General features: G+C 40.2%; 1 protein-coding gene and 1 pseudogene across 2 annotated transcripts; both read left to right on the top strand.

Moving 5' to 3' along the window:
- Positions 1-15,511: 15,511 nt before the first annotated feature.
- On the top strand, positions 15,512-59,629 carry KIF5B (kinesin family member 5B). 2 transcript variants are annotated; one of them, XM_029237553.1, is made up of 26 exons: positions 15,512-16,093; positions 22,744-22,831; positions 30,510-30,583; positions 31,582-31,686; positions 32,182-32,230; positions 32,753-32,808; positions 32,893-32,980; positions 33,141-33,265; positions 34,738-34,842; positions 35,161-35,306; positions 36,536-36,684; positions 37,299-37,492; positions 38,348-38,416; positions 40,397-40,603; positions 42,497-42,640; positions 47,786-47,974; positions 48,623-48,740; positions 49,304-49,365; positions 49,460-49,569; positions 50,323-50,424; positions 51,440-51,500; positions 51,609-51,680; positions 51,823-51,927; positions 52,853-53,069; positions 53,650-53,766; positions 57,179-59,629. In XM_029237553.1, exons 1-26 carry the CDS (start codon positions 15,968-15,970, stop codon positions 57,193-57,195), a joined length of 2,895 nt encoding a protein of 964 aa, XP_029093386.1. In that variant the 5' UTR covers positions 15,512-15,967; the 3' UTR covers positions 57,196-59,629. The 2 variants fall into 2 exon arrangements, with proteins under 2 accessions (XP_029093386.1, XP_029093385.1); XM_029237552.1 differs by lacking the exon at positions 57,179-59,629 and having other exon boundaries at positions 53,650-54,076.
- A 5,489-nt stretch (positions 59,630-65,118) lies between these two features.
- On the top strand, positions 65,119-65,231 carry LOC114905295 (annotated as a pseudogene).
- The last annotated feature ends 6,858 nt before the right edge of the window (positions 65,232-72,089 follow it).

The raw sequence follows: 72,089 nt of genomic DNA, 5'->3' as shown, positions 1-72,089 counted from the left end.
GCTGGGGCTTCTCTGGTGGCACAGTGCTTGAGAATCCGCCTGCCAACGCGGGGGACACGGGTTCGATCCCTGGTCCAGGAAGATCCCACATGCCGCGGAGCAGCTGAGCCCATGCGCCACAGCTACTGAGCCTGTGCTCTAGAGCCCATGAGCCACAACTACTGAGCCCCCAAGCCACAACTACTGAAGCCCGCGTGCTCTAGGTCCTGCGTGCTGCAACTACTGAGCCTGCGTGCTGCAACTACTGAGCCTGTGTGCTGCAACTACTGGAGGCCATGTGCCTGGAGCCCGTGCTCCACAACAAGAAAAGCCACTGCAGTGAGGGGCCCGCACACAGCAACGAAGAGTAACCCTCGCTCGCCACAACTAGAGAAAGCCGGCACACAGCAACAAAGACCCGACGCAGCCAAAAATAAATAAATAAATAAAAATAAAGGTAATGGGAAGCATTTATATAAAATTCTAAGAAACTATAGTGACAGAAAGTCCACCAATGTTTGCCTAGAGGAGCGGGTAGGGAGAGGCACCCAACTACAGAGGGGCAGTTGGTGCGTTTTAGGGGACTATTGTGATGGCGGTTACACAATTACCAAAATTCGTCAAATACCTTAAAATACATGAATTTGACCGCATGTAAGTAATACCTTCATAAAAGAAGATGTTGAAAGTCTCTTAAGTTGCTGTGTAAGAGTCTGTGGAACACTATTTCAGCAGCAGGATGGGGAATGGCTTGGTGTGAGATCAGCAAGGAGGCTATCACAGGAACCCAGGGAAGCACAGGCCAGAATCGGAACAAAGAGCTGGGGGTTGAAATGGGTGACTTCAAACTGCACCAGAGAAGGGGGATGGTGATTGAAATAGCTCTCATTCACTCAGTGTGAACACCCATTGTCTCTTTTAACCCCCACTCAGTCCCTGAGAAGAAGAGGATATTATCCCTGCTTCACAGAGAAGAATTGACTCCGAGAAGTTAGGAAAGTCCTAGGAGCCTGGAGAGATGTCCCAGACGAGACTGCTGTCAGATATCAGGACCCTGCTTTTCCTGTTAGAATTCATTCCACTGATTTTCAGGTATTAGGATCTTTCTTGGTCATAATGCTTGTTTATATTATAGAACGAGTTAGTTACATAAAATATGACAGGATTAGCTATCAGGCAGTCTTCCATGTTAAAGTTTACAGACCATAAGTCTCAGAGATGAAAAGCAAATTGTTCATCAATCTCCCGACCTAGACTATACACCTCACATCCACAGGAAGGGAAAAGAAACCCAAAACATGCCCCAGTCAGACATTCATAATGGCTTATTTTTAAAAGCGCCTGAGACATGAAAGCCATGGATTTCATGCTTTCCTCTGTCTCCCATGGTGTCCAGCCCTGGGCATTATTCTTACCTGAAGTACAATTATTTCTTGGTTGGTTGAACTTGACTAGAGTATTTGTTTGATTTGGAAAACCATGAAGGCATTTCTCAAATTGGAGCAGACTTACAGTCACCACAGAAGTTATTTTTTTATAGATGCCTCTGTAAGAATGAAACATCTCATGGGAAATGGGACTCATTCCCGTTCACATGTGTCTGCACACACATGATGGAGGGGATGGCTTCTTATATGAATGTGGAATGGCTCCAACATTTACTAGATGCCTATTTATGCAAGTGTTTGTTTTAAAGCTTGCCCTGCTCACTAGAGGGGAGAGTGTCTCTTATTTAACGTGGTTCCTGGCACGTTTAGAAATCAATAACCAGCGGTTGACAGAATGTGCTTGGTGCTACATAATGAGGTCGGCATTTTGTGTGTGATTTCATTGAACCCTCTCAATAGCCCAAAGGGTATGAATCATTCTCATTAGACAGGTGAGTAAACTAGAGGGTTGCAGTGACTTATTTAAGGTCCTGCAGCAAGTAATTAGCTTCATCCAATAGGAGTTTGAAAGCAGGGCTACACAGCCCTGTAAGCCTGAACTCCCTCCATTGATTAAGAGCAGGGAACCTCCCAGGAACCACATAAGGGCCTGGAGACACTACTAAACCCTCTATTCTTCCTACCCTTCCCTCTCTACCCCCTCTAAAAGAAGACCCACATACATACTGTTTTCAACCACCCACTGGATGATAATTGTAATTTCACACTTAGATTTTCTTTGTTGTTGTTTTTTAAATTAATTTTTATGGGAGTATAATTGATTTACAATGTTGTGTTAGTTTCTGCTGTACAGCAAAGTGAATCAGGTATACATCTACATGTATCCACTCCTTTTTAGATTCTTTTCCCATACAGGTCATTACAGAGCATTGAGTAGAGTTCCCTGTGCTAGGTTCTTATTAGTTGCCTATTTTATTTAGAGTAGTGTATATATGTCAATCCCAGTGTCCCAATTTATCTCTCCCCTACTCCACATTTAGATTTTCTTTAACCCACGAGTTATAAACCAGCAGGCGACAAACTGAATCTGGTCCAGCAACACGTCTTGTTTAGCATGGTGATTTTTAAAAACTTGAGCTTGAATTTTTACACAGCTTCCACCAGACCCTGTGGTCTTGGACTAGGCTGTTTTGCTCACTTGTTTTACATGTTACAGGCAGCCCCGTAGAGTCTAAGTTAAAACTGAACCCCAGTTAAAGTGAAAACACCCCTTGGGGAGGCTAATACTTCAAACTGTTATTAGTTTGTACCTTATTGTGGCTAAGCTTAAAATCCTCTACTGGGGACTTCCCTGGTGGTCCAGTGGTTAAGGCTCCGTGCTCCCAATGCAGGGGGCCCAGGTTCGATCCCTGGTTGGGGAACTAGATCCCGCATGCTGCAACTAAGACCCAGTGCAGCCAAATATATATATGTATATATATATATATATATATATATATATATATATATATATGTTAAATAAATAAATAAATAAAATCTTCTACTGAGGAGAGGTTTTGAAGGGGAAGGAGAGGAGAGGGTGGGAGCTTGGGAAATCTGTGTCCTTCCATACTTTTCCCATAATTTTTTCTGTCTCCCTCCGTGTCTGAAAGCTCTCCTTTGTTTATCTGCCTAACTCTCAAGAACAAATCCCTAGCCAATAGTTTCCCAATAGGTAGCATTCATTTCTCTGAAAAATTAACCATGATAACTAGACAATAAGGCAATAATATTCTGTAATAGTTTGTGACTCAGATATGCCCAATGCCTCAACCTGGTAAGAGTTCACTTCCTTTATGCCGAAATGGGAATAGTCTGAGCTTCCATCCTGTATCATCAGTGGAAGTCCAGGATTCTTATTATTAATAATAATTAACTTTTATTGAGAACTTATTATGTGCCGGGTACTTTGATCTTAGTTTAAACAAGAACACACAGACACACATATACATCTGCATGAATACTCAGTAATTTTCAAGGACAGAAAAGAGCAAAAGCACATTTAAGAAAGAAACTGAAAATGGATAACGGCGACCTCCTTTTAAAGCCCTGAAAAAGCCGGGAAAGCCCTGAAGGGGGCGCACTCACTCATCGCAGCTCATGGACCCCACCTTCAGTGCAGCTGCCCACCACCTGCAGCAAATGAAAAACCACCCCAGGCCTCCCCAATTTCCATTTCTGCCTGTATGACCAAGCACCTCTCCTGTGTTCTCCTGCCGTGTCTATGGTTCACCATTACTTTTCTTGTCCCAAATTACAATTCTCTGCTATTCCTGAGTAAACTCATTTTGGTGGTTATTTTACCAGCATGGTTCTTTTGGTCAACATTAAATTACCCTAAAGAGGGACTTCCCTGGTGGCACAGTGGTTAAGAATCCACCTGCCAATGCAGGGGACACGGGTTCGAGCCCTGGTCCGGGAAGATCCCACATGCCGTGGAGCAACTAAGCCCATGTGCCGCAACTACTGAGCCCACACGCCTAGCGCCCGTGCTCCGATACAACAGAAGCCACCGCAATGAGAAGCCCGCACACTGCAACGAAGAGTAGCCCCCGCTCGCTGCAACTAGAGAAAGCCCACGCACAGCAACAAAGACCCAACGCAGCCAAAAATAAATAAATAAATAAATAAATAAATAAATGTTATTCTAAAGAAATCATATTTCTTTATAGAAAAGAATGGAAGGACTCAGATTTGCAGGGATGTAATGCCCACATTGAAGACAAATGTTGGAAATATCAATATTACTCAGAACAGTATAGCTCCTCATTTTCTTGGATCTTTTTATTACAAAATAGGATCTTTCTTTACTAAAAAGTCCATTAACATGTTTGTCCAAGAACAGGGGAACAAGGGAACAGTCTGCCCTCAGAGTTAAGTTCAAGCCTCCTCCTCTGGCGATGTGAAACTGAATGTTTGAAATTACAAGTATCTCGCAGTTTTAAAGATCCCAGGGACCCAGATAATCAGGGTAAAGTTATCTGAGCTCACCTCCTTCCAGTTGGTCTAGAATCAAGAGAGCTTGAGAGGAGCATAAGCTCCATTTACCCTGACCCAGCAAGTCGTCAAGGTCCCAACTATTTCATTTTTCATAGTCTTAACAGGAAATTACTTTAAATATCAAAAATTCTGAGACGTAATTGAAAATTTCAGTTGTGGTAGCAGTGAAACTATAACCTTACTATAAAATTATAATTTTTAAAGTGTGGTATTGTATTTAGGGAAAAGTGTACTGATATCTGCAATTTATTTGGAAGCACACCAAAAAGAAGATAGATCAATGGATGGATGGATGGAGTAATGGACAGCTGGACGGATACATAATAAAGTACAGCAAAGTGTTTGTAAATGTAGCATCTTGATCGTAGCTCTGCAGGCGTTCACTATACAATTCTGTTGACTTTGCTGTAAGTTTAAATTTTTATTTTTATATTTTAAAACTTGCTGTAGGGCTTCTCTGGTGGTGCAGTGGTTAAGAATCTGCCTGCCAATGCAGGGGACATGGGTTTGAGCCCTGGTCCGGGAAGATCCCACATGCCGCGGAGCAACTAAGCCCGTGCGCCACAACTACTGAGCCTGTGCTCTAGAGCCCACAAGCCACAACTACTGAGCCCATGTGCCACAACTACTGAAGCCTGTGCACCTAGAGCCTGGGATCCACAACAAGATAAGCCACCACAATGAGAAGCCTGTGCACCGCAACGAAGAGTAGCCCCCGCTCGCCGCAACTAGAGAAAGCCTGCGCACAGAAACGAATACCCAATGCGTCCCAAAATAAATAATAAAATAAAATAAATAAATTTATAAAAAAAAACTTGCTGTAAATTTAAAAATTAAAGGCAAAGGAATACACAAATAGATCAATAGAATCCTTAATCATAGAGAGCCCAGAAACGTACCCAGGAGTATATGGGAACTCAGCGTATGACTAGCAATATAAAGTAGTGGGGAATGATTAACTATTTAATAAATGGTGCTGTGAAAAGCAGTTGTCCATGAAAAAATGGATCCCTACCTCAATTATCCCCATGGTCTAGTCTTTTGCACTGAACTGCTCCAGGCCTATTTTTTTTTTCTCTGTGGTAACTCCAGGGCCTGGTGTCTACTAGGTGGTGAGTAAATATTTGTTGAATGAAGACCTCAGTCCTGGGAGATACGCTGTGGATCGGAGGATTTCTGTGATTCGTGCTGTTGCCAAGGTTTGGAGCCAGGGAGCTGAGTCCCGAGTCCACCCTCTTTTCTGTTCCTCAGCAGCTGAGCTAATGCAACTGTCACACTGACTTCTGACGGCAGATAAACAAACTCAATGATGAGTGATGAGTGATGCGAGATTATCCTGACTTCATTCAGTGGCTGACAGAGCTCCCTTGAAGATTTGCAGGAACAGAATTTGTGGCTGTTTGTTCTTCCTAAGGTTATTACAAGTGGGACAGGGAAGTAGGATTTGAGGGGGTCAAGGAGGAAATAATAATGTAGAAATAAATGATGGACCCCAAATTACAGATTATATGCACATAAAGTATGCATCACAGATACGTGTGTAATAGAGAAAGCCCGCGTGCAGCAACGAAGACCCAATGCAGCCATAAATAAATAAATAAATAAACTTATTAAAAAAATAACTCTTCCCTTTATTTTAATACATAAATCTATATAACCTTTAGAATAAATCAAAGATGAAGAGTTGCCAGTAAAAAAAAAAAGCTTAATGCCAGAGATTCCTCCTATCTAAAATCTTTGTTTTTACTGTTGATTTGAATGAAACGACACATTTTCTTTCTAGTGGTTTCCTCATTCATCCGTAGTAAAGTAGCTCTTTATCCTCATGAGCATGAGAACTACCAACTGCAAATGGGCTGAGTACAAATCACCTTTAGAAACTTCAAACAATCACATCCATTTAAATGTTGTTGAATAAAAGGTTTGAAACCTAATAGGTTCATCCAGCCAACAAGCTATTATAATACTATTTTACTGCGACTTTATGTAATTACCACCCATACAGGATATATTTACCATCCCGGATCCTGAAAAAGACCATAACCCTTATAAAGATTGTATTTATACAGCTTTGTACTTTAACTTGATTACTCTGCGTATTTGTACAGGTTAAACCCAAAGGTAGGACAATCCTGCAAAAGGTTTAACCAGAATAGACATGCTACAGCGTGATTAGGATGAGGGTAAGAGATACGTCATCTTCTTGACTTAAAGATTCTCCTCGTTTAGTCCTGTCTGTAACTAAGATGCCTATGTCAGGCTCTATTCTTGATCATTATCATACTTCAGGGCCTCCAAAATTAGAGAGAAGTTTTCATTACCTTTCCAAATAGGCTTTGTCCTGACTTCTAGTCTTGTGGAGTGACAGTAATGAACAGAATTGAAAGGCAGGTGGGCAGTGGTGACACATCAAGGTTCATGGTTCCAAAGGTTCTTCAACATTAAGAAACATACTTGGAAGGAGTTGATTCTGCTGACCAGTTAGAAAACCTGGAAGTATCTGAACTCCGCGAAGGTATTCACTGAGAATGGATTTCGAGTTGTCTGCCTTGTAATTCAGCTTATTCAGACATTTGTTTTTGTTGTGTTTTTGATAAAGAAAAGAGCAGTTGATGGAAGGGCACAGACTGACTGTCCTTACTATGTTAAAAAGCAAGTCTTTAACAGAAACGGACAATATAGAGACTTCCTAAGTGACCCGAAACATTGGTGTAGTGGATGCTGTGATGTGCCATCCAAACTCCCGAATTTCCCATTCTTGCCTGAGGCTGATGGTGGCTCAGCACATCTGTGGGAACTGTCCTCCACAGAGGGAGCTGCCTCACCTAAGATTAGGCCCCCTCCCCAGGGGCAGCCAACATCCAATGATCAGCCCTTTGTCTCAATTAGAATAACTCCCTGCTCCAAAGCTTTGCCATAAAATCAACTGAGGCCTCTGCTGCAACGGCACCCCAGGTCAACTCCCCTTTAAACCTGCTTCCCGCATTCCCTTGCAGGCAGTGCTGTCGAGAGCACTGCCCAATTTACCTCCTGTGAATAAATTTCTGCCTCAGAGACTTTCCCCCATCAAACCCAGCTAAGACATAAGGCAAAATTCTTCGGTAGGATTAAAGATAACCCTTTTTATGTCATTGCAGATTACTCTATTAAGCTGAATGGACTGGCTGCAATTAAATTCCTGATGGCTCTCTTGTGGATCTGTTCTGCCTAATCCTAGGGGTACAGACTTGGTTGTATATATGTTCATTTGAAAAGGAGTCTGCAAAAATAAAAAATTGTAGAATATATACAAGTCTGGTTTTTAGAAAATAGAATTAACAAGCTTGTCAAATACAGTAAATATATGAATGAATAGGAGACACTTTAGTTTCTACTTTCTCAATTATGTGTATTTTCCTTATAATACAATTAATTGTTAATATGGAGTGACTCTCTGAAAAAGAATGAGACCTTGGGCATTGAAGACATGACCAAGATGTACCTGGTCAAATCATGGTACATCCAGTCCAATGTTCTGGCAGATTTTGTGAAAGATCTTGACAGTCATCCCTGATATCAACTTCAAAATGTCAGAAAGGGGCTTCCCTGGTGGCGCAGTGGTTGAGAGTCCGCCTGCCGATGCAGGGGACACGGGTTCGTGCCCCGGTCCGGGAAGATCCCACATGCCGCAGAGTGGCTGTGCCCGTGAGCCATGGCCGCTGAGCCTGCGCGTCCGGAGCCTGCGCTCCACAATGGGAGAGGCCACAACAGTGAGAGGCCCGTGTACCACAAAAAAAAAAAAAAAAAAAAAAAGTCAGGAAGTTTACCCCAAATACCCATTCTTTGTGCTGTCGTGGCACTGCTTTTACAGAACCTATCCCTGTGATGTATACTTATTCTAATTCCCCCACTAGACTAGGCCTTCCTCAGTGGGAAATTATGCACATCTGTATCCCTCTACCTCTTGAGCATAGTAATTAATAGGCCCTTACTGAATTCCAGTTTCAATCAGTAGAGGATTTATTAGCACTTATGAGATCTTGGGCACCAAGCTAAACATTGTTTGAGAAAATGAGTCACAGTTACTACCCTCCAGGAACATGTTATATTCCTGGGGTTATAACCCACTTAAACAGCTAGAGACCATTTAAGGGTGGCCAATTAAATATGATAACCTAAATATTCACATTTATCTTTGATTTCCCCTGACGCTCCACTAAAGTAACAGTACAGAATTACAAAACTCCTAAAGCCATAAATGTAGAGAAAACTTGAGAAAAGATCATCAGCAAACAGGATTTCAGCAAAACGTTGGAAGTGTGTAACTGCCTAAAAAGCCCCGAGGTTGCTAAAACCTAAGCTTGCAGGGCGGAAAGCCAGAAGTCAGTCAGTTCTCCACACAGAAACCCAGAAAGCTTGCAGACATCAGGAGGCAGGCGTGCAGGGTAGAACTGAGAATAGGAAGAGTTAGTTGGAAGTTTATATAGGGAGCTGTTAAAATGCAATTCCCCCAACCAAAGCACCAGAAGATTGCAGCTTCCCCAGCACAACACGGGGAAGGAAGCTCACTGTGGAGAAGTCGAACCAGAAAATCTGTGGGGTCTGGGACACCAGACTCTGCTGAAGAGAGGGGTGAGTTGCCTGACTGAAAATAGGGAGACACAATAAAAGTATACAAACTGAATGTTGACATCACCCAAACCTACTCACCTCAAAGAAAACTGGCCATGAGACTCATGTTCACCTCCCAAGAAACTGGAGAATTCCTCTCTCAGGAAACTAACCAGTCCAAAAGAAATGTCTACGTAAAATGACAACTTAGAGTTTCCCTGATGAAATTGCTAGGCCCTGCCCAATCACACAATGGTGAAAACCATCAATCTTCAAACCCCACTCACATGTACAGAGCTTCTAAGTGTTTCAGTTTCTCACTCAGTGTATTAGGACACCAAGGGCCACCACACATTTGAGAAAATCCTCTAACGTGAGTGAGAGAGACCAAAACAAACCACAGAAAAAATTTAGAAAATTAAAAAACAAAATAGAGCCTCAGAATAAGAGAAGATATTGTTATATGAAGCAAGAGCCAATTTCACTAAAAACATTCATTTAGAGAATAAAAATTCAGAAAATTATATCTATATCTATCTATCTATATATATATATACACACACACACACACAACAGAAGAGTTGAAAGTAAAGTTGAGAGAATCTCTCAAAAAGGAGAACAAAAACCAAGGAAATGGAAAATAGGAAAGAAAAGAGAAGTATAGATAAAATGATACTAGAAGCTGCCTGGAAGAAAAATGCAGATCACGCACAAATGATCAGGACTCAGGGGAAATCAGACTTCACGACTGCAATAGGAGCTAGAAGACAGTGGACAAATGCCTTCAGACTATCAAGAGTAGCTTTATTCTTCTAATGAAGATTTGGAATGTGTCAGCAGCAAACAACTGGAGGAAAGTGAGGCAATTATTAACTCCAGGAAAAACAAAAAATTGTACAAGATAGAAAATGTAATCATAGTACATTACATGGCTAAGCTGTGAATAACGATTATTTAGAATGTAAACACTGTACACTAATTTTAAAATGGTGATAGAAATACATTGGGAAGGGACTTCTCTGGTGGTGCAGTGGTTAAGAATCCGCCTGCCAATGCAGGGAACACGGGTTCGATCCCTGCTCTGGGAAGATCCCACGTGCTGCAGAGCAGCTGAGCCTGTGCACCACAACTGCTGAGCCTGCGCTATAGAGCCCGTGAGCCACAACTACTGAGCCTGCGTGCCACCACTACTGAAGCCCATGTGCCTAGGGCCCGTGCTCCGCAACAAGAGAAGCCACCGCAATGAGAAGCCCGTGCACCGCAACGAAGAGTAGCCCCCGCTCACCACAACTGGAGAAAGCCTGCATGCAGCAGTGAAGGCCCAACACAGCCAAAAATAAATAAATAAAAAAATTTTAAATACATAAATAAAATAGATAACCAATAACCAACAAGGATTTACTGTATAGCACAAGGTATTATTGAGTGCAAAAATACTCAATATTTAGTAATAACCTATAAGGGAAAAGAATCTGAAAAGGTATACACACACACACACACACACACACACACACACACACACATATAGCCGAGTCACTGTGCTGTAACTTAAAACTAACATGATACTGTAAATCAACTATACTTCAATAAAGAAAAATAAATAAATGAAAGCATTTGGCAAAATCTAAAAAAAAAAGAGAGAAAGAAAGAAAAGAAGACAAATATGAAGGGAAATACCAGAAGAGATTGCTCAGAGTTAAAGTGATTGCTTTAAAAATAGAAATGGGGATTGGACTGGGTGGAGGAAGAACTTCTGTTTTTCACTGTTGTAATTTTACTTTTAAACTAGAACATGTTTTTTGTTTGTTTGTTTGTTTTGCGGTACACGGGCCTCTCACTGTTGTGGCCTCTCCCGTTGCGGAGCACAGGCTCCGGACGCGCAGGCACAGCGGCCATGGCTCACGGGCCCAGCCGCTCGGCGGCATGTGGGATCTTCCCGGACCGGGGCACGAACCCGTGTCCCCTGCATCGGCAGGCAGATTCTCAACCACTGCGCCACCAGGGAAGCCCACATGTGTTATTTTTATTAAAATATTTTAGGGACTTCCCTGGTAGCACAGTGGTTAAGAATCCTCCTGCCAGTGCAGGGGACACGGGTTCAAGGCCTGGTCTGGGAAGATCCCACTTGCTGTGGAGTAACTAAGCCCGCGAGCCACAACTACTGAAGCCCGTGCGCCTAGAGCCCGTGCTCCGCAACAAGAGAAGCCCCCGCAATGAGAAGCCCATGCACCGCAACAAAGAGTAGCCCCCGCTCTCTGCAACTAGAGGAAGCCCGTGTGCAGCAACGAAGACCCAACGCAGCCAAAAATAAATTAATTAATTAATTAAAAAAAATTTTAAATGTCCTAAAGAATTAAACTATGATAGTAAATACAGTACAGGGGTTTTCTGTCTGATCTGTAAAATAATTCTGTGCTGAAAAACCATCTGCAGATGCGGAGACTTGACCAAAGATGGGTAGGATTTGGATGACACAAGGGAGAGGCATTCAGGGTGGGATCAACATGACCTTGAAATTAGCACATTATAAGGGCGGCGGGGGGGGGGGGGAGCGGTCAGTGAAATGGCCAGTTGCCAGGAGTCAAGAAAGTAAGTTGTGGAACAGTGGGAAAATCCTGCTTACATAAGGGGAGGTCAGATGGAAGAAGGACTTGGGATTTAAGTAGAGGAACTTGAACTTGTTTGAGAAAAAAGGGACTTGTAGATTCTTGAGAAATGAAATTATGTAATAAAAGCAGTATTTAGGAAATTTAATCTGAAAATTGTATGCAACTAGTGGATATGGGAGGCAATTGTTTAGTCTTTTTCATCATTACATCCCCAGCACCTATTGGGTGCTCATAGGAGCTCAACCTGTATTTCCTGAATGATCAAATGTGAAAGAGGCTGGGAGGTGTTGGAGGAATATAAGCGTGAAGTAGTAGGGCCATGGACCAGGAATGAGTAGTGGCAATGGAAAGGAACAGGTATTTCCTGAACACATTTGAAAAAGAGAAATACTCTAATTTCCTATTCAAAATGCCCATTTTTTAAAAAGTCACTTTACATTAAATATGAAACAAATTTTCTTATAGTAATGTTATAAACAGTGGTTATGTTCTCAGACCCCCTCCAACTATTTATAATTACTCTAAAATACAGTCCAACCTAAATACACCTATTATACGTAAGTAACATTTTATAGGATTATTTCCAGGAGATAAATTTTAAGTTCCAAGTTGTAGGTGATTATTCCAGTTATCTATTGCTATGTAACAAATTTTCAAAATTGAGTGCCTTAAAACAATAACCATTTTATTACATCTCATGATTCCATGGGTCAGGAATTTGGGCAGGCCTCAGCTGGGTGATTCTTTTGCTCCAAGGGTACCAACTAGGATTACTCACTGGTACTAAAGCGGTGGGTGTGCTGGTCTGGACTGTACAAGGTGGTTTTCCTCACAAGTCTGGTGCTTGGGTGGGGATGGCTGGAAGGCTGGGATCAGCTGGGTTCTATTGACTCCAGCATGGTGTTCTCAGGGTAATTGGTCTTCTCATGTGGCATTTCAGATGCCCCTGAAGGAGTGTTCCAAGAGAATTAAGTGGAAGCTACAGGCTTCTTCTCACCCAGTTTCAGATAGCCCACAGGATCACACTTCTGCCACCTTGTACTGCTTACAAGTGAATAAAAGGGCCAGCCAAGAGTCAAGGAGAGAGGCTACACAACAGTGTGATCCAAGTAGGCATGGTTTACTGGAGGACATGCTTTGGAGGTTAACTTGAACAGTGGAGACTTAATGTTCTAAAACTGTATAGGTGGGGTTTCCCTGGTGGCGCAGTGGTTAAGAATCCAACTGTCAATGCAGGGAACACGGGTTCGAGCCCTGGTCCGGGAAGATCCCACATGCCGCAGAGCAACTAAGCCCGTGGGCCACAACTACTGAGCCTGCGCTCTAGAGACCGTGAGCCACAACTACTGAGCCCATGAGCCACAACTACTGAAGCCCATGCACCACAACTACTGGAGCCTGCGGGCCTAGAGCCTGTGCACTGCAACAAAGAGTAGCCCCTGCTTGCCCCGCTCACTGCAATTAGAGAAAGCCCATGCACAGCAACAACGACCCAACGCAGATAAAAATTAATTAGTTAATTTTTTAAAAATCTGTATAGGTGAAAGTACCACTCACATTTTCATAAGAAAAAAGTTATGTTGATGAGTCTCAAACTATACCCTCAAGGAAACCTACTGTTTCACTGCTAATGTTGAATAATGGTGGTCTTTTCTATATTTGGAACAAAAACTGAGATGAACCATTTAAAAAAAATCATTCTTTTATTTTCTTATGAAAATATTTCTTAAACCCTTTTGCCTGATAGTCCTCACTTGTGTGGTAGGGCAATTTTTAGAAATACTTTGGTTTTGGGAATTCCCTGGTGGTCCAGTGATTAGGATTCGTGCTTTCACTGCCAGGGCCCGGGTTCAATCCCTGGTCAGGGAACTAAGTTCCCGCAAGCCACGCGATACAGCCAAAAAAAAAAAAAGAAAGAAAGAAAAAAGAAAAAGAAAGATTTTGTTTCTCACATAGCCTTCTTCTCCTTCCTGGTTCTCTGCAGTCAGGCACTCTGTGCTCCCTCGCACAGGAGAAGTGTGTATGTCAGACACGAAAGCAGAAGACCCTTGCAGACACTTCCCTTTCTGGATTTTGTTTGCATAAAGCCTGAGCTTCCAGAATCTGTCGTGCAGGAAGAGGGGAAAGGCGAGAGTCGAAAGGCAACAAAAGGACCGTGAACAGCAGAGGTTCCCAGAGCTTCACAGCTTAGCCTTTCCATCCACCTCCATTCCCTCACCAGACCCGTGAAACCTCCTGAGTCACTTCTTTGGATCCTCTACAGAATCTGAAAATCACTGCTCTAGAACAATTATTCCTCAGCTCTTCTGAGTTGGGGAACAGTCGGGACTGGTGGAATGGAAGTTGAGGAACTTCAGATACACAGATTCCCATGTTTCTCTTCTGCACGTATAGGGGATGAGGGAAACATTGGAATGACAGGTGCTTGGGACTTTTTAAGCCTGGGAGTATGGAAGAACGCTGATGCTGGTCATCAAAAATGGAGAGCTGAGTAGTTGCACTCAGTATTTCCAGGGAGCAGAGGATAATTAATTTCATCTCTGGAATGCTAAATTGGAGGTTAAGGTACAGCATTCTAAACAAGGTGGCCTAGAAGCAGCTGGCGAGATGGGAATGTCACACAGGTGAAAAGGTCAGGGCTGTAGATAAGAGATTCCAACAACTGTTGAAGAAGGGAGTTCGGAGAGAACAGAGCAGAGGGCTGAGAACAGAAGCTTTATGAGACTCTGCTACGAAGGATGAAAACTGGTGACCCACCTGCCACGTCAACCTCCTTGAGTGACTGTTGCTTTCTTACTGAAAACATTGTTCTCTAAAATCACAGACTATCAGAAACTGCCCCCTGAAAGTACATCAGTAAGAGGAAAACATCCCACTCTTGCCGCAGAGTCTCAGGCACAGAGAGGCAGCCCTGAATGATTTCTAAGCCAGGTGCAGAGCTGTGGGTAAGGGGTTTCTGGAGACAACGTTCCACATCTATCTTAACCTTGTAGTTCCAAGGAAACGAGACTTTGGGTCCACTTGTAGTCCAGACATGATGCCGCTCACAGCTCTGCGTTGTTGGGACCGATCAAAACACAACTTCATTTAAATTTTACCTAAACTCCACACTTCCCCGAAAGTCCTGTAACAACTCCATCTTTTTCTGTGTTTGGTGAGATGCCCCAGGGCTCCTTAGATGCGAACTCTCCCCCATTACCGTGGATCAATAAACCTGCATCTGTGGACTCTAGATTCATTTCTGGGGGTATTGGGACGATCGGGCGAGGACAGAGAGCATCGGAGGCTTTCACAGTACACTCCTCCACTTCACAGACAAATCCTGGGGACCAGGAGAAGGGTTTCTAGTTGTCTTTGCAGTTCTTCCGTCTTTACACTCCAGGTACCGAGGCTGACGAGTTCCATAACGATTATTACGGGGTCACTGAGACCCCCAGTTCCCCGAGGGCCTTCTGTTCCACATTTCTTCAGCACCTTGTATCACTCGGACGAAATCTCCTTTTTCTTGCTAAGTCCTGTCTTCCCAACCCACTCTCCCGGGAATGAGCGACCGCTTGAATCAGAAGCCAGGTACCGCCCTTCATTCAAATTTTCCTTTTTCCGGCAAAGCGCTCTAAAAAGGTGGGCTAGGAATCAATGTATCTCCAGATCAAATAGAAAGCAAACACTTCCCAAGAGGAATATAGTGTTCTACTTAAACCACAACATCAAGCAGTCTTAACGAGTCCCTTGTACTCTAAAGGAAATAGAGCTAGCGCTTCAGCCAACTCCTGCGAATCCCCCGGCGGGATCCACAGGTCCCTCTGCGCGTGCTCGTCGGGAAACTTGGCCCTGCGACCCCGGCGCAGAGCGGCGGCGCGGGCGCGGATTGGTCGCCGGGGCGCCGGGCCCGCCGCGCGTGCGCAATGCTCCTCCCGCCCCGCGCCGCCCTTCCCACCGCCCGTCGCCCGTCCGCGGAGTCTGGAATGAGTAGGCGGTAGCGGGCGAACCGGCGAGCGGAGAGCAGGGCGGGCCGACGCTGAGCGCGGCCTGCTCTCTCCGAGGAAGAAAGAGGAGGTCGTGTTCCCGGTCTCCGGGATCCCCCAGCCCCGCACCCTGCCCCGCCGGCGAAGGAGAAGCTGAGGAGCCGCCGCCGCCCGGCGCCGCCGCCATGGCTGCCATGATGGGTCGGAAGTGAGCCTGCGGGCGACGGTGCCGGCGCGGGCGCTGCAGCCCCGGTCCCGGCCGCTCCGCCGGGGAAGCGCGACGCCGCGGACCGTGGGCCCTCGGCCTTCGCGACCCCAGCCCCTCGGCTCGGCCCGTTTCCTCCAAGACTGAGCGGCGGGGAGTGGCTCCAGGCCTCCGGCCCCGGCAGCCAGGAAGATGGCGGACCCGGCCGAGTGCAACATCAAAGTGATGTGTCGCTTCAGACCGCTGAACGAGTCCGAGGTGAACCGCGGCGATAAGTACATCGCCAAGTTTCAGGGAGAAGACACGATCATGATCGCGGTGAGTGCCCCCAGCCCCCTCTTTCGGGCCCGGCCGCTCCTGGAGTTCAGGGAAGCGGGGAGCGAGCTTTGGGGGCCGTGATGGCCCCGGGGAGGGGCGCGGCGCCTCCTCGGGTGCTCCTGGGTCGCCCCGCCCTGGTCTGCGGCGCCGGCGACGGGATGCACCCGCCCTAGGTCCGCGGCCCTCCCGCACCTGGGGCGCGCGCGGGAGGGGCGGTGCGGGCGCGGGTTGCGGGCACCGGGGCCGGCTTGCGTGCGCTTGCGGGTTCTGGTGCAGGTGCTGTCGGGGGGTCGCGCCGCCGCCTCCCCACGACTTCCCATTCGGGCGCGTTGAGCTCTGAGACCTGCCCTTCGTACCTTAAATAGTCACGATGCGTGGTCTCGGGGAAAGCCGTAGGCGTTAGACTGCATCGTCTCCCCTACGGGGAAAGGGAAACTGCACCTAGCGCAGTTGGACCCGTGCCCTCGGTGGTCGCCCAGCCCGCCTTCGGGTTTACAGTTACACACGGCGAACGGGGAGGGCTGCGAAAAGAAGTAGGTGTCTTTTGAACTCGGAGCGCTCGACTTCGTTTCGTCTTGCATCGGATCTGGCCGATTCGCTCTGGGTTATAAATGAGTCTCACTCTCATTGGGTTTTACGGGGTAACGGTATGGGAAAGAGTGTGAACTCCGTTGTGTGTATATCAAAGTATTATAACAGAAAAAGGGAAAAGATAAAAAGGTAAAATTGGACCAGTTTTTTGAGAAAAAGGTAAAATTGGGCCAGTAAACTAGGTTTTTTTGAGAAAAAGGTAAAATTGGAGAAAAAGGTAAAATTGGACCAGTAAACTAGGTTTCTTGTTAGTGTCAGCTTCCTACGTCTACGGTGAGGAGCTACCTTGAAGAACTTGATAATATGCCGAGGATGGTGAGATACTGTCCTTCGTAGTATAAACCATGACATGACTAGACTTGGCGGATCATTGTCAACTTCTGATAACCAGAAAGTAAGGTGGGGTTGGTGTCTGTCTTTTTTCGTTTTTGTTTTTTTTTGAGGTCTGATCTCTGGTATTGAAAGGTCTCTGAAAATAACATCCCCAGATCAAGGAGATTAAAATGGGTGGCAAGATACTGCCCACAGAACGGTTAACTGTGACTGGAAATGAAAGTCATCTTTCTTGGTGATGCCGTTTGACAGAACTTGCTTCTACATGGCTGTCATGCTACCCAGTGTTAACGTTGACTTTTTCTCTAGTGGTATTCCACATTTGGCATATGTTTGGATAGTTAATTTGGAAACCAGACAAAGGGATCACGGGAGATGGAACGTAGAAGATGAAAAGCATTGACATGTAAGACAGAACTCAAGTTCTTTAGAGTTTTTATGTGAACGTTTCCAAAGTTCAGCTCTAGAATATGAATGTCATAGCTCCACGTAGCTCAGGAGGGTTTTGGCAAACAAGTCGTTAGGTTCCTAACGAGTGCCAGCTACTACTGTGTGAGGACTGTCAGGCTGGTTCTTTGTTAACAAGTCCACAGAAAAAGTCAGGCTATAAATGACATCGTGGCGAGGCCAAGAAGTTGAGCACGAAAGTAGTCATCCTTTTCCTTTAGGGTGATACACTGTATGTGCGTGGAATCAGAGGAGGCTTGCAAGGCCTGGGTTGTTAGTTGGCAAACACTAGTAGGCTGCTAGTTTCTCACAGAGTTTTTATGGTTATTCAGCCTCTCAACAGTGGTTGAACATCAAAGCTGTCTTCCTTTCAGATTTGTAGTAAGAATGTCTTATTACTTCAGGTATTTTTTTGTGTGCGTATTTACACAAATCTATAAGTATTATCAAGATTTATGTTTTGGAATGATAGAATTTAGGATTCACAAAATGTTTTATGATTAGGTTAGAAGGCAGCCTTCTAACGCAGGCCAAATGTGACATAAGATACGAGGAAAGAGTTAAAAGAATATAAACAATTACCACAGGAAGCATAACGTTTATTTTAGGTTGTTTCCTTTGAATTTCTTTACTTACGTTTCCTTAGCATTTAAATAAATTTAAGTGATAATATTAGAAATCATGGGTGAGTGATTGGAGTTGTGAATCAGTAATGTACAGTTGGCCTTTAGATAAACTGGTGAGCATTTTAGTCGTTTGTTTTTGTTTAAGTATAAGCAAAAATACATTAAACTGAGTGTGATACAGCTTTAAAAAGCGTAAGGCAACATGTTTAATTCATTATTTTCTGAAACCAGTGTTTTGCATATAGTAAGTCATTAATTACTCTGAGGTCTTTTTTCCCCCCCAATTTTTTAAAGTGCTTTATTTTATCTTTTTAAAAAGTTGTCTGGGAATTTATAAGGGCAGCTAGGAGGAGTGGAATTAGAAAATCTCCAGGTAAAAGTCATCCCGTGGTTTGTTTTGTTCATTTTACTGGATCCTGATCCTGATTCAAAGTAAATAGTTTAAGAAGGAATTGCTGCAGTGCAGCATTTAAAATTAAATTATCTTAAACAATTTTACAACATTTTGTACACAGCTTTCTGGTTAAATCAAAATTAAAAAAATAAGTATTTTAGTTTACAGTGTTAACTGAATTGTACGTGTGATCAGTGCTCACGTAGAAGATAATTTTATAGGATTCTGATTTTCCTATAAATTCAGTTTCCAATATTTTGTCCAAACTTTTTTCCTGTTACTCATATAATCAGTGATTTTAATGTAATGTGACCCCATGGCAATGTAATCTTGTAGTGTTTCTCTGTGCTTTACAGCCTTTGTACAGATTTTTTTTTTGTAATTAAGTGCTCAGTGAAGTGCCATAAATATCACATATTGAATGAAATAAATGCATTATTTTTTGAAAAACTTTGAATGATACAGATAGAACTATTTGCTTTAGATATGCAAACTTGTTATCCACAAAAACTGGGGGACCAGGGCAACACCTGGTTATATAGTTCAGAGGAGCCTGCTGAAAACACCACATAAAAAAATCAATAGAAAAGGTTATTCCCACATTTATTTATGCGTCGTGAAAGTGGAATGTGCGTATTTGCGTCGTTAAGCACCTTTACTAATCATCATTCCCTGTGTGGTGTATACTGGAGAGCACAGAGCCCGAAACAGGCTGTGGCAGTTCATTGAAGCTAGACCCAGTTCCTTACCTCTAGCACAACACAATTTCCCCTTTCAAATGTATGGTGATTTGGTGTTTGATCCTGATTACCTTAAATACGAAAATTAAAAGAGAAGGAGCCATCATAATATACCTTTACAATTGTGGAATGTTCACCCATAGTCTATCTAAGGAATCTAAGGGAAATCTAATATGGTGTAATCCCATGTTATCTGAAAATCACTATTCAGAATTCCAGAGAAAGACATATTCCTGCCAGAGGGTGTCCTTTGTAACCAAATTTGGTGTTCAGCCTGGTCCGTGCAGATTCAAATAGGAACCACTTCACTTAAGAAATCTAAGGTAAGGGCTTCCCTAGTGGCACAGTGGTTAAGAATCCGCCTGCCAGTGCAGGGGACACGGGTTCGAGCCCTGGTCCGGGAAGATCTAACATGCCGTGGAGCAGCTAATAAGCATGTGCATCAGCCACAACTACTGAGCCTGCACTCTAGAGCCCACGTGCCACAGCTATTGAAGCCGGCGCGCCTAGAGCCCATGCTCCGCAACAAGAGAAGCCACGCAATGAGAAGCCCGCGCACCGCAACAAAGAGTAGCCCCCGCTCGCCACAACTAGAGAAAGTCCACACGCAGCAACGAAGACCCAACACAGCCAAAAATTAAACAAACAAAATCTCCCCCCCCCCAAAAAAATATTAGTTGCCTTATTTTGGAGAGATGCAGTTGTCACACTATTACCTGTTTTTTGTTAACTTGTTTCTTGCAAGTAAAATTAATCATGAGGGCTTCCCTGGTGGCGCAGTGGTTGGGAGTCTGCCTGCCAATGCAGGGGACACGGGTTCGTGCCCCAGTCCGGGAAGATCCCACATGCTGTGGAGCGGCTGGGCCCGTGAGCCATGGCCGCTGAGCCTGCACGTCTGGAGCCTGTGCTCCGCAACGGGAGAGGCCACAAGAGTGAGAGGCCTGCGTACTGCCAAAAAAAAAAAAATGAATGAGTTCTTTAACCCTAGAAGTGGTCTCCATTTCGATTTAGTTAACATTACTTGATCACTTATATTCGATCCTAGTATATAGCTGTTTAACTTAGTATTCAAGAATCTATCCAGCCTTATCCTCTATTATTCTTTGAACTCTACTCTCTGTACTAATTAGTATCATTTCTAAAATTGTTACTCATTTACAATATCTGATACTTTATAAGGTGCTAAATAAATGTTTGCTGGATAAATGAATAGGGAAAATTACTTTCTTTTTGATAGAAAAAATATTAGTATGGTTTATTTCTGTTATTTTGACTGTACTTGTGTTTGTTTTCACAATTGTTTATCATGAATACATCTTGTACAATCAGTGAAACAATAGATTATCTTTTATTAGCCACACCTGTAGATTAGTTAATGTCTCAGAATCTTAGCAAAAGGCCACTTTTATGTATGTCATAGCCAAAGAATAATCAGCCATTGAGATGCCTACATTTAATTGATGCCAAAGTGAGGTCATCTGAGTATATCCTTCAGGAATGCTTTCAGCTGCAGAGGGAAAACAAACTAATAGTGGTTTAAATAAATAAGAGGTTATTTTTCTCACATAGGAAGTCTGGAGATGGGCCTTTAGTTCTACTGACTCTGTTACCGTCTGTCATCCTAAGTTATTGACTTTCCCTCATCGTATTTGTCGTGTTTGCAAGATGGATGTTCCAGTTCCAGACCTTCATTCCAGAAAGGAGAAAGGGTAGCTTCAGCTGAGGCGGTCCTTTTTATCAGGAAAACAAAACCCTTCTCTGAAACCTCCCAGCAGACCATCACTTCATGGTATCTAGAGCTGGGTCATGTGACACTACTTGCAAGGAGACTCCGCTAGCAGGTGGTTAGCTTCCAGCTTGTCTGGTGGGAGGCCAGAAGGGGACGGGGAATTGGGAATGGCTTTGGACAGGTCTTTAGGGGCTGTTTGTGTCATCTTTACTGTTGTTCCAAGCTTTAGGGAGGGGAATTGTGGGGTAGAGTTTCTAAAAAGTATGGTCTTTTTCAGCTAATACCTAGGAAGTATTCGATAATGTTAAGGATTATTTCTGGGGTGGTGATTGTTTATTTTGGGGCCCAGCGCCCTTCCTTTACTTTAGAAGAGACTAGAGAGCCGTCATACACTTACTTTCAATACCAGAATCCCCTTGCTCCCTCTCTCATCTTTAGATGCTCACTTTCTCTCTTAGATTTCTAGATTGTTCCTGCCAGCATTTAAACTTGCTCAGGTCTTGTCTATCTTAAAAGACAGCTTTCTTTGAGCCACAGCCAGATTTCTGTTCTGTTACCTCCTATTCTTTTTTCAACCTTTTCCAATCTGATCTTTGTGGTGGTTGGATACTTTTCAGTTTTGCTTTGTCCTCACAGCTGAATTTGACACAATCACTTCCTCCTTGAAAATTCTTCCTTGACTTGCATGGACATCATACTCTTGATTTTATTCATTTCATGTCTCTGGCTCCTTCTCAGGCTACATCAGCAGTTCTCTAAATGTGTCCCCAAGATCCTTTAAGGGGCCCACAAAATCAAAACTGTTTTCAAAATAACACTAAGATATTACTTGCCTTTTTCACCGTGTTGACATTTGCATTTGATTTTTGTATCCTTGCACTTCAAACTTACAACATCCTTTGGTTTCTTGAATGCTACAAGCTCCCTTCAGCCTTTCCTGTTCCCAATGCCTGGAGTACTTCCCCATGCTCACCCTCCCTCATGAGTAACATTGAAGAGAATGACAGTGAGCTGGGTGCTACTTACTCTTGAGTTCTTTAACATCCCTTCTCCAGAGTGTGTCTCTGGCATTCTTCTGCCTTCCCCAGTCTCAGGTTCTCCTCTAAGTGCTCTCATAGCACTTTCATTAGCACTCCGTTGTGCCCGTCGGAATTCTAGTCACTTGACCATTTGTCTGATGTCTGCCCCACTGTTACTTAGGTTCCACTAAAGCAGAGAATGAATCTGTCTTGGTCATCATTCTAGCATGGTGTCCGGCATAATCGGCACTCCATAAATACTTATTAAGTGGATGAACGGTTGAAATGCTGTTGCAGTAAACTGAAAGCTGAATGGAATAGTGGAAGGAGCCCTGAACTGAAAGACAGGAGATTTGGGTTTGAATTTTAATTTTGTCATTTACAACTTTTGGACCTCTCACGATTCTAATTCCTTATCTGCAAGATGATGTTAGTATTGAAAATAGGGTCTCAGTATCTGCCAGAAAAAATATGCATTAAATAAAAATTCACTCAGCAATATGAGTGCCCGCCACAGTGGTGCTGATTTCTGTGCTAGGTTCTGGAAATACAACAAAGACTAAAACAGACATGCTTGTTTTTGTGGAGTTTATTCTAGTGGATTTGTTCTTGGGCCCTAAGGTCCTTTCTGCAAAGATTCTGTGACATAAAGTGAGGCATAGTAGGTATCCTATTTTGAAGGTTAAATATATGATGACATCTTTAAAGGAGCTTAGAAATGTCTGCTCACCTTTAATCTGTGTAGTTGAAACCCTTGTTTCTGTTTTTCAGTCCAAGCCTTATGCATTTGACCGGGTGTTCCAGTCAAACACATCTCAAGAGCAAGTGTATAATGACTGTGCAAAGAAGATTGTTAAAGGTAAATATATTTAACCTGCTGAGTTGTTCCAGCAATAAGTCAAATTTTGTTTGTGATCTCTCCTGTTTACCCAAAGTTCTATTTTTCATTTTACGTTCCCTTTCCCTTTAGTTAATTGCAGTGGTTGTTTAAATAATGAAAAGGTCAAATATAGTTAGTAAATCTATTGCTCATATTCCATGAACTAATTTATATACAGTACCTTTTAAAGGGTGTTATGAGAATTATAGTGTGTGTACATTCCAGTTAATACTATTAACCTATACTAAGGTATTTTTCAGGTTTATGTTTTCTAAAACCATAGAACCTTAGAGCTGAGAGGGTGTTAAGTGATTATCTGGACTTACTTCCAGTTACTGCAGAAATATCTTACATCAAAGGGATCTTATGATTAAATAGCCATTACTTCGTGAAATGCTTTATAGCACTTTTTGACAGGTCTAATTGTTAAAGAGTACTTACGAGATTGAGGCAACATCTGTCTTCCTATAGTGTTCACCAGCGTATATGGGTTGGGATTCAGTATCAAGTGGAAGGTTAGGATTAAGTAGGAGCACAGACATTTCATCTAGTAACAGGAGGAAACGTAGAGTTTATGGATAGAAGGAGGTCCATTCGTGTGACGGCGGGAAAATGTACGTGTTCTTTTCATATTAATTCCAGTTTGTCTCTGGTGTAGGGAGCGAAGTCATCACAGAGAGTGAGGATGGGAGAGGAGGTTCTAGGAAAAGGTACAGAGTCTTCTAGCAGTGTGGAAGTGAATGGATTAGGGAGGTGTGGCAGCATTGCCAGGCAACGTTAAGAGCCCACTTGTGGTTAGCTGCCAGAGAGCTGAATTTACCCAGTTGTATTTTGCCAGGCAAGCACAAAAGAGGGAGAGAAGGGCAAGCGATGTAGTCGAGAGTGCTGCTAATGGTGAACCCTGGAATCTAAGCTGCCTGGGTGGGGGAGGCAGGATTTAAGGGACAGTGAAAAAAGGTGGTAAGGTTAGTGTGTTATAGTCTCAGTGGAGTCAAAGGTTTTTTGGAATCAGGGTAATAGAAGGAGTGAAAGGAAGTGGATACTTGGTGTTAGGAAGGCAGTGCAGTTAGTAATGAAAGGTCTAGAGTGTGACCATGGACTTGGCATTGGAGGGAGAAAAGGATAAGATCATGGAGAAAATTAGATTCAAGGACCTAGAGGCCAGAGTATCATCTAGTACATGGACGTCTAGTCATGGGATCACCCACTACGTGGACATGAAACCACGAAGAATTACAGCAGGTATGGAATTGGTGAGAGACAGTGGACTGGAGGGAGAATTAATGGCTGATTCTGTAAACGACTGCAAGAAAGAGGAACAGGCAGTGTCATCTTTTGTTGTAAGCATCAAATAGTTTTCCAAATGGATCTGTCATGGAACGCAATTATACTACATTCTTTGATTTTGACTTACTTTTGTCGTCAGTATAGCAAAAGATTGCTTTTTTAATAACATGAAGTTGTTGATTCATGAATTCATGGGCAGTTTAAATGTATGAATCTTTTTCACATCCGCTGCAGCCAATGTTAGACCCCAATCCACACTTAAATATTGGAGTTTTTTTCATCAGGCATAGAACCAGCATTGCGTATTTTTTTCATCTGGCATCTGCACAAGCCTTTAAAGTGCAGATTGCATTTTGTTCATTTTAGCTCATAATCCTATTTTGAGTTTTGTTTTTACAGTTGTCTTACAAGGGATCTGAGTTGGCTATCAGCATGTTTTAATAAGTCTGTTATGGTGACAAGGATATTGAAGGCTTTTTTTTAAGGTCTTTATTTAAGCACAGTGGAGTTTGGAAAGTATTACTATGAATCATTTATAAAGTACTTAATGGGCCATGGTTCTTAGCCTAATCTTCTAAAAATGGAATAAGTTTGTTGGCAGTTATTAAATCATACTTGGTATTTAACCAACTTCAGATTCTCTTACCTGTACAGTTGTCTAGTTCTTAGCTTACCAACATATCCACAAGAATATAATGAAAAGCTTGCATCCTTTTGTGAAATCATGGTGCATGACTCTGGTGTTCCCCCAAAGTACTAGTTGAGTGACCCAAACAGGAAATGAGATTAGTTCAGCCATAGCTTTTCCTCAGTGAAATTTTGGTATATTTGTCTGAGGTTCCCAGAATCGATTGACTTTTTGCTTTTTGAGAACGAGTGTAGCATTTACAAGTTAGTCATCTTTTACCTCCATTCCCTGTGGCTTTTGTGAAATTTTTATCCATGGGATGTAATTCTCTTACAACTAGAAACTTGGGCTCATTTAAAGCCATTCTTTGGCCATCCTACCCACCTCAGACCTGAAGCCGCTCTCAGCAGTGTTTTTTTCTGTTGTTCATTTTGCACATGGTGTTGTAGAAGACGGTAATACATCATTTGTTGACATAGTCACCTTTTCTAGGCAGTGCAGGTCTACTCATTTCTGAATATTTTAAAAGCTCTCTTTAGGGCCTTTTTATTTTGTTTTGTTTTTATAAGACTCACTTATCCTGGGCTTTTACCTTTCTCATACTGTTCTAGTGATTTTTATCTCTTGTATATCTTCAGTTATGAAGCCTCTTAACAATAGGCTCATACCTACCTTTCTCAGAACTCTGCAGTCTGTGGTCCTGACATCTAGTGTACTTGTTTCTACTACCTTTTATACTGTTTCATTACTATTTACAACTCTGAGATGACATCATTCTTTTTTTGAAATCTCTCTCCTTTTCTCAACATTTTGATACTTTTTACTTTTTACCTTTTACCAGCAGATTCCTGCTTTACTGTTGGGAACTGAGTTCTGGATAGCAGTTCCCTTCTTTGCAGTATGGTTAAGAGCATAGACTTTGGAATCAGACAAACCTAGGTTGAAGTCTAGGCTCTGCCACTTTCTAGCTTGTGACTTGTAGCAAGTTCCCCAGCCTTTCTAAGTCTCCATTTCCTCTGCTGCAAAATAAGGGTACCGTGAGGATTTTAAAAGATGATTCATGAAAAAGTACTGACTTGCCCTGGACAAGACACAAATGTGGCGGAGTTACCAGTAAACACGTAGCTTTAAGGAGAGTGATGGGGGTGGGGGCTAGGTGAGGTGTCAGGGCAGGAAAGCAGCTAAATACATGGCACGCTGGACTTGGGCTATTCACTGGCACACAGGTCAAGTGGAAGGCCATGGTAAGAAACTGGTAGGCAAGGACTGGCAAAACGATGGGTGAGCTGGTATTTTTTCTGAGACGTGGATTCGATGAGCAAGCTGCCGGGACTGAGGTGAGAGCAGCTCATGTGCTCTGGGCTCCTGACAGCCCACCGAGGTTGCATTGTTTCATAAATATCTGTACAAGTATATAACTTACGTATAGGGCTGTTACCTTTTCCTTTTTGTAGATTCGTCAGATAGATTTTTTTTTTGTTTTCTTTTGAGCATGCTTTGTCCACTTGTATTCTCTCGAACTCTGAACCCGAGTGATGTCTACAAGTTGGTTTCCCTGGTATAAAGTAATTGTCATTTATTCAATATTTGCTATATGCCAGGCATCTCACCAGGCCTCCAGGGAGTCCCCAGTTTCCCACCATAGCTTCCTGACCTGGACTGTGTGCCACTGTATCCACCTTAATTTTTCCAGGTGTAGCCTGCCATGTATTTATTTTGGTTCCTCTGTTCCTTGAGAATATAATGTAGTAGTTAAGAGCTTGTCTTTGGAACCAAGACTGTCTGGGTTTGCATCCCAGCTCTATCTTACTGGCTGTGGAACTGTAGGCCACATTTTCTCAGTTTCCTCATCTATAAAATGGGACTAAAAATAGTACCTTCCATAGGGTTTTGTGAGGATTAAGTACATTCATATATGAGAGATTATTAGAGCCTGGCACATAATGCTTTCAAATGTTAGCAGTAATGTATTTATTTTTAAAATTTACTTATTTTATTTATTTATTTTTGGCTGTACTGGGTCTCCATTGCTGCGTGCGGGCTTTCTCTAGTTGTGGCGAGCAGGGGCTACTCTTCATTGCAGTGCGCGGGCTTCTCGCTGTGGTGGCTTCTATTGTTGCGGAGCGCGGGCTCTAGGCACGCAGGCTTCAGTAGTTGTGGCTCACAGGCTGTAGAGCGCAGGCTCAGTAGTTGTGGCACGTGGGCTCCGTTGCTCTGCGGCATTTACCGCCACCAGGGAAGCCCAGCAGTAATAATTTTATATGATGACTTCTAATTTTCACAGCCTTCCCCTAAGCAGACATTCTGCCGATGAGGAAGCTGAAGTTCAGAGAGATTAAGTGACTTTCAGAAGGTGATAAGCTGTTCCTTCACTTGCTAAATACGTTTTTCTTGTTTACAAAGTATGAAAGTAGTATTTGTCCATAGTTCCACCTCTGTCTGTTTCTCACAAGAAAGGCAAAAGTATATTATAGAAGGGGAGGGACGCTTTAGAAAGATGCTGTATGAGTAATAGTAGTAATCATTCAGCAAGCATTTGAGTTCCTACTAAGTGCCAGGCACTGTGCTAGGGGTTAAACACAGCCCTGGCCTCAAGGATTTTACAGGCTAGTGAGGAAGGCAGACAAGTAAACTGATGGTTGCAATACACAGTGATCAGTATTATGATTAAATGCAGGTGCTACAAGAACACCTTGGGACTCTTTCCTAGATTCGTTTGGGGGTGGAATAGGATTGGAGAGAAGTAAAGCCTAAGCTAGTCTTAAGGATGCACAAGAGTGGGAGGGAGAGTGAGGGATTTACTCCAGACAGAGAGATGCATGTGGGCTAACTGAGGCAGCCCACATGAGAAAAGTATCACCTCTGTAGGGAAGAACATACATTATGATATGACTGTGACGTTGAACCGTACTAAGTTGTCAGATTCAACCATTTTTACCAACAAAAACAGCAGTGTGAGGGGAAGGATGGTGGGAGATGGAGCTGAATAGGCAAAAAAGAGCCAGTTCCAAAGGTGCCTAATTTTATCTGATTACAGATGCGTGCTTTCTGGGATTTTCAAAGAGATGAGTATTATATTTGTGTGTGTGTGTGTGTTTAAAAGAACTGTACTTTTAAGATATGTGCATTTCATTGTATGTAAATTTTATCTCTGAAGAATAAAACTGCAGAACACTGAATCCTAGCCAATGGTGTATGCATGCTGGAGTATTTAGGCGGAAATGAAGTCTGCAGTTCACTTTGAAATGCATTAAATAAATAAGACAGATTAAGATGATTAAGGCAAACAGTAAAATGATAAGTTAATGATAGAATCTTGGTAGTGGTTATAGGGGTGTTCACTGTAAAATTCATTCCGTTTTTCTGTACGTTTAGACTTTTTCATAATAAAGTGTTGGCAGTTAAATCACTATAGAAAGCAAAGGTCAGGAATGGATTTGAAGATAGGCAAGAAGGGATTATTATTTTCCTAATTGATAACAGTTATTACTTTAATTATAGCCTGGTGCCTCTAGAAACCACCTAGTCACTGTTACATCCCTGCTCCCAGAACAGAGAGCCTAGGTCGTAGTGCTCAGCAAATACTTGAACATTGACTATTCCGTAATTTCTGTAATCATATAAAATTTTAAAGTTTTGCTTGAAGTCCCAAATACAGACATGTGGCATACCTTGATTATCCTATGAGCCCTCATATGATGTACTTCACCTAACACAAAATTACCGTAATATCCTACAGACATATGCTACTAATATGATCTTGGGAAGGTCACTTACTCATTCACCTACCAGTATTTATTAAGTACTTATTGTGGTAGTTGCTAGGTAATTGGATCATATCATGAATGAACCTTTCATGTATAGATCTAACAAAATTAGGTTTTATGTGATTGATTAAAAGATCTTAAGCAGAGGGTATGATACCGACAGGCTGAGAACAATTATATGTAAAGGAAGTGGATTGGAAAGGGTCTGGTGCTTTTTTTTCCCCCAGGTGATTGCTTCTTCAGAATTACAGAAATATTGTAATCTTATCTATTTTATTCTTTTTAAAATTTTTTTATATTGCTTTGGTAATTGTAACAAATGTACCATATTTTTATTTATTTTTGGCTGCGTTGGGTCTTCATTGTTGCGCACAGGCTTTCTCTAGTTGCGGCTTGCGGGGGCTACTGTTCGTTGTGGTGCGCGGGCTTCTCATTGTGGTGGCTTCTCTTGTTGCGGAGTATGGGCTCTAGAGCGCAGGCTCAGCAGTTGTGGCTTGCGGGCTTAGCTGCTCAACGGCATGTGGGATCTTCCCAGACTAGGGCTCGAACCTGTGTCCCCTGCATTGGCAGGTGGATTCTTAACCACTGTGCCACCAGGGAAGTCCAGTCTTATCTGTTTTAAATGTGATTCTTGAAGTTATTTTGCTTCCCTTCATAAAACTGAAAAGATTTTGAATGAAAGTTTCAAATGTTTGAAATCTCGTAAAATCTTCCCAGGGAAGTAAGTACTAATACCTTCTTTTCCTTATTAAATATTTCTGTAGCAAATCTGTTATCTAGTTAGCTGTGCCCAACGTTGGGACCTTTAAAATTTTCTTTTCTTTTCTTTTTTCTTCTTCCTTTTTAAAATAATCAATTAAAAGAAAAAGACAAGAATTGACTTGCTTACTACAGGTTTACTTTCCACTGTTAACATCTGCTGTTTCCAACAGAGGTTTCTCTTTTTACTTTGGCTTCCTCTAAAATAGAATGTAATTTTTTATATATATAAATTTATTTATTTATTTTTGGCTGCGTTGCTGCGCACAGGCTTTCTCTAGTTGTGGCGAGTGGGGGCTACTCTTCATTGCGGTGCGCGGGCTTCTCATTGCGGTGGCTTCTCTTGTTGTGGAGCACGGGCTCTAGGTGTGCAGGCTTCAGTAGTTGTGGCTCGCAGGCTCTAGAGTGCAGGCTCGGTAGTTGTGGTGCATGGGCTTAGTTGCTCCACGGCATGTGGGATCTTCCTGGACCAGGGCTGGAACCCATGTCCCCTGCATTGGCAGGGGGGTTCTTAACCACTGCGCCACCAGGGAAGTCCTAGAATGTAATTTTATAGTACCTTTCTTTTTACCAAAACAAACAAAAACAAAAACCAAACCAAACAAAAAAAAACAAAACATACTGAATCCCTGAAAACTGGAAATTAAAAGGTCACCTTGTTCACTCACATCCCTCCCAACCCCCCCTTTAGCCTAGTAAAGGAAGATGCTTAAATGTTAATGGTAGGCCTTAGGATACACAAAGGGCTAGAAAAGTTTTTCGCTGTTTTTTTGGGGTTTTTTTGAATTCCACGGGACCTCCCTGATAATCGGTTTTGAAGTAGGACTGGCCTTGTTACACTTTGTATAAGGAGGTATGTTGTGTGGGTTTGTGAGGCTTAACCACCAGTTAACCACCAATCAGTCCTACTTCTAAAAGCTATTTCATATCTGTATGCAAGCTGCCAGAGCACTGTTTTTCTTTTCGGTCACGTAAAGCTTTGGAATACAGGTGTAATGACGTCTGAGATGTACATTGACAGGAGAGATGATTATAAGCAGTGGAATTTAAAATTTCCTTCTTCCTGACAACGGAAAGTGATCTGGGCTGGAGAGAAAGGAATTCCTTAGGTGAATCATCACTAAGAGGATTACTATTAATATATTCTTGTTTCCTTTAATGCCTTGCTTAAGGGGAAAAAAATCCCTAATGTATAAAATCTCTGCTTTTTTCATAGATGTGCTTGAGGGGTACAATGGAACCATATTTGCATATGGACAAACCTCCTCGGGGAAGACACACACAATGGAGGTAACATCTCACAGTCTGTACTTAGATGTAGTTTGCTGTGCACAGGGCACTCATTCGTTATTTGTGACATCGTTTTACCATACGCTTAAACAGCTTTATTTACTCTATTGCTTTGTCTCATACGCGTTATACATGAGTAACATCGTTGTTGCAATCTAATCAGTTCCTGAGTTTGAATGGTGAAACCGTATATTTGAAATTATATCTAGCTTTGTTTTATCCACATAACCACAAAATTATGAATGTTTTAGAATTAAGTAAGAATTCTCTGTTACCTTATAATGGGAAATTTTTAATGTTTGTGTACTTTCAGTTCTATTCAGAGCACTTAATTTTTTCCTCCTCTCCTTGGTCGTGTCCATATGTCCGTCCTGTTTCCCCACCCCCAGCCAAATACTTGCCCCTCTTCTCTCATAAGAAGGTCTCCAAAATTATCAGAGCTGCTGTTAATAATAAATGTGAACCTGCTCAAGCTTTGCTTCTAGAACACAGCCTGTAATTTTCTGCCACTGCTACAGAGTATCTGCTTTTATCATTTATCTGAGCATTCCATATAAAGTAAATGACTGGCTTATTTTAGTGTCACTCATGTTACTCATTTCCATAACGTCAGAGAACAAGCACATTCCTAGCATTTGGATGAATTTGACTTGAAGTAGATGCAACAATGCAGATTTATATGCCGAGCAACTAACAAACATTTTCCTAGAATGTGTTCATTTACAAATTTGCATAATCTGATCTAACAATTAAATAAAAGGCTAAGATCAGTTGGTAACCCATATGGTTGGCATATATTATTTATGTGTAACTTACAAAAATATGTAACGGTTGAATTAGGTTTTTTTAGGTATTTTGTACAGCCACATTTTGTTTCACAAAAAATTGCAACAATTAGAATTCCTATCCTCTGTTGACTGTAAATTATAGATTAAAAGTTTTGATTTTTAATTTGTATATTACAATTTGTTTAAGAACTGGTTTTGTTTTCTGTTTAGGGTAAACTTCATGATCCAGAAGGCATGGGAATTATTCCAAGAATAGTGCAAGATATTTTTAATTATATTTACTCCATGGATGAAAATTTGGAATTTCATATTAAGGTAAAATCATTGGGGAAAGGTTGTATTTTATTTTATTCCTAGAATAATTCTGTTCAGTACTTTTTCTTTTAAAAAAGTATTCTTAAATATTTTAAAAATTATCTTACAGGCAGGTGTAACTGAAAGATTATTAGAATTAGTAAACTCAGATCCCTCATCTGCCATGGTAAACAAGTAAGCTGAGCCTCTCTTGCCTTAGCTGCCTTCTCTGTAAGATAAGGGAGTTTGGCTACAAAGCTCAAAAGTTCTGACTAATTACACCTAATTGTCTAATTTTAGGAGACGATACAGAGTGGAAAATGTACTTTAGTTACATAAGGGGTTTGGTGGATTTAGGGCTTCTCATTAGAATAAGAGCTGTGGCTGAGTTGTCCCTGTAGTCTAGATGGTACCTGGAAGTCAGACCCCAGTAAATATTTAATGAATAGGTGAATAAATTACTTTGTAATTTTAAATGGTTGATTTTTCTTTTCCTTTATTCCCTCTGCCCTTTAGGTTTCATATTTTGAAATTTATTTGGATAAGATAAGGGACCTGTTAGATGGTAAGTTAAATTCTTGCTCTTCAATCGTTTTTCAATATACCACATACTGCTTTTTTTTAGTAGTAAATGTGAGACCATTTCTGAGTAACCTATATGCAATTGACGTAAATTATAGGAAAAAGTTTTAATTGAATGCCTTTGGACTTACTGAAAGCATATATTGTGGGCGCTTTGTAAGTAGTAATTAGCACATTGGACTAGAGTCCGGGAGCCTGAGTCTTGAGCGCTCATCATCTTTCGGCTGTCGGTCAGAGACGCTGTCCTTGGCAAACCATTGAACCGCTCCAAAATGTGGGTGGCAGACGTTGGCCTGGACTTAAAATTCTGTATTGCTGCATTGGTTTCTATATAAGTCTCCTACTGTTTCTATAGGCTTTTGCTTTTATAGTGATATCTACATATTTTTGAAGTTTATGTATTATTATTAGGCTGCTTGGGGAGAGAAACAGTTGATTGACTATTTCACAGCCAGTGTTAGAGTTTAGGTAAACGTTGTTAATGTTATTTATTTTTCTTTTTCAGTTTCAAAGACCAATCTTTCAGTTCATGAGGATAAAAACCGAGTTCCCTATGTAAAGGTATGTATAATACAGAATATTTAGAAAAGCCCTACAATAACATTTTTTTAGGATAGTGACATACTTTAAAAATTTGTTTTACAGGGGTGTACAGAGCGTTTCGTATGTAGTCCAGATGAAGTTATGGACACCATAGATGAAGGAAAATCCAACAGACACGTAGCGGTTACAAGTAAGTAGCCTATGTATTAACACTAGTTAACGTACAAACTGCCTTAAAGTATCTATCAAGTTGATTAACTAAGATTTTTCTCAGGTGAAATAATGCTGTAGAAGCTATTAGTAAGGGAGAGCCATGTTTGTTGATAGTTGTTTGTGTGGTTTCTTTGCAGATATGAATGAACATAGCTCTAGGAGTCACAGTATATTTCTTATTAATGTAAAACAAGAGAACACGCAAACGGAACAAAAGCTGAGTGGAAAACTTTATCTGGTTGATTTAGCTGGTAGTGAAAAGGTAAAATCTTTATATTCTGATAGATATCTAAGCATTTTTACGAACTTTAACTCAGATTTGGGCTTTTGTATTATTTATTGTTATATATTGAAAATGTATATCAAATTGAATTTGGTAGCATTTTTGAGAGTTACAAGCATTTATGCCAATGCTTTGTCATTACAAATTTACTGTCATTTGGGCCACAGTCCAGTTCAACCAGTAAGTGTTAAGGATCCTTGACTTAAGGTGTGTACTTTTATTGAGAATGTGTTGAGTGTATGTCATTAAGAATTTTACTAGGTATCCTTTTCCTAATTTTTAGTATCTATTTTATTCATATTGGCAGTGAGCTCTCTCTGAAAACTGGTAACTATCCATTAGTCCTTTCGGATTTTGTTGTGCTTCTTTCTTTCTGACGATTATTTAACTATTCAGTCTGACTATACAATCTGACTCTAGTTTATGTCAAAACCAAAATAAGTTCAAATGTTTTAATATTGACCTATATGTGAAACTTTTTTGCTGTTCTGCTAATCTGTTGTTTCTTCTGATTAGAATGACATACCTGTTCCCTTCTACGCAAAGTCTTATACACATACTTCAAAGCCTGTCTCTAATTTTGTGAATACTGAGAGGCTGTTTTTTCAGCCATCATTGCTAACATATTATTCTATTATCTTTAATATATATTTTATATTTTTCTGATATAAGCAGGTTTGCTTATATAATATAAATTTGGTCTCTCTCTTTAACAGTTACAACATCAATATTATGCTTCAGTAAATTTTTTAAAGTTTCTCTTTAAAGGGGGTTAACAGGCCTCCCTGGTGGCACAGTGGTTAAGAATCCGCCTGCCAATGCAGGGAACACAGGTTCGAGCCCTGGTCTGGGAAGATCCCACAGGCTGTGGAGCAGCTAAGCCCGTGCGCCACAACTACTGAGCCTGCTCTCTAGAGCCTGTGAGGTACAACTACTGAGCCTGCGCTCTAGAGCCCGTGAGCCACAACTGCTGAGCCTGTGAGCCACAACTACTGAAGCCTGCGCGCCTAGAGCCCGTGCTCCACGACAAGAGAAGCCACCGCAATGAGAAGCCCGCGCACCGCAACCAAGAGTAGCCCCCGCTCGCCGCAACTAGAGAAAGCCCACGCGCAGCAGCGAGCATCCAATGCAGCCAAGAAAAGGGGGGGGTAACAAATTAGTAAACTACAAATGTACGTGTAAATTGGTTAATTTCAGGAGCACACCTAAAAATAAAATTTGGTATCTTCTTAATCCCATTTTTGTCATGCAGCTAGTTACTTGACCAAGGTCTCAGAAGAGTCATACTCAATAAATAATGATAACTTACAGTAAACGCTTGGCAAATAAAATCATGAAACTTTCCCTTTTCTTTTTTACTAGTTACTGATGACCTCTGAGCTTTTTATAAAATCAAAGAAAATCACCTAAACTCGTAATTTTGTTTCGTCTTTTTAAAATCTTATGTATAGGTTAGTAAAACTGGAGCTGAAGGTGCTGTGCTGGATGAAGCTAAGAACATCAACAAGTCCCTTTCTGCTCTTGGAAATGTCATTTCTGCCTTGGCTGAGGGTAGTGTGAGTATACTTGTCTTCTATTTCCCTGTCGTTCGTTAGTGGAGAGTTACAGGTAGATACCTGCATGTGCATGGATGTGTGAGTGAGAGAGGGATTCACTGAATCAGTATGTATGAATAAGTTGTCTTTTAGGGATTTATTTTATAGTATTAGTATGTATATCCTTGTTTCCATCTTAATAACTAGCATTTAAAACAACTGAAATCACTTTGTAGTTTATTGTGAAGTAACATATTTCTACAACAAATTTTATTACGTAGAAATCCATTGGTCCTCTTTGTTTTTTTTTCTTGTTTGTTTGTTTGTTTTTGTACATAGACATATGTTCCATATCGAGATAGTAAAATGACAAGAATCCTTCAAGATTCATTAGGTGGGAACTGTAGAACCACTATTGTAATTTGCTGCTCTCCATCCTCATACAATGAATCTGAAACAAAATCTACGCTCCTGTTTGGTCAGAGGTTTGTTGTTACGAAAATGCAGTCTATACCGCCTGCTTCTCTGCTGTTTATCTTTTTAAAAATGTTTTTATTGAAGTATAGTTGATTTATAATATCATGTAAGGTATACAGCATAGTGATTCAGTTTTATATATATATTCTTTTTCAGATTCTTTTCCCTTATAGGTTATTACATAATATTGAGTATAGTTCCCTGTGCTGTAAAGTAGGTCCTTGTTGGTTTTTTATTTTATGTATAGTGTCTATATGTTAATCCCAATTGCTTCTTATCGTGTTATAAGTGCAACAGAAGTCTTTATGTGATTGATATTATCACCCATATTTTAACTTCCTGGTTTATATTTTTGTCTCCTCTTCTGGACTAGAATCACCTGAAAACCAAGTATTACATTTACATACCCTCTGTAGAAAATGCTTGTTGAATTAAATAAAATTGAATGGGATATCAAAAAAAGAAAAGAAAATGCAGTCTAAATGTAGATAGGCCTTTTGTTTATTAAATCCAGGAAAGTTTCAGGTAGATATTCAAATCAGTGTGTACTGTTAGTGTGCTGGGCAGCTTTCTAATTGAGAGGCAGATAGTGTAACCAAGGCCCATCTTGTAGGCTGCTTGGGTTTGAGTTAAGTTTTAGTACTTAACTTTTAGTACTAAAGTTAGTACTATTAAGTACTAATTTTACTACTTAAGTTTTAGTGCATTACAGTCAAATGTTAACTTGAGTCAAATTTATGTGAGAAGCTTCAATTCAGCATTAAAAAAAAACAAACATTTGAATCAGATAATAAAGCAAAACCTGACACATAATCTCCTATGTTAAGCCTGTTGACATATGTGACCTGTTCACATAGTGAGATAACCATATATGAGATGGCTAGCCTGGGAAAGTCAATAATGATGACTCTGTCTCTGAACATCATTGATAATTGCTTTTCTTAATTCAGCCTTATAAATGAATTGGAGAAATGATGGGCTCGTGTTTTTTTATACTCCTCAGGTTTTGTTGTTGTTTTTTAATCTATTTACAGATGTTGGGACTGACCCAAATTTAATGGATTGTAAATAAGCACCGTACTAATTATAGCTCTTAGGATTTAGTCAAAGATAACTGGACAAGAATAGTTAAGTTAAATTACCAGCCACACATGCATATATTACAGAAATATAGATACCAGTTGAAAGTAATTGTCACATTCTTCCCCCCTCCCCTTTCCCCAACTACTTCTCTTAGGGCCAAAACAATTAAGAACACAGTTTGTGTCAATGTAGAGTTAACTGCAGAACAGTGGAAAAAGAAGTATGAAAGAGAAAAAGAAAAAAATAAGACCCTGCGGAACACCATTCAGTGGCTTGAAAATGAACTCAACCGATGGCGTAATGGTAATAACTTATGAATTTGTTGTTTTGAGTTGCTGAATCCAGATTTAGACCTGTTTTATAAATTTAAAAGGCATTAGGGATCATCAGATAAAAATGAATAAAATCTTTTACATTAAATTCTGATTTTACCTGAAATAATAAATAGAGGCATAAAGGCCAACTAGCTAGCTATAGAAGTGTCAAGATGGCAAGATGCTTAGCTTAGGGTGAAATCAATTAAAATGATAAGATTTGGTGACTGGCTTTAGAAGATGGGGGAGAGTCAAAGGTAATTCCAGGGCTTCCCTGGTGGCACAGTGGTTGAGGGTCCACCTGCCGATGCAGGGGACACGGGTGAACGTGCCCCGGTCCGGGAAGATCCCACATGCCGCGGAGTGGCTGGGCGCGTGAGCCATGGCCACTGAGCCTGTGCATCCGGAGCCTGTGCTCCGCAGCGGGAGAGGCCACAACAGTGAGAGGCCCGCATACTGCAAAAAAAAAAAAAAAGGTAATTCCAGCTTTTCATATCTCAGGGACTGAGCAGATAAAGTTGGTAAGAGCTGCTGAAATTGAGTAAAATTGAAATTAGTTTTAGACAGGTGGGTTTTATTAACCATTCTGTTGTCTTATTTTAGGAGAGACAGTGCCTATTGATGAACAGTTTGACAAAGAGAAAACCAACTTGGAAGCTTTTGCAGTGGATAAGGATATTACTATTACCAATGATAAACCAGCAGCCACAATTGGAGTTACTGGGAACTTTACTGATTCTGAAAGAAGGAAGTGTGAAGAAGAAATTGCTAAGTTGTACAAACAACTTGATGACAAGGTAGGTATTGTTCATGTTCAATTCTGTTTTGGAACATTTTTGACATAGGTATTTTTATGTTCTAATTTCAATATTATGGGTCCTTGTGACCTATATACATCTTCCTAGATTTCTGTTAACTTTTTCAAGATCATTGTATTAACAAAAAATATAAAATCACAATCTCTGTTTGTATGTAGAAACTGTATATGAGGCATATCTTTTTTTCCCTTTTCTTTAAGCTAAAAGAACTTTCAAAAGGAAATTTGGCATGGGTCCTTGGAGAGCCTTAATGAAATGTTCTTAGAATCAGGGATCTGAGGGCTCTAATAATAAAAGTGATGCAAGAGATTAGACAGAGGGAACAGAATTGAGTGGAAATGATATCTTTTGCTTTGATTATATCAGTAGTGTGAAAAATAGCACAATTTTGAACCAAGTAGAGAGGGTGGGAAGAAAAACAGTAAAGAGACCAGAAGAAAATTGTTCTGGCTTTGTTTTTGGTTTTTGTTGTTAGGTGATGTTTTTATTGTATTTTAAACAGAGATGGTAGGTAGGTTTGAAGTGGCTACATGGCTTTATTTTCAATACAAAGCTTTCAACATGTTTATTACTTTTTAGCATTTAAAGTATTTAATGAATAGCTTTCATAAACATAAGCCTTTTTTTCTTATTGTGTGATAAGTATGTTACTATGATTGATCATTGAAATTCCATCTGTTTCAACGCCGTCCTAAGATATTGGAATAAGCTATGTTGAATTTGGAGAAAATGACTTTGAAATATTGGGGGGTGGGAAGTAATCACAATTTGTGTTAGGAATCAGTTAGAACCAGGTTGTGAGCTACTTTGTTAACCTGTTACTAAAAATTCTAGGATGAAGAAATTAATCAACAGAGCCAATTGGTAGAGAAACTGAAGACCCAAATGTTGGATCAGGAAGAGGTAAACTGAAACCTGTCATATTGCTTCCAGGAAAGCTTTATAGTCTGTCATTGTCACTTAAATATAAAAGATGGAGGCACCTACGGAGCTCGGAATATACTCGAGTACATTTAAAAAAATTTTTGAATATGTTCGTGCTTCACTGTGGGTATCCTATGAGACCAGTACATCATACAGACTGAAGCAAAGATTGACCTCCTCTTAAGGTTTTTGGGGTTTGGGTTTTTTGTTTTTTTTTCAGTTTGAGTTCTGACTAGAGGGGGGAGAATGACTTTTTTCTTTTTAACTCTGTCTTATTTCCTTGTACAGTGCTGTTTTGTCTTATTTTCCCCAAAACATTTCTTTCTTTTTTAAAAAAAATTATTTAATTTATTTATTTTTGGCTGCGTTGGGTCTTCGTTGTGGTGCTTGGGCTTCTTGTTGCGGAGCATGGGCTCTAGGCACACAGGCTTCAGTAGTTGCGGCACACAGGCTCAGTAGTTGTGGCTCGCAGGCTCTAGAGCGCAGGCTCAGTAGTTGTGGCACACGGGCTTATTTGCTCCGCACCATGTGGGATCTTCCTGGACCAGGGCTCGAACCCGTGTCCCCTGCACTGGCAGGCGGATTCTAAACCACTGCGCCACCAGAGAAGCCCCCCAAATCATTTCTTACTGATCCTTGGGAAAGACTACACTGAGCTGGAGTAACCTTAGATTCCCCCTCCCTTTATGAAGCATATTTCGTCATGGAAATGATGAGGGAAGGAGTATAAAAAACAGTTAAACACAGATATATGTCTAAAGGGATTATTAAAGAAAATATTTCTGAATTGTATTGGCTTTGTTTTTAGTAATTTGTAGTTTAGGGTATGACTTTTATTGAGGAAATGAGAATGTCAGTGAATAAGATCTTTTTTTACCCCTTCACCATTTCTACCCTCATCTAACCTGTTGTTCATTTCTGTCATCTTCACTTTCATCTTATTTCTTTCAAGTTCCTTCTCTCTAGTTTTTCACTTTGGACCCTCATTTCATCTCACTTGGCAGAATGGGGGGATAATTGAAAAATGGTCCTTTGTTTAAGGTTTGTTCTGGGGATGGGAGCAAAGACTATACAGCTTCAGTGAGAGATACCCAGCATCAGTGAAATTAATCCTGGTCAGATCATCTTTATTCTTGTTTGACCTCTCGTATTGTTTCTCAAAGGAGCACTAGTAACATTGCATAATTCTCCATTTATATGGTTCTGTCCTGCACATTATAGTAGGACAGTGGGCATCCCTGGCTCCCACTTCGAAGTGCCATTGGCATTCTGCCCCATTAGAAATACTCCTATACATTTCCAGATGCCCCTACTTAAAAGCCACAGACCCTGGGTGATTACAGTATTCTCCTAACTAGTCTCTTGGCTTCTTCCAGTTCAAATTTTATTTACTGATAACAGGTTTTCCTGAGGCATGGCTCAGGTGCCACCCTCTGTTGCCCAAAGAAAATCTAAACTTTTAAAACATTACTGATTTCTTTCTTTTTCTGTGCCCACTATTGTGAGCCTTGTATGCCTTTTTCTTTCTGTTATGTTAGTTTGTACATGACAGAAATCTTCCTGTCATAGCCACCTTCTCCATGAATACCTGTCCAGAAATATCCCCCCCTTTTCCTATACTACCAAGCACTTTGTCATGTCCTATCTCCTTTATGGCTCTTACATTTCATTTTGTATTGCATTTATTTGTGTACCTGTCTTTCTTCTACTAGATTCCTCAAAGGAATCTTTGATTTCCTTTCCACCTCCCACAGTGTCTAGCACAGAGCCTGCACATAGTAGGCATTCAGGAAATCGGTTGAATGAATAAATGTTACCATGCATAATAACATCCACATTTCATTCCCTTTGTGATTTGCAAATGATAGTGGAAATAGATTATTTTTGGTTTGTGTACATTTTAAAAACCTGTGTACATTTAAAAACCTGGATAAAAGATATTTTTATTCCTTTGTATAGCTTCTGGCATCTACCAGAAGGGATCAAGATAATATGCAGGCTGAGCTGAATCGTCTTCAGGCAGAAAATGATGCCTCTAAAGAAGAAGTAAAGGAAGTTTTACAAGCCTTAGAGGAACTTGCTGTCAACTATGATCAGAAGTCTCAAGAAGTTGAAGACAAAACTAAGGAATATGAATTACTTAGTGATGAGCTGAATCAGAAATCGGTAGGATATAGTTTTCTTTTCCTAATACTATACAACAAGTATTCTTAATTGAAAAATTACCTAAGTAACATTTCTATATAAGCTCAAGATTGATAACGTCAGTTCTTAAGGAACTGAAGTGTCAATTTTATTTCCTCCCATATATGAAGCCTTAAAGGTGGAGGGAGGAGGGTTATCTTTTTAGTTTCTAAACATCTATTAATATGTAATTAAATGCTATTTTAAAACATATTGACTATTCCAAATATTATTCTACTGTTAAAAAAGTAAAAGTTGGCTTCTAGTTGCTCAGTAAAGTTATTAGCTAATTGTTCAAACTAGAATTGAAAATGTGCACGTAAAAATAAAATAGCAGGATATGTAACTTCATGTAACTTATGTTTTGTTCACTGTTACGTTTCCAGCACTCGGACCAGTGCCTTCCTAGGACAGTGTAGTTGGATCTTCCTTGTGATTCCCCAGGGGATGAGGGTTTTGTTTTCATAGCTGTAAGGCAGGAATTGCTGCCCCCCAACAGTGATGCCAGAAATAGTATACAGCTGTGATTGCTGCTGCAGTATTTTGAGTATCACCATGGATGAGCTCTTTTTCTTAAAAGTTTTCTTGTTGTTAATGCTAACTTCTTGTTTAGGAATCACATTTAGAGTTGGACCCAGGATCACTGCTCACTAGTTATCTCCCTATCCGTGTCAAGTGTCTAAAGGAAAGCAGTCAACACTACGAAATGGCATTTTTAAAAGGCTTCCTGCCCCTGGAGAAGTTCCTTTTCCCTTTTTAACCTCCCAGCTTACAGTTAGCTTGTAGTTACAGTTTAATACCATGGAGATCAAGACACCTTTATAACTCTTAACTGAGTTGCATTATTAGCAAACCTAATTTCTGTTTGGAAGAACAGTAGGAGTCTCTTACAACTCTGTAAACTGTAAGTGGGTCCTTGGTCACCGATTTCAGTCTTTAAGACAGTTCTGTTTGTGTCCCAGCTTATATATCAGCACTGTATTGGTAAGGAGTTAGAAACCCCTAGAGTGTTCTGCTTCTTTTTATATGCTTACAATATTGCTGTTCAGCTGCTAGAGAAAATGTCTGGTAATTTAGACCTGGTATTACACTGTAGGTCAAACTGAGTGAACACACAGTATACCGCTATTCAGATACTTAAGGAAATGAGCAGCTGAAATGATACTAAAAGATATTGACTAAAAGTCAATAACCTACATTTAAAATGCAGTATCTGATCTGTGATATAATGAATAGTTTTACAGCAACCAGATTCGGTTGGGTTTTCAAAATTGTGGTGACTTTGTTGCTGGTAAGCCAGCTAGTGTTTTAAATTTATAATTATAGTAATTTAACTCAGATAGTAATGCTACTTTATCACTCTCTCCTGGATAATTGCTTGTATCATAGTACAAAAGTAGTAGTAATTATCAGGTGGATTCTTTTCAGAAACTAAGTAGTATATAAAAAGCAGATGAAGAAAACATACCAGCCATCTAGAAGACTGTGAGTTGCATTCTAACACTTATTTTCTCAGATTCAGTTTCCACAAGCATACCATACTATGGTCATAAATGAAAAGCAAATATAGTTAATTTGGAAGTTTTCCATTTCTAAGTAGAAAACATTACCCAATCTCAAAAATGAGTGAAATAATACAAACTGTTTGCCCTTAATGAAATTACAATATAGCTACTTTACATGGTCTCTTAGGCCTAAAATATTTTTTAAGTTTGAGCTGGGAGCTTTCGCAGAACTCAGTAGAGAATTCAAGAAAATGAAAGCAGAAAATAATGGTTTTGTGAGTACTAGGTGAAAACTTGAAATACCTGTCAATATTTGAATTGATCTTTCATTTAATAGATTTAACAGTACCTTTTGTTTTGGTTCTGTTAGGCAAGTTTAGCAAGTATAGATGCTGAGCTTCAGAAACTTAAGGAAATGACCAACCACCAGAAAAAGCGAGCAGCGGAGATGATGGCATCTTTACTGAAAGACCTGGCAGAAATAGGGATTGCTGTAGGAAACAACGACGTAAAGGTAACTGTAATTACCAAATATTAAGCATGATAATCTTTACACAATTCATACTTTCATTTTTCAGAGTTCTTTTCATACCCATTACCTCCTCCTCACAACAGCCATTTGTAGTAGATGGTATTAACTTAATTTTAAATAGCCGAGGAACAAGGGGGAGAATAAGGGGTGCTTGGGGAGACATGCTCAGTAAGTAGCATTTATTTGGACCCCATGTTTGTTTTTTTCTTCTTTGTAAAGATTTTGTGCTTAGAAGTTATGTTAATAAATTACCACACAGGAAGTATGTAATTGAAACAACAGTGAAAATTAGCTCAAGGAGTAAACTGTGAATGAATTTGATTGCTTTAAATGTTTAAAAAGATGAAAGGTGAGCACTGCTAATTAATGCGCTCTCTCTCTTTATTTTGAAAAATTTCAAACATATAACAGTAAAGAGAATAATATGAACCTTAGAGTTAGTAATCAAAATTTTGCCACACTTATTTTTTCTTTTCTAATAAGCTTTTTCAGGATGCTAATATTGGTTATATTAGCACTAGCTTGTGGTAAAAAAAAAATTTGTGACCTGGTAGATTTTAAAACTTAGACCAAAAAACCAAAGACTCTTAACTGCAAAAACATACACATAACGTGAAAGATTTGTATGTTGTAGTAGGTATTTGTTTAGACTTCCTTTTTTGATTAAAGTCTAGTTATAGTAACAAAGAGAACAAACTTAAACTTGGGTTTATAGTGAGAACCAACTAAGCAGCTGTTTAACAAGAGTTGGAAATGAAATAAAAGTTTTCACTGTGGAGCACACATTCCTTCTGTTAGATGTTATTCAGAGCTACTGTTTGTTGATGGAGGCAGGCCTTCGTTCTCGTAATCATGTCATTTTTTAATGCTGGCTCACCTCATCGAAACAGAGCAAAGTGTTGTTATTAAATGCTGGATGACATGGCTTGCTCTTTCTTCCCCATCAGTCTGAACATCCTGTCCTGTCCTGTTTATGGTGAAGCAATGTGAGATTGATCGAGCTCTGTGGGAATCTTCTGGGATGAAAAAGTAGATTTCCTTCATATTACTGAACACTAGAAAGGTGTTGTTCAAAATTTGCTTTGTAGATTTGTGACTTGTTTTTAGAAAAATCCTTCCATTTCATGTTCAAATAATCTTAATTTAAGTGAAAAAGTCGTAAAGATAGAGAAAATAAAGAGTAAGACTGGCTTATGTCTAGTGGCAGAGTGATAATAGTACAGATACCCTGACACCTAAACTGCTTTTTTCACTAAACCATTACAGTATTTTGAAAATAAGTCAGCCTTGCAAATAGGTTCTTTAAAAAAAAAACCAGGATCCTCGATATTTTTGTGTTTTGCATGTAGTTCTTTTCCTGTTAATAAACATCAGTAAGTGCTGCTTGAGCTCTACTTGTTTTGTGTTTTTTACATTATGGTTCACTAGATCATATGTTAAGACTATGTTAGCTTTGTAAGAAACTCCCAAACTCTCTTCCAAACTGGCTTATATAGCATTTTTTGGTCCATCCAGCAGTGAATAAAAGTTCTGTTAATTCACATCCTTACCAGTATTTGAGGTCATCAGTTTTTTTAGTTTGAGCCATTCGAACAGATGTGTGATATTATCTCGTTGTGCGGGTTTTTTGTTTTAATTTATATTTTATTTTTGGCTGCCTTGTGTCTTTGTTGCTGCACGCGGGCTTTTTGCTAGTTGCGGCGAGCGGGGGCTACTCTTGGTTGCGGTTCCCGGGCTTCTCATTGGGTGGCTTCTCTTGCTGCAGAGCACAGGCTCTAGGCACGTGGGCTTCAGTAGTTGTGGCACTCAGGCTCAGTAGTTGTGGCTCGCAGGCTCTAGAGTGTAGGCTCAGTAGTTGTGGTGCATGGGCTTAGTTCCTCCGTGGCATGTGGGATCTTCCCCGACCAGGGCTCGAACCCGTGTCCCCTGCACTGGCAGGCGGATTCTTAACCACTGCACCACCAGGGAAGTCCTCATTGTTGTTTTAATTTGCATTTGGTTGTTGGTTTTCTTACCTTCAGTTTTAAGAGTTCTCCTTGTATGTTTTGGATAATAGTCCTTCATCAGGTATGTGTTTTGCAAATATTTCTTCCAGTCTGGCTTATCTTTTCATTTTTTTAAGTGTGTTTTGTAGAGCAGAAGTTTTTAATTTTAACAAAGTCCAACTTACCAATTTTTTTCTTTCATGGATTGTGGTTTTGGTGTTATATCTAAAAACTCATCTCCAAGCCCATGGTCACCTAGATTTTCTCCTGTGTTATCTTCCAGAAGTTTTTTAGTTTTGTATTTACATTTAGGTTTATGATCCATTTGGAGTTAATTTTTCTGAAATTAAATTCTTCTGTATTTACATGTGGATGACTAGTTTTTCCAGCACAGTTTATTGAATTGAATTCCCTTTGTCAGAGATTAATTGACTGTATTTGTGTATGTCTATTCCTAGGCTTTCCATTCATTTCTAATGACCTATTTTTCTGTTCTTTTTTCAATACCACATCATCTTGATTACTAGCTTTATAGTAAGTCTTGAAGTTGGGTGGCATCAGTCCTCCAGCTCTCTTGTTCTTTAATATTATGTTGGCTATTCAAGGTCTTATTATTTAAACTTTAGAATCACTTTGTCAATATCTACAAAATAACTTGGAGGGGCTTCGATTAAGATTATATTATATCTATAGGTCAAGTTGGGAAAGACTGACATCTCAATATTGAGTCTTCTGTCCATGAATATGGACCGTCTCCCATTTATGTAGTCCTTCTTTGATTTCTTTTGTCATCTGGATCTTACACATACTATGTTACATTTAAACAACCGTGTCATCTGCAGACAAAGACAGGTTTATTTCTTCCTTCTCAAGCTCCTTATTTTTTTCCTCTCTTTTTTTTTAATTGAAGTATAGTTGATTTACAATGTTGTGTTAATTTCACACCAAAGTGATTCACTTATACACACACACACACACACACACACATACATTCTTTTTCATATTCTTTTCCATTATGGTTTATGACAGGATATTGAATATACATCCCTGTGCTACAGTAGGATCTTGTTTTTCCATTCTACGTATAATAGTTTGCATCTGCTAATCCCAAACTCCCACTCCTCTCCCCTCCTGCGCCTTGGCAACCACAAGGGGATGCCTAAGAGTGGGATTGCTGGATCATATGGCAACTCTGTTTTTAATTTTTTGAGAAACTGCCGTAGTGTTTTCCATAGTGGCTGCAGCCGCTTACATTCCCACCAGCAGTGTAGGAGGGTTCCTTTGCTCCACACCCTCTCCAGCATCTGTTATTTGTAGACTTTAATGATGGCCATTCTGACCGGTGTGAGGTGGTACCTCATTGTAGTTTGGATTTGCATTTCTCTGATAATTCATGATGTTGAGCATCTTTTCATGTGTCTTTTGGCCATCTGTATGTCTTCTTTGGAGAAATGTCTGTTTAGGTCTTCTGCCCATTTTTTGATTGGGTTGTTTGTTTTTTTGATATTGAGTTGTGTGAGCTGTTTTGTATATCTGGGAAATTAAGCCCTTGTCAGTCACATCACTTGGAAATATTTTCTCCCAGTCCGTAGGTTGTCTTTTCATTTTGTTTATGGCTTCCTTTGCTGTGCAAAAGCTTTTAAGTTTGATTAGGTCTCATTTGTTTATTTTTGCTTTTATTTCTATTGCCTTGGGAGGTTGACCTAAGAAAACATTGGTACGATTTATGTCAGAGAATGTTTTGCCTATGTTCTCTTCTAGGAGTTTTATAGTGTCATGTCTTACGTTTAAGTCTTTAAGCCATTTTGAGTTTATTTTTGTGTATGATGTGAGGGAGTATTCTAACTTCACTGATTTACATGTGGCTGTCTAACTTTCCCAGCACCACTTGCTGAAGAGACTGTCTTTTTCCCATTGTACATTCTTGCCTCATGTGTAAAAGCTGTGTGATTGACCATAGTTGTGTGGGTTTATTTCTGGGCTCTCTGTTCTTTTCCATTGCTCCATATGTCTGTTTCTGTGCCAGTATCGTGCTGTTTTGATTACTGTACTTTGTATTGTCTGAAGTCTGGGAAGGTTATGCCTCCTGCCTTTTTCTTTTTCCTCAGGATTGCTTTGGCGGTTATGTCTTTTACCTGCTTGGTCAGGTTTATTCCTAAGAATTTTATTTTTTTGGTGCAATTTTAAAAGATACTGGTTTTTTTACATTCCCTTTCTGATGTTTTATTGTTAGTGTAAAGAAATGCAACCAATTTCTATATGTTTATCTTGTATCCAACTACCTTGCTGAATTCCATTTATCAATTCTAGTAGTTTTTGTGTGGAGTCTTTAGGGTTTTCTGTATATAGTGTATATCATGTCATCTACATATAATGACAGTTTTACCTCTTCCCTTCCAGTCTGGATACCTTTTACTTCTTTTTCTTGTCTGATTGCTCTGGCTAGAACTTCCAATACTGTGTTGAATAGAATTGGTGAGAGTGTCTTGTCTTGTTCCAGATTTTAGTAGGAAGGTCAAGCTCTTATTTTTTTGCCGTGCTGTGCAGCTTGCAGGATCTTAGTTCACTGAACAGGGCTTGAACCCATGCCCCAGCAGTGAAAGTGCTGAGTCTTAACCACTGGACCACCAGGGAATTCCCCTGAGCTCCTTATTTTTGACACTGAGTATTGTACTGGAATTTTGTAATGAAAGTTACTAAGGAATGTACACTGACCACAGTTCCTCCTTGGAGAACTTAAAAGTCATCATTTCCCTGCCACCTAAACATCATTATTTGTTAAGTTTTGAACTGGACATATACATGATTAACAGTGAATTTACTGTAGAGGGCCTTTGAGGAGGAAATCCAAAAATTGAAAGAGGCAGCGTTCATTAGTGTTGTTTGTTTTTACGCTTACATCCATCTTCCTTGTAGGCATGTATTAACTTTAAGTTTTAGAAAGTAAGGAAGGCAAAAATCAAGCTCTGCTTTACTCACCCTTTATTAAAAACAATATTTAATAGAAGAAAAAATTCCAGACTTCCTACAAATGTTGAGTAGTATTAAAATATTTAATTTTGTTTTAAGATTTTAGAGTCTAATTGGGTAAACACTAACTAGACATTTTTGTCTTTCATTTCTGTTTCCCTTTTTCTCACAGCAGCCTGAGGGAACTGGCATGATAGATGAAGAGTTCACTGTCGCAAGGCTCTACATTAGCAAAATGAAGTCAGAAGTGAAAACCATGGTGAAGCGCTGCAGACAGCTAGAAAGCACACAGACTGAGAGCAGCAGAAAAGTGGAAGAAAATGAGAAGGAGTTGGCGGCGTGCCAGCTTCGCATCTCCCAGGTATGTGCCGCAGAGCAGGGTCCTCATTCCTGAACAGCCGTGTGTAAAGTTTATCTATTGTAAACGTGTTACTAAAAATGACTGTCCGTAGGTTATTTTGAGTAACAACATTAAGAGGTTAATTCAATTAGTTTTTCTTACTCTAGCTGCAGTAAAATAACATGCATGATTTAAGTGGGTTATATTTGGTAACGTGTATGTTACGTATAGGAATTTACTAGAGAGCTGTGACTGATGTGACTGTTGAAGAATCTGGAAGGATTCTAGGGTGAATAAAAATGTGGGGCTGATTTTGTGGCTTTGGCAACTAAATGGGTGAGACCATTCACCAAGATAGGAATTGTAGCAGGAGGGATGAGGGTAATAATGTTAGTTGGAGATAACAGTAAGAATATTATCTCATATGTCAGCCTTTAGTGCCTTATTTTATAAGTGTTAAAAACTTGTACACATGACCATTTCATTGATTAAATTCTTTATCATTGTAAATCTTGCCCCTGAACATTTTAGGTTTAAATATCTTATTCTGTAAATGTATTATATGTTTAGATAATGTCGATAAAACTTGCTTACTTTCAAATATTCTGGACAACAAAGTATGTGTCAGAGATTTTATTCCACCTCATAGCAGTATATTTTTCCCAAAAGCATGAAGCCAAAATCAGGTCATTGACTGAATACCTTCAAAATGTGGAGCAAAAGAAAAGGCAGCTGGAGGAGTCTGTGGATTCCCTCAGTGAAGAACTAGTCCAGCTTCGAGCACAAGGTACTCACTTCTGGTTATTTATGAGTTATATCTCTATTGTAAGTTATTACCTACTTTAGTATAATTGTAGTCAACATTCACACTGATAGAGATTAGTAGGAATACAGGTAACTTGGAATAGTAAACAAATAACACATTTTAATGTGGCTTTGAAACATATTTTTGAAATCGTGTTTGAATATTCAAGTGGCCAGTCTAGGAATTTCCCACAAAGTTATAAAGTGGTGTGTGTGTGTGTGTGTGTGTGTGTGTGTGTGTGTGTGTGTGTCCTGACATAGGGGAAAGCTGTTTCATTTCCCTACCATGTGCTAACCCATCTGTTCCAGGACTTGGCAAAGAAAGTAAAGGAAACCAAAGAAAGTAAAAGGAAACACAAAGAATATAAAGTTACAAGTCAGTATGTCTTGAGCATAGAGAGCAAGATTTACCGTTTGGCATTTGGATAATTTAAAGTCAAGTACTGTTAAGGAACATAGCCTCATAAAACCCATTTGCGCCTTGGTTTATATCAAGAACTCTAAGGCCCATTTCCTCTCTTCTGTTTTCTCTCCCCACCCAAACAGAGAAGGTGCATGAAATGGAAAAGGAGCATTTGAATAAAGTTCAGACTGCAAATGAAGTCAAGGCAAGTTCGACGTAGCATTGGATCCTCACAGTTTTCATTCATCCTTGTTAATCTTGAGTAATCTGACGTAATATCTTTCCCCCAATGATTTTAGCAAGCCGTTGAACAGCAGATCCAAAGCCACAGAGAAACACATCAAAAACAGATCAGTAGTTTGAGAGATGAAGTCGAGGCAAAAGAAAAACTTATCACTGATCTTCAAGAGTAAGTATGCTTTCCTCTGAGATAGCAGAAACTACTGGTGGACAGTATATCCTTATTAGAAACCTGCATTTTTCTTTGAAACAATTTTTGACTTGAAAATGAAGAATCTTTTCATTTATGAGTGGAACTTCTAAGTTCCATAGGAAATTTTGGAAAAATGTCTTAGGTCTTTTGATGTAAATATTCAGTAAAAAGTAAAGAATTCCCAACTTCAGCCATTATTACAAATAGATACTACTGTCTCCTCCGAATCATTTCCTTAACTTTTAAAAAATATTCTTAACTGAGAAAAACTTTATTGGAAATTGTGGATTTTAGAAGTGTGTCTTTTAATAGGAGTTATCATCTCCATTTTTCTGGGACACATTTTGCTACTTCCAGAACCATATGCGTATAGCACAGAATTTATAGAAATTTGAGATCTGTGACCAAATCATGATTTGAGTAGGAACCAGAGGAGAGTAACAAAAAACAATGGCAAAGTTTGGGACATGGGGCTTATTGTTAACGGATTTAGGGATAAGAATTCAGGGAGATGAAAGATACAAAATCAAGTTATGGTTTCAAACCAAAGTATAAAAAGTACTGTGGGCTGAACGTAGCCCAGTCCTCTTTGCTGCTGGGGGTCACATCCTAACAGAGGAGGCCTGCCGTGTTTGAATGGTGAGACTGTGGAATTGGAGAGTTGGAAAGCTTTAATGGCAACATCTAGAAGATGGGGATGTTGATGCTGCGAGGTTTTTACTTTGTCAGCCAGAACCAGAAGATGGCATTAGAGCAAGGGCGCCTGAGAGCGGAGCACGAGAAGCTGAAAGCTACAGAGCAGGACAAAAGCAGAAAGCTACGTGAACTTACGTGAGTAGACCCTTAGTTCAAGTATAAAAGTAAAAGCTAAATGAGAGAGTTACTGGCATTACTCTCAGAAATATCCAGTGGATAAAGTTTTCACTTCGTGTAGGCTAAAGGGTGTTTTTCTTAAACCCTCTGAGTTGGTTTGATTTATACCTAAAAACTTGCAATACTTTCTTGTACTTAAGTGAAAGCCAGGTCTTAATATTTCACTGGTAATCACCTAAAACATGACATTTGGTAATTTAGAAGATTTCAGGATCTGCCACAAAAACGGAATTTTTGTCAGATTTGATCTTGTATAAATAAAAGACCATTATTGTTTTAGCCTTGCCTTTTGAACAGAGGTTTTTGCCATTTATTATTTTTTTTATTTACTGACTAAAAGTATAGTCAACACACAGTTTTCTATAATCTGAGCAGGTAGAAAACTCACGATTATAACTTTCACATACCTTGAATTTATCAGAGACAATTTATAAAGGAACAGTTGGTTAGGATGGGCACACCCACAGGACCAGCTCAGAGTTGATTTTTTAACAATTCTGCTGAATCTCAGCCATAATTTTGTTTAGAGTAACGGTAACTTAAAATGCATAAAATGTTTTAGTCTGCAATAATTTATAATCTCTGTAATTTTCAGTTAATCAGAATTATTTTGGATAAAGATCAGTATGCTATATGATAATGCATATTCTTAAAATATAAAAAGAACCGCTCCTTATTCCTTGAATTCTGCCACGTTTTCTTTCATCACTTCCATTGCTGTATTAGGACAGTTTTTTTCTAATAAACCATAGATTTAGAAAATTACAAGGCATATAGAAATTTCTTTGAAAGACACAACATTGGTAAGCTGTTTTTTAAAACTATGATGATCTTTTTTTTTCTATGATAATCCTTTACTTATTTGTAAGCATTGATCCTGTCAGATAAAAATATTTGATTCAATATTTCTGCTAAATATAGAATTTACGGACTCAAAGTTGAAAATGTATTTGTATATTCTTCCACTGTTTAGGGTTATGCAAGATAGACGAGAACAAGCGAGACAAGACCTGAAGGGTTTGGAAGAGACGGTGGTAAGAAAAACTTGGATATAAATAGGATTGGGGAATATTTAATGGGTTCTTCCCCTAGTTACTCAGTTTGAAGACCTACTTCTAAAAATACTGCTTTCTTAATTCAAGGCGAAGGAACTTCAGACTTTACACAACCTGCGGAAGCTCTTTGTTCAGGACCTGGCCACCAGGGTTAAAAAGGTAATAAAATAATACTGGGTCGGTGTTACTGTGTTTACTGTGTCTAATTGCATTGTGAGTGGAGTAGCCTCACACTGTCATAAGAGTGGGGAGGTAAGCGTTGCCCTTACTTGGTCTCATAGCACTTGCCCGTCTTCTCTAGAGCGCCGAGGTTGATTCGGACGACACCGGAGGCAGTGCTGCTCAGAAGCAAAAAATCTCCTTTCTCGAGAATAATCTTGAACAACTCACCAAAGTCCACAAACAGGTAACAAGGAGAATGTTTTGTGTTCGCTGCAATAAAATCTGAGGAGTGGCATGTATCTGAGTCTTCAGAGTCCTAAGGATTTTCATACCCTGAGCCATTCCATTATTTTATCACGCAATTGTAGGAACAAACAACTAGCAGTTTTTATGGGAGTTAATATTCCTAACAGCCTTTAGCAAGAGGTCAATGAAAACGTGTTGTTTTCTTTGTAGGGTTTCAGGTCTGTTAGTTTTCTTAATTTATTCATGGTCATTTTTAAATCTCTGGAAGACAAGTCTTTGAGTTAAAATACCCCCCCCTTTTTTTTTGATCTTTATACATTTAATGCCCCAGAGTCTGAAATACTACAATAATGAGGGAGTTCGTATTTTTTTTAAAGTAATGCTTACTGTGGGGTTTTTTGCTTATTTTTTATTAAGGCTTGATATGTGATTCAGTTACTTACTTTTTAAGTTTCTTGGCATACTTTATTGTTGTATGTCTTTGTTACTAGAAACCTGATGTTTGCAGTAGAGTGAGGTTAAGGGAATTTTAGCCTTCCTTGCTTTCAGTGCCTATTAAGAGACTTGCCAAGTTTATGTGTAATTGTGGATCTTGCTGTATCTAAAAAGATATTTGTTTCCACCAGATTAGTATCTTAATGAAGAGACCTAACACAGTGTTGTAGCATATTGTCATAGGGAAAAAGAACAGTCTCTCCAATCCCCCAGTATTGAATGAAGTTATATTTTGGGGAGAAACATATGTGAGGATGATATTTATGGGTATATGTATTCTTTGTTGCTGTCTAAATTATTTAAATTAGCTAAGTGAGAAAAATCTTAGTATAAAATGTAGTTTTTCTTTCAAGAGAAATTATGAAATGTTTCTGTTTTTTCAAATCATCGTTAAAGTCAGAATCCTTATTTTTCCTATATACCTTTAGCTGGTACGTGATAACGCAGATCTTCGCTGTGAGCTTCCTAAGCTGGAAAAGCGACTCAGAGCTACAGCTGAGAGAGTGAAAGCTTTGGAGTCGGCACTGAAAGAGGCCAAAGAAAATGCATCTCGCGATCGCAAACGCTATCAGCAGGAAGTAGATCGTATAAAGGAAGCAGTCAGGTCAAAGAATATGGCCAGAAGAGGGCATTCTGCACAAATTGGTTAGTAGGACACAATAAAACCTTTAAACCAAAAAAAAAAAAAAAAAAACCAAAAAACCTTTAAACCTTGCTTTGGTTTGAATGTTTTTATTTACTTGAGAACGTAATCTGATTGATTTGTTATGTGATGTCACGGTGGTTTTTGTCTGTATTTTCTAATTTACCAGAGTGGCATTGTTGGGAATGCAGAGCATTGAGGAATAGCCACCTTAATTAACAGGACAAGGAGATAAATCAGAACTAGACAAGCAAGACTGGTCAGGTGTAGGAGCAGCTGTGTAGAGCGATGTTATGAAAGCAAGAAGAGACTTGCAAGAAAATGTCCTGCACGGTATTTCATGCTTTAATTGCTAGGCATTGATGCAGGAATAAGGTTTTTAAGAGGCTAAGGATTGTATAGGTCCTGGAGAAAAGGATGTAACTGAAAAAGAAAAAGAGAGATAGAGGGATTCACTGAGAAACAAGAAGGCAAAGAAAAACAAGACATTTGGGAATTTGTTGTAAATAAGAAAAGAGACTTAACGAATCATTGGGGTTGTGTGTTATTTGTTCTGAAGTCAGTGTTTGTTTTTCATCCCAGCTAAACCTATTCGTCCTGGGCAACATCCGGCAGCTTCTCCGGCTCATCCCAGTGCAGTTCGTGGGGGAGGTGCACCTGTGCAGAACGGCCCGCCGGCGGCCGTGCGAGGCGGAGGAGGTGAGCAGGCGTGGCCTCACGCGGCGCCCTCGGGTCTGTGCTCTCTGGCTGGCTTCGGAGTCGCCGCTGTCCGTGGGGATGTTCAGCCGTTGGTGGCTAAGCAGTGTTTTGGATTCTCACAGTAGTGTTATGATTTCTTCATAATGTATGGGATTATAAAAGTAACTTAGCATGGTTTCGTCTAGTTTTTTCATAGTTCAGATCATACTATATGTATATTCAAATTTGTGCTCTTGCTGTTTTTAACGTAATATTGGGTCATTTTTCAAAGCTCTGGCTATTGTCTGATGCATATACCATGGTTTATAACTATTTTACTGGACATTTAATTATGTCAGTTTTTCCATACTTGAAATTTTCCAAAATTGAAATTTCCATGTATGAAATCTGAAGTATGAAACATCTTTTTATACCTCCTCACTTTCAGATTATTTCCAGAAGATTCCCATAAGTGGAATTATGAGAAAATGAACATTTTTAAGGCTCTTGACACATACTAACACACTGCTCTTCAGAAAGACCGCACCAAATTGTATTTAGCCAAGGACACTGCATTTTGTTGCATCTTTGCCAGTATTGAGTATTAATAGTTTTTAAGTTTCTAATTTAATAGGCTAAAATAAGCATCTCATTGATTTATTAATGAATTTGGATTTTTTCGTATATTTATTGGCCCACTTATATACGTATGTTTTTTATGAATTATTCCTGTGTCCTTTCCCATTTACCTATTGTGAGTGGTTTTTCTAACTGATTCATGAGTTCTTGTTTGTTTCTTTCTAAATACAAGTAATATCTGTTCCCTGTAGGGGGATGAAGAATTATCAAAAAGACACCACCCAATATATTGTATATATTCTTCTGGAGCTTTCTTTACATATTATAACTTTTAATATTAGAAAGTTTGAAGTGTCTAATAAACATTCTAATATAACATACTACCAACATACTACGCTATTCTATATATGCTACTTTGTAGCCAGCTTTTTTAACTTGGCAGTATATTCTGAACATGTTCTTATACAGCATGACTGATTATAGCTGCCTAATATTTTATCATATGACAGGAACTCAGATTAAATTCTTCAGCAAATCCCAAGTGTGTAGGTGGTATGGAAACTAAAAGCAGTAGATAACTCTGAGATAGGGACTGGCTTTGTTTCTAACAGTACTAAAGTCAGTTTATTTTAATCCTGCTTTTTACTTTGTCATTTCTGCATAACATTGGCTCTCAGTTTGAGTGGAAAGTTACGCAGTATTCTGGAGGAGTCGCATTTCCATAAGTTTAATACAGTTTTCTGTCCACATGGTAGAGGATTGGTACAGTGAAAAGAGTACAGATACTGGAGTCCCATCTAAGTTTGCATCCTGACTTTTCTACTTCTGTGAGCTTGCGCAAGTTACTTTTAAACAGTTAATTTGTCTCGTTTTGACTCCTTTTAAAATTCTTTAAAAAGTGTAAAAGTAAATTACGGATTTATGACCTATTTAATGTATCTCTGAAATAAAACATTTTTCTACATACCACAATAACATTATCACACTTGACAAAATATTTTTAGTATTATACCAATCCATATTCAGATTTTTCTAATTATTTATTTGTGGTTAAGTCTTCTACAGCTGGTTTGTCTACACCAGGGAGTAACCCAGGACTGATGTTTACATGCGGTTATTCCCCTTAAGTCTCTTGTAATCTAGAGTAACACCCCCCCTTTTCTAATGACACTGACTTACTGAATAGACTAAGCCAGTGTCCTTGAGCATATGCCTCCTCGGATGTGTTCGGTTGTTTCTGTGTGTAGTTGCCTTGTTCCTCTATTCCCTGTTTATTAGAAGCATTTATTGGATTCTTTTAAACATGTTTACAGACTACGCTGTGGGTGATACGTGTTTAATATTGTGTCACATCAGCAGACATTACAGGAGTTTTCCTGCCAATTAAGAGATGGCCTCTGTTTTTCCCCCTTTGGATTAATAACTTGTTGAGCCCCTTTACTAATAAAATGAAAGTCATTCTTGAGAATTACGCAAGTTAAGATGTCATTACCTAGTACAGCACGGGTGCTGAGTAGATGCAAGCTGCCTTTTCTGGAAGTGGAGCTGGGCAGTTTTCAAAAGATAATTATAAATACAGGTAAAAGTTTATCCGTTTTGGATATTGTCCTCACATTAAAATTCACATGTGAACTTTGAACTCCTATCTCATTTGCAGAGAGGATAGTCCATGGCCTTTGTTAAATATAACTAGGTTTTAGCTTGAAAGTAGAATGCTGATCGCAGCGTCATGACAGCACTTAAGCACATGAGGGAGATGGCTAACCTGGCTAACCCAGGTTTTCAAGACTTGAAGTAACTATAAAAGTATAACCACTTACAGGTTTGTTTCATTGCTGGTCCAAAGGATAATGGTTATTATTTTTTAAAGTCTTGCATCGATCATTCTTAACCCATGATTGAGGAGTATATGATCTACATAAGTGATAAATTGTTGAAAAAATTAGATACTTTGTAGAGATTTTTAAATTAGTTTTTAATTATTAAGAAAAACATTTCAAAACACTGGGTTTATTTTGGGAAAAGATGGCAATGTATGAGTGATACTGATACTTTCAGTACCCAGTTTTACATGGCTGGTTCTTCTAACTGCGTAATGCTTTGGACAGGTGGAGGTTTTCTAATAAACATGGAGGCAGGTAGGCAGCTGAACACAGGTGCCTCTAGGCGACACCTGCTGCCGGGGTTGTGTAGTGTTGTGTAGTGTAGTGTTGTGTAGTGTAGTTTATTTTAGTGTGTAGTGTAGTGTAGTGTTGTGTAGTTTATTGGCCACACCCGCTCGCCTTGCAGCTGCTTAGTTCCCAGACCAGGGATTGCGCCGGGCACAGCAGTGAAAGCACCGAGTCCTAACCGCTGGAGTGCCAGGGAAGTCCCTGGGCTTGTTTATTTCACTGTCACTTCCCACCACGTGTACCTCTTGCTTATCCCTCCCCGGCCCCTTTTTGTTTCTTACGGCTACCATGTATGTAACATTGCTAGTTAGTTAGTGGTCCTTGGCTTAATGTCGCTGCCACTGTCCACTGGCTGCCATTCTATTAATCATCCTTTTCTTTTTTAAAAAAATCTAACTCGTACATCCGCTCACTCATAGCTCTTGCGGGGAGTAAAAGCATGCAGGGTGACCTCCTTTCAATATCGTACTGTCCCTAAATGGCTCTGCTTAGGAGGCATATAAAAGGAAAAATTCAGTCATTTAATGTTGCCATCTTTTCAGTTTTGGGGAAAATGGTCAAAGCTGTTGGCTAAATGTTTTTAAACTCATTAGTATATTTTATTTAATTCTTTTCATGATTATATCAAACACAAGTTTTGTATAAATAAAAATATTTTTCTCTGTGCTTTCTTCCATCTTCAGGTGTTAAAAGTAATTGAAGTATGAAGAGGACATTATATCAATGACTATAGCCTGTATCCCTTGGGAACTTTAGAATTATAACCTTTTTTTAGTGTATAAATTGTACCTGGCCTGTACAGCTGTTTCCTTCCCTCTCTTCTCGTAAACTCTGCTGCTTCCCAACACAACTAGAGTGCAATTTTGGTGTCTTAGAAGGGAAAAACGACAGTTTACAACTGTGGCCCTATTTATTACACAGTTTGTCTTTCATGTCTTAAATTTAGTCTTCACTGTGCCAACCTAACTGTGTCATACAGGACTGTGCTTTTTGTACTTGTTTTTTTGTGTTTATTTTTTAATCTCAGTTTAAGTTACCTAGCTGCTACTGCTTGTTGTTTTTCTTTTCTTATTAAAACAATATTTTAGGGGAAATGGAAGCTTTAGATTAAATGTCTTAAATTTTACCACTTATAACACTACATGCCCACAAATTATATCAGGTCAGTACTGTACATTAAAATCCCTTGAAATGACTTCGGAGTTAAAAATTATCTGTATCATCTCTGAAGTTTGCTTCTGAAAACTACTCTTTGAGCACTGAAACCTTTAAAACTGCCTAACTAGACATTTGAGACTGAGCAAGGCTACTTAATTATCTCATGAAATGACTGTTGTTGAATTATCTTGAATAGAAATACTTTACAATATCAAAAGCAAATCTTTTGCTTTTGTTTAAGAAGGAGAGTTTGGAAAAGGAATTTATTTCTGTTCTTCCCAGTGCTCTAATCCACATAGCTTGATGGAATGAAAACAGCCTGCTTTGTTTTGGTGAGCCCACTAATTAACAGAAGAATTGGATAATGATTTGTCATCTTACTATAGTGAAGTGAACTAAGATATTATAGGATTAAACATAATTTTATATTGTTAGTACCGTATTGTTTGATCTAAATTTATAGCCTATGGAAATTGAGAAAAAATGTGGAAGGACAAGACAAATATATGGTAAATTTATAAATATATAGGTTAAATTTTGGTCTGAAATCCCTGAGGTTTTTTACCTGGTACACTAAGTCATAACACTATAATTTATTTCTTGTTTAGTCTAGAAGTAGTAAATTTTTTGCAAGTCACTAACAATCCTCAAATAAATTATTTTGTTGGCAGTAGCTGGTAGTTTTGTCGTTAACTGTACCTGTTCTTCTTCCTCAGATGATTAAACTGAGTCAGCAGTTTGTTTTAGAAGCTATACAAGTAACAGGGGAAGAGATTTCAATGTGTGCTTCATCAGTTGGGGGTGGGTAACTGCAGCTGTGTTAGCAGACATTTGCAGAGAATGGGGATTTAAGGTTACTCAGAAGAGAAAGTTGGAAAGTTCTGTTAGGATCTGGGTGGCAGAATTAACTTTTCGAAAAAGTTTTATATACAGATATTTGTATTAAATTTGGAGCCGTAGTCAGAAGACTCAGATCATAATTGGCGTATTTTTCTATTTCCTTAACTGTTGCAATTTCCACTTTTATAATAGTTTTCATTTAAAATATAAATTTATTTTTTTAACAGTCAAAAATCCTTGCTGTTACGATCTGCAACCTTACAAATGATTGTATTGTTTTTAGGAATGATCAAAAGAAACACTCCAAAAATTGAGATGAAACCTTGTAGAGCAGCAAGATTGAAGCAGTGCAGTTCACTTAAAAAGAGTGCTACCACCTATTTGTGATGATAGTTTTCTAAATGGAGAGATGTTTGGCTGCATTCACATACACATTTGTATTTTGTTTTCAAATGAAAGCTTGCTTTTTGGGCAATATTCTTAGATGAAGCAGAATTTTTTTTCTCTCTTTTGTCTGAACATGGTAGTTTCATTCTTATAAGATACATCATGGTATTGGTACTGTGTAACAAACAATGAATTGTAACTAGCATGTGGTTCAGAGTATACAGTGCTAGGGTTTTTTAAATATCTTAATGGTTCTTTTCTATTTATAATTTCAAACTTTCACAAAGTGTACAGAGAATTTCCTAAATTTGTTTTCACTGAACTGCTTTTGCTATGGTAGGTCATTAAACACAGCGTTTACTCTTACAAATGAAAATTTCTGATCATCTGGAACATTGACACTTACTTCAATTTGCAGTGTCTTTTATTTTTGACTGACTGTATTAATGTTCTTCTGAGTGGTATTGATAAATGGTTCAGAAGAGAAACTCAGTGAAATAAAAATATTTATTCATGGTGATCAATTAAATTATTTGCCTAATTTAAGAAAACTACTGTGCGTAACTCTCAATTTGACAGGAGGTGATAGAAAAGAGTCTGAGTTCACCTGTGGAATGTGTTGGTTTCTTTTCAGTGCTTGAAGATACATTCAAAGATAATTGGTTTGGGAAGGCGCCATATAATTATAGCTAACCTGCATGCTGTAAATGTCTTCTGTGTTCAAATAAAGAGGAAAAAATTTTTTGAAATGTCATGACTTTCTTAAAACTCAATTCAGTGACGTGTTAGGTTGATTTTACATGACCAAGTGGCCTTCTTTCTTGACAGAACAGTGACTAATATGTCATTACATTCATGTGTACTTTGTCTCCTAATGTATTGCATACGCTTTGGACATCGTAGGCTGAAGAATTAAGAGCTAGAGATGAACCATCAGTCTCCCTTGTGTTATTTTACATTAGTGTATCCTGATACGTGATGAGGACACTTCGCCGTGTTATTCTTCCCCCAAAACTATTAACCCCAGTCTGACCATGAGAAAAACATCAAACTAACCCAAGTGGAGGGACATTCTACCAAATGCCTGACCAGTACTCTTCCGCAGTGTAAAGGTCGTGGAAAACCAGGAAGATAAGTCTGAGGAGACTTGGGAGACTTGGCAGCCGGACGCAGTGACGCAGGGCGGTGTCCTGGGTTGGACCCTGGAACAGTAGAAGGACATCGGGGAAAACTGGTGAAATCTGTTAGCAGTAGTGTGCCGGTTCATTTCCTAGTTCTGACAGAGGTGCAGTGGTGATGCGAGATGGTACATTAGGAGGGAGAGTCTGAGGGCGACTCCCTGTATTACCGTTGCTACTTTTCTGTAAGTTAAAATCATTCTGAAATAAAAGGTTTATTTACTAATTTATAAGGCAGCAAGCCACAAAGAACAACAGGAGACCACAAGCAGGAAAGCAAAACTCAGCAGACACCTGACTCAACCAGCAGTGGGGAACGCCAGGGAGCAGCTCAGTATCCCCCCAGAGCACCCCTAAGTGGTCATGAATGTGACCTCCGTACCTCTGGAAGTAGGAGTGGAAGGAGACTGAAATAGGACTAGTCGAAAGTCTATCTAGACCTTTCCATTTGACCCGCAGATCCCTTCTTCAACGCTGCACAGCTTGCCCACCGCCCCTCTCACGTCCCAGGGTGAGCCTGTGTATTCTCGGAAGGTGAAGCAGAGGGTCTCCAGGTGCAAGTGCTGGTGGCAGTCGAGGGTAGGGTGACGTGCTGGAAACAGGAGTGCGCCCGTTAGCAGTGTCTCCCCTCATTGCCACAGCTCCTCCTTGGCGCTGCTAGGGGTTGAATTGTGTACCCTCAAACTTCCTGTGTTAAAGTCTCAGTCCTCAAGAATGTGACCTTCCTTGGAGGTAGGGCCTTTTCGGGCGTAATCAAGTTAAAGGTCATCAGGGTGGCTCTTGCCAATGTGACTTGTGACATAAAAGAGAAATTTGACAGGTGCATGGAGGGAGACACAGGGAGAAGATGGCCATCTACAAGCCATGGAGAGACAAACAGTCCTCCCTTCATAGCCCTCTGACGGAGCCAACCCTGCCAACACCCTGGTTTGGGGCTTGTAGCCTCCAGAACTGTGAGACCATCCATTTCTACTACCTCGCCTAGTCTGTGGTGCTTGCTTTCATCAGCCCGAGCAGACCAATGTGATTGCCGACACTGGCAGCGAGCTGGGCCCTCTAAGCATTCCTCCTTTCTTTCCTTCGGTTTGCGTCTTGTTAATACCATCCAGTTGTCAGTGGTGTGAAGGGGGCCGGTGAGGGGCACCAGGCGTACACGGTCCCTTAGTGAGCGAAGAGCCCGGGCCACATGGCCACCTCTCCAGCAGCAGGTGGCCTCCCTCTGGGAGCCTGCCCTTTAGCCTCAGAGAGGAGCTTCCTGCCCACCTGATCTATGGTGGTGGGCAGGGGAAGGGCAGCCTTGGCCCACTAGGATCCAGTGAGGTGTTTCCTCCCCACCACCAGTCCCAGCCAGGGTCTCGACCTGGCCTGCCCGCACCCCGGAGGGTTGCTTCCCTCTCACCTAGTGATTGGACCAGCTGTAGCCTGGGAAACCTAGCAAGCTTCTCCACCATCCATTGGGCTGCAGCCATGCCTTTGCAATGAGATCTGAGCCCCAGACATGGGGAAGGAGCCCCTTCCAAGTCTGTTCCTTCCCTGGGTACTCTCCCTTAGCCCTAGACTATTCTTGAAAGTTCTCTGTACCCATTTCTAGTTCATCCCCTCGGACCTGGCCTGATACAGAGGGTAATATGAACGTTTGCAATCAGAATACTTAGAAGCCCAACCTTCTACCATTGCTTGGTCACCTGAATGCTGGCAACCAGGCTTATGCTTTCCAGCCAGGAGATGAGAGGACTTCAGTGAAAAGTTTGACAACTGATACAAGGAATACCCCAAGAAGCACAGTTTCAGAAATGCCACAGTCAACAGTCCTACTCCTGTGAACCAATTGCTTCCAGTCAGCTTCATCGTGTCCCCACCTTACATAGGTGCAGACAGCCAAGGATCACGAAGCATGTGAAGAAAGCCTTTACGATGACAGGATCAAAACAAAATAATAATAATATGGAGGAAAGTGGAACTATGAAAGGGGAAGAAAACATTTTTAAAAACATACTAAATTTAGTACCTTTCACTTCCACCTTGAAGAACATGGATATTAAAGTGCTAATATAATTACCTTCCCTAGTATATCTTTTTTACTTTTTGTTATGTATAAAAAACAACTAAAAACATGCACGGTTTGTGAGGAAATGACAAATTTCAGAAAATTCAGAATCTGAATACACTCTATACATAGCTTCTAGATAAAGACACAAAATTACCAGGTACTCAGAGGCCCCCTGGGCCCATTCTAGTGACTCCCCTTAAGGTTTAATATTGTTCTGGTATCTAACAAAAAGATCACTTTACCTGTATTTTATATAAATGTTATGACACAGTATAACCACTTTTGGATTGGGCTTTTTTATTCCTTATGTTGTCTGTGAATATACCTATATGCTTGCCTGTTATGATCATGCATTGCCACTGTTGCATAGGATTCCATAGTGTGAACATTTAACAATTTATCCCAATGTGTATTACAATATGAGTGATTTTCAGTTTGTGTCTATTGAGAATAGCACTGGTATATAAATTCTAGAACTTGGGAAAAAAAAAAAAACCTAATAGTAAGAGCCTCAAGATTTTGACATAGTGAAAAAAGAGTTTGTCTCCACTAAACAAAACAAAAAACCAAGGGGTCAGAAGAAAGAAATACTGAGAAACCAAAAAAGTCTTGAAAATAGAAACAATAGGAAGGTTAGAAGATGAAGTTGAGAAAGTTGCCGACAAAGTCATACACACAAAAAAAGTCAGAGGGCTTCCCTGGTGGTGCAGTGGTTAAGAATCCGCCTGCCAATGCAGGGGATACGGGTTTGAGCCCTGGTCCAGGAAGATCCCACATGCTGTGGAGCAGCTAAGCCCATGCACCACAACTACTGAGCCTGTGCTCTAGAGCCCACAAGCCACAACTACTGAGCCTGCACTCTAGAGCCCATGAGCCACAACTACTGAGCCCACGAGCCACAACTACTGAAGCCCGTGCACCGAGAGCCTGTGCTCCGCAACAAGAGAAGCCACCGCAATGAGAAGCCCATGCACCGCAACGAAGAGTAGCCCCCACTTGTCACAACTAGAGAAAGACCAAATGCAGCCAAAAATAATTAATTTTAAAAATAATAAAATAAATGGTCATTTTAAAAAAAAGTTGGAAAATAGGAAAGAAATTAGAAGACCACAACACAAGGCTTCAGGTCTGAATAAGTTAAATAAGAAAATGTAACTGAAGGCCATCTGTTGCCAATGCCCAGAACAGTGGATAAAAATAGAACCACACTAAGGCACAGTACAAAGAAAACCATAAAAAAACAAAAAAAAATTTCGTACAAAGGTCTGAGAATCTGAATGTATCAAACAACACTGGAAATTAGAAGAAAATGGATCAGTACCCTCAAAATTCTGAGGGAATGTGATCTCAAACCTCAATTGGTATAAAGGTAGGTAAAATAAGGTTTTCAAACACACAAGTTCTCAAAAAATGTACTTCTTATGTATCATTTATTGGGAAGCTATTGCTCAACCAAGTGAGAAATTAAACTAAGAAAGAGGAAGATGTGGGACATACAAAAGAAGAGACCAACAAAAGAAGGGAAGCACCAAGGTGACAGCATCAAAAGCAACCTGTCCAGATGGGAGTCCATCAGTCAGAAGACTGCCAGAGATACGTTTCCAAGACAAATCAGAGTGATTGATGTGTTTGAAGATTTTGAGAAAAAAATTTATATAACTGAAGATGAGTTTAGGGTTGACTAAATGGCACATAAAACACTAAGGGAAAAAAGAATTACTGAGGGACTTCCCTGGTGGCGCAGTGGTTAAGAATCCGCCTGCCAGTGCAGGGGACACGGGTTCGAGCCCTGGTCCGGGAAGATCCCACATGCCGCGGAGCAACTAAGCCCGTGCGCCACAACTACTGAGCCCGCGTGCCACAACTACTGAAGCCCGCGCGCCTAGAGCCCGTGCTCTGCAACAAGAGAAGCCACTGCCATGAGAAGCCCGCACACCGCAACAAAGAGCAGTCTCCACTCGCTGCAACTAGAGAAAGCCTGTGCGCAGCAACGAAGACCCAACGCAGCCATAAATAAATAAATAAATTGATCTTTTTCTTTTAAAAAAGAATTACTTATTCAAAAAAGAATCCGGGGGTGGTGGTGCTGTGATGAATTGGGAGATTGGGATTGACATATATACACTAATATGTATAAAACAGATAACTAACAAGAACCTGCTGTAGAAAAAACTAAATAAAATTTAAATGATAAAGCAGAAAAAAAAAAGACTCCTAAATATAACCCAAAAAAGTAGACTCACAGATACAGAGAACAAACTAGTGGTTACCATTGTGGGCGTGGGAGGCACAAACCATTGGGTATGAGATAGATTCAAGGATGTGTTGTAAAACATGGGGAATATAGCCAATATTTTGCAGTAACTGTAAATGAGAAGTAACATTTAAAAATTGTATTACAATTTTTTTTAAATAAGTGCCCCAAAAAAAAAGAATCCTAAGATAAGCAAGAGAGGAAAAGTCACCATAGTATATTACATGACTCAGCTGTGATTGGCACATTTCATCGTAGTAGTAATGGAAACATGGATTGGTAACTAAATTTACAACATGACCTTATTGAGAGGAAGAGGGGTTGTGTCTATGTGTTGATGCTGGTGAAAGAGGGTTCAATCCTCATCTTCCACAGAATAAGACAACTGGCACCGCTTAACCGTGACTAATCAATAAGTAGCAGAGATTTGGAGATAAAATGACAGTGGCTGCTTCTGGAGAGTGGGAAAGAGGTGAAGTGGGGCAGGGGACCGCTGTTTTGTTTGGGGTAGAAGGAACCACTGTTTTTGAAACAAGTTTTCTAGAGCGTGTTTGACTTTTCAGGGCTCAGGTTGTATCCTGTGGTAGGGTGGCTCTCCGAGGATGGCTTCAGAAGCATGTCCCCGGTTCTTGACCCAACCTAGAATTCAACTTGCCCATTTGCAGAAAAACACTTGAAAACCTCGAGGTGACTCTTAGGTCTTTTGTTCTGTAATTCTGAGATGCCAAGTAATCTGGTCTAGAGTTATAACATCTGGTGCTCGCTTCAGCAGTACACATGCTAAAAATTAGAACAAAACAACAAAGATTAAGTAACATTGCCCCTGCACAAGGATAACACACAAATTTGTGGAGCTGTTGCCTACTTTTAATTAAATGTCCTCTTAGTTCAAAAATATATATATATGTAGATCACATCTGAAAGGTTTATCTTAAATTAAGTCTTCAGGGACTTCCGTGGTAGTGCAGTGGTTAAGACTCTGCGCCCCCAAGGCAGGGGGCCCAGGTTTGGTCCCTGGTTGGGGAACTAGATCCCACATGCATGCCGCAACTAAGAGTTTGCATGCTGCAAAAGAAAGAAAGAAATTAAGCCTTCATAATCACTGACTTTATGTGGAAATAAATCCACAGGTCTCTCAAGCTGAAGTAAGCAGTTCTCGAAAGTCCTTTTTTTTTTTGGCCGCACAGTGCTGCTTGCGGGATCTCAGTTCCCCGACCAGGGATTGAACCCGGGCCTCAGCAGTGAAAGCACCGAGTCCTAACCACTGGACCGCCAGGGAATTCCCAGAAAGTACTTCTTTCTTCATTAAATGAATGCTTCCAAATTTTGAAGATTTATAAGAGAAGTGGATATTTTTTAAATTGTGCTAAAATACACATAAAATTTACCATCTTAAGCTTTTTTAAGTGTGTTGGAAGAAAAGTGCTTTGGGGGTTTGTGTGTGTGTGTGTGTGTGTGTGTGTACACAGAAATTAGCTCAGGACTGGAAGTATTTGTGTCATGATCTACATCAAAATATTTAATGTTCTTCAGTTCATATTAGCTTGATGGAATGATGTTATTAACATTATAAACTTTCAGATGTTTCCACTGTAGGTAAAATCAGAACTGAGGACAACTATTTAAAATATTCAAGAAATTAACCATTTTTTTCACCCACTTAACAGTCAAGAGCCACTGGAAATGAAAAATCAGAATACTGTAACTAAATCTGAGAAATCCCAAATAAGTGCCCATTGTTTCTTGAGAGACAGACATCACTAGTATGAGCTCCAGGAAACACCCACGTTACCATCTTAGATATATTCTTTTCTTGCCGAATAAAAAGTTAGGCACACAGCTTTTCTATACAATAACTGGAATTGTGCACAGCCGCCCTGCATACTGCTCTGAAAATGAACTTTTGTTTTATGCAAATGTAGGCGAATTAGAATGAACAAAAGGCACACATTTTAAGGCTGAGAACATTCAACTGAAAATGAAAAACGGATTTTTCTTCTGATAGAAAACCAGCTGGAAAAATTTTGCAGCAGGCCGGTTGGGGGCAGACCTGAGGCCTCTCAGCAGTCCCCTCTTTGCAAGGCGGCTGCCCACTGGCAACGACTTTCTAAATGCCCCTGTCAGGGGTCCCGAGGTGGCCCCTCTGCAGGAATAAACAGGAAGAGGTGGGGCCCTCTCTCTGGTCCCCCCAGCCCCGTTGGGGGGTGATGAGGGCCAGCTCCTCCCCGCACCCACCGCTGGAACTACCTGCTCACCCCAAGGTCCAAGCCGCCTGCGGGACAGCGGGGCCCACAGAGGTCTGACGGGGCTGGGACACTGCTGCAGACCCCTTCTTTTTTTAATTTATGTAATTGAAGTATAGCTGATTTACAGTGTTGTGTTAATTTCTGCTGTACAGCAAAGTGACCCCATTATACATATATATATTCTTTTTCATATTCTTTTCCATTATGGTTTATCACAGGGTATTGAATATAGTTGCCTGTGCTCTACAGTAGGACCTTGTTGTTTATCCATTCTCTCTCTATAATAGTTTGCATCTGCTCATCCCAAACTCCCACTCCATCCCTCCCCCACACCCCTCCCCCTTGACAACCACCAGTCTGTGCTCTATGTCTGTGAGTCTGTTTCCGTTTCATAGATAGGTTCATTTGTGTCATATTTTAGATTCCACATATAGGTGATATCATATGACGTTTGTCTCTGTCTGACTTACTTCACTCAGTATGATCATCTCTAGGTCCGCCCGCGTTTCTGCTGCAGACCCTTTAAGAGGACTTTCACAGGAGAGGAAGGAGGGCTGGAGACCCCTGCTTCGGAAGCCTGATGAAAGGATGCTTGGTTATTCAGGAATGTTGAGGTCCTGGTTCCTGAGCCTGGACACAGAGGCAACCATCAGAGAGCCTTGCTACTCTGCCCGCCACACACACTCCAGGGTCTGTTTTCACTCTGCTGTCTAACAATCGCTCCATTGAGAACTCTGCGGCTGGCAGCCCCACTGCCGTGTCTTCACGGCTGCAGCCTTGGGCCCAGCCCAGAACGAGGGCACCTCTGCCCTGTCCAATTCACACTTTCTTTGCCACTCTTCCCTCTGTCCCTTTCCCCCAAGAACTCCATCCATCCCTCGGATTTAGATGTTCCCATCACTCTTCTGGCAGAACATGCCTTCTGACACGTACCCTCATGACTTTAAATATTATCTATATGCTGATAAATCCAAAATCTACTTTTCCAAGCCTAATTGCTCCCATAAATTCCTAACTCATGTATCCAAATGCTTACAGGCCATTTGCACTTAAAGACCCCACAGGCACGTGCAATTCAACACGTCCAAAGTGAACTGAAAAAACCCCAGGCATCATGTGCGTAAAGTCCACAATTGCTTACTTGAAATCCTTGGGGACAAATGTTTTACGGAATTTTGAGTTCTTCAGAATTTAGAAAAGATAATACATAGTATATATATAACAGCTCCAGTGAGGTCTAGGCCAGTACCATGGAATCAAACATGATTTTTCTCTTCAGCAAAATGTACCACTATTCACATTAGCGGAATATGCAAAGGCTGAAAAGTGTCATGTCAGTTGAAGTCATGTTTTATTATCAAAAGAGTTGCACCAAACTCACAAAAAACTTAATTTTCAGAGCCTCTTAGCTATTGGAGTTGTGAATAAGTGATTACTGAACTTTGTCACATATGACATTAAAGGGCTAATATCCCTAATATACACAGAGCTCTTAGAAATTAACAAGAAAAAGAAAGATGAAAACCCAGGAAGAAAATGGACCAAGGAGGGGACTTCCCTGGTGGTGCAGTGGTTAAGACTGCACTCCCAATGCAGGGGGCCCTGGTTCGATCCCTGGTCAGGGAAGTAGATCCCACATGCATGCTGCAACTAAGAGTCCACATGCCACAGACTTCCCTGGTGGCGCAGTAGTTAAGAATCCACCTGCCAATGCAGGGGACATGGGTTCGAGCCCTGGTCCAGGAAGATCCCACATGCTGCAGAGCAACTAAGCCTGTGCACCACAACTACTGAGCCTGCACTCTAGAACCCGTGAGCCACAACTACTGAAGCCCGCGCACCTAGAGCCCGTGCTCTGCAACAAGAGAAGCCACCGCAATGAGAACCCCGCACACTGCAACGAAGAGTAGCCCCTGCTCGCTGCAACTAGAGAAAGCCCGCATGCAACAACGAAGACCCAATGCAGCCCAAAAATAAATAAATAAAATAAATAAATAATTTTTAAAAATGAGTTAACATGCCATAACTAAGACCCGGTGCAACCAAATAAGTAAATAGATAATTAAATATTTTTTAAAAAAAGAAAAGAAAATGGACCAAGGACATGAATAGACCATTCAAAGGTAACATTTTTAAATGTTCAACCATACTAATTGCAAGTTGCAAAGAAATGCAGCTTTTTGCAATAGGAAGATGTTTTCTGCTTATCAGATGAGCATGGATGAAAAATAAGTTAGCAAAAGTATAGAGAAATAGGCACTCACATATATTAGTGAGTTGATATTTGGGAAAACCTTAGGACACTTGCCTAGTAAACATACAGCAAGCTTTATATAAATGTTAAATAAATATTGCTGGAAGTTTTTATTGATACAAACTTTTTCAAGACAACTTATCAAAAATCGACACCTATTAAAAATTTATATGTCTATGTCCTAGTCTCCAGAACTTCCAGTTCTAAGAATTTATTCTACCAAAATACACCAATGTGCAAAGATATATTGTGTAGAAAGATGTTCACTGAATCACTGCAGTGATGAAATTTGGAAACAACACCCCATCTTCAGCGGTGTGTTTCTTCTGCTCGACAGACTGATAGGAAGATCTCAGCATCATATTCAGACACATTAATATCCAGAGGAAGAAGACAGTGTCTTCCTGTGACTCTCTTTTAAGAGTGGAAAAACTTTTCCCAGAAGCTTCCCAGCAGACTTTCTCTTCCATCCGCTGGACAGACCTGGGCTACATGAACATTCCCAGGCCAAAGGGAATGGCATTACTCTATCCTGGGACCCATTTAGACTCTTAAGAATTAATAAGAACCCCAAAGAGCTTTCTTTTCCCCTTCGGTTAGCTAAAGTGTTTTATTTTTAATTTAATTTTTATTCTATATTGGAGTATATTTTATTTACAATGTTGTGTTTGTTTCAGGTGTACAGCATAGTGATTCAGTTATACATGTACATATATCCATTCTTCTTCACATATGGCAGAAATCACATATGACCTCTTAACAGATTCTTTTGCCTGATCCTGTATGTATTTACCTACTTTTGGTCATAAGAACATAAATATTATCTCATTGCACCAACCCCAGTGTATTAGTTATCTATTGCTGTTTAACAAATTGCCCCCAGATTCAGTGGCTTGTAGATTAAAATGTCAATCTTTCCGTTTTTGTGGGTCAGGAATCTGGGCACAGCTGAGCTGAGTTGCATGAAGTTGCAGGTGAGCTGACGGCCAGGTCTGGGGTCTCATCTAAAGACTGGACCTGGGCAGGGGTGGGGAGTGGGGGGAGGAGCCACTTCCAAGCTCACACACCTGGCTATTATCAGTCTCAGGAAATCGGTTTCCAAGCTCTCTCACCTGGGCCTCTCCGTGGGGCTGACTCACAACATGGTCGCCGGCTTCCCCAAGTGAACCAGGCAAGAGAGTGCTGGAAAGAGAGCGTCCAAGATGGAACCTGCAGTCCTTTGTCACCTAATCTCTGCATCGAGGCCATCGCCTCTGCCATGCTGTCTTCTCTAGAAGTGAGTCACTAAGTCTAGCCCACGTGGAAGGGAGGCGGGGATCAGAGGGGGTTATTTCAGGGGCTCCCACCGCGACCAGAATCAGCCTGTGATGACCTTGTGGAGAGGAAGTAACGAGTTGCGCTGTTATTTTTGTCTGCTTACTGTCTATTTAGGAAAAGACCTCTTCCTCTTCCTCAGTCTGTGTGGCTCTGGAGACCGAAAGCTCCCCTCACCCTGGCTCTTTGGGGGGTGGGCAACTTTGTGGCCGGAGGGAGTGATTCAAGGATGAGCCTTTCAGAGCCTTTTTCAGGAACTGACAGGGGTGCTGGGAGAAACAGGGTCTCCTAAGATCACAGGTGCTGTGAAACATGGAAAACTGGAATTCTTCTGTCTTCTATGTCTCTATATAAGACTCCTTTGCTCCATGTGAAAAAATTCTTAGTAAAACAGAGCTGAGAGGAGCAGGGTGAGTGAAACACACCAAATCCTCGTAACATCTCCGCCCCTCCGTGCCCAGCTTTGCCTGAAGTCAGGCTTAACTTTTCTTTTTGAAGTTAGTTTTGAATTGGGTTTTCATCGCTTACAACAGCAATAGAAAAATGGTTCTAACATATGTTAGAACCATTTGGGACCCCATCAATAACATGGAGGGGGTCCCAAATACTCTATCTTCCCTTAATAAAACCATCATAGCAGTACCTTTTGTGGAATTATCTAAATACTTAGAGTATATTTAAAATTTTCAACCTTATCAGCATAATGCTTGGAAAATCAAGCTCCATGTTTTTCCTATTGTGTGAACCATTTCCTTTATTCACCTTAAATTTACTTTTCTCAGGATTCAGGAAATGTCTTCTTGTTCCATTTAAGTTCCCTAAGAGCAGGGAGAAATGCCTTCTTAATTATTATTTCCTGTCCAACTTGTAGCGCAATAGCTGGCCACGTAGCAGATCCTCAGTAAGTGTTTAATGAATGAATGAGTAAACGAATCTTTTAAGTATCCTTGAGGTTACTGTTCCCCAAGTTCAAGACTTTATTTTTGCCCATATGAAGACCAGTTCAACATTTCCACGTTAACTTCAGGTTATTCCTATATACTTAGGCTTCTCATAATCACTGCTCCAAATAATTCACAAAAGCATTAAGCAAGCCTAATCATAGGAGAATGCCAATGTTTACATTTCTTCCCCCAAGAAGTGCCCTAAATCCTAAACCATTGTTTCTCATCTCTAGGCAACTTCCCTCTGCGTCACCCCAGTCTCCATTATACCACGATGACTCAATTTTTAAAATAGCCTTTTGTGTGGAACTTTGTGAAAGGCTTTTTGAAAATCTTAATGGATGCCATTCATGAGCTTTTGTCCATACGCATATGCACCTCCTACAAGAACTTTATTAGATCGATGAGGCCTGATTTCCTCTTGGAAAACCATACGTTCCCCTCCAGCTCCTTCCTCGCGTCCCCCAGGTGAATTGGTGTACAATTGTCTTTGGGGGAGAAGGGCTCAGATCTTCTCTGTGGATCTGCTTTGATGGGTCTTTGATCCTTGTCAGGTATTGTAGAATACTGTAAGGTGGAGAATGTCAAAATCAAACTCTCCTAAAAAGGGATGAATAACTATGGTTAAGTTAGCATGTTGAGGTCAGAAACAGGGATATAGGGACTCCGGTGCAGTCAATACGGGCAGAAAAGAGGAAGTTAGGTTAGAAATATAGGAAGTTGGTGGTTGCCAGTCGAGGGTCAGGAATGTCTTGGGTCCTTTTGGAACTTGATAGTGTCGTTTGTTTCCCCTTTCTTCATGCTTCCATCCTGCCTTGGAAAATGTTCCTTCTCAGTCATTCCCTGGAGGCTCTTTTTGTCTCTTTAATGTGGTTGTTCTCCAGGTTCTGTCCTTGGTTTTATTGTGCCTCCCTCTAATGTTCTCCATTGTCAATTTCATGTCCTCCCTTGGAGTTAGGTTGTCTATTT

This window comes from Monodon monoceros, unplaced genomic scaffold (assembly GCF_005190385.1).
Source record: "Monodon monoceros isolate NGI ecotype Baffin Bay Population unplaced genomic scaffold, NGI_Narwhal_1 Super_Scaffold_21, whole genome shotgun sequence".
In the NCBI taxonomy this organism is placed as follows: domain Eukaryota; kingdom Metazoa; phylum Chordata; class Mammalia; order Artiodactyla; family Monodontidae; genus Monodon; species Monodon monoceros.
Note: the sequence above shows the minus strand (reverse complement) of the source record. Positions and strands in the feature narration are given on the sequence as shown.

Coding starts and splice junctions, on each gene's coding strand:
- KIF5B (XM_029237552.1), top strand. CDS start 15,968: ATGGCGGACCCGGCCGAGTGCAACATCAAAGTGATGTGTCGCTTCAGA. Junction 36,685..37,298: donor ACTCAACCGATGGCGTAATG/GTAATAACTTAT, acceptor GTCTTATTTTAG/GAGAGACAGTGCCTATTGAT. Junction 48,741..49,303: donor AGTCCAGCTTCGAGCACAAG/GTACTCACTTCT, acceptor CCACCCAAACAG/AGAAGGTGCATGAAATGGAA.